The following is a 71,501-nucleotide window of genomic DNA, read 5'->3' as shown; positions in this document are numbered from 1 at the left end:
AGAGCTGCTGGTAGGATCAGTAAAGTGACAGTCAACTGCATTTACTGGTAGCACATGATTACCCTGGAAGAACTGTGTCTGTAGGACTCCAGTCAGTGAAAGAGGCTGAGTGTGTTTCTAGGCACCTATTCTGATATCCTGGCTGGAAGTGGGATAGCAATGGAAGAATGGGACAAGATGAGGGAAAGAGCTTTACTCCTGGGCTCACCAGGATATTGGACAGACTAGTGGGATGGCAGTGACTCTTCCTATCAGGAAACATACCCACATTATGCTATTTCACACATCTTCTCCGCTCATCCTTTGCATCGGTGTGAACTAGTTGTAATGTTTACGATACTGCTCAGGCCCAGTAGAGAGGACACAACTTCTGGACCCTAAAATGTTGGCAGTAAAGAAAGGAAGATCTGAGGTTTTCAGGACCCCAGAAAAACTAACAGAAGGAGGCAGGGTTTTGTAGAAATATTTAAGTAATGACTCAGAGAGCTGAGTATCTAAGATTCCCTCTTCTGTCACTTAACAACCTGAGGACAATGAACTGAGAGCCTGTCTGTGGAAAAGAAACCTTGACAGTTCATCACACTTAGATTGAATTTTGATGATGCTCTCAACAAGGCTGAGCCAACCTTCTCACTGCTTGTGGTGTAAAAGAACCTACTTTTCTTGCCCTTGTGCTGGGGACCTTGGAAATGGAGGGCCTTGGAGGACCCCATTTCCCAAGAGAAGCAAAAAGTTCTGATGCCTTTTGGGGGTCCCTTGAGTGAACCATTGGCAACATGTTTTATTACTGTCCTAGGAACAGACCAGAAAGCAGATGGCATTTCAGAGCGTGACAGTGTTGCTGCCTTATTCCAGAAGTGGCACATCTTGTGCTGGCCTGATGACAAGGTGTCCTCCTGCCGACTCAGGGAGGGGGTAAAGGGGATGGGCAGAGCCACCGGAGGGAGGAATGTCCTGACCAGTGGGCAGTGCTTTCAAGACCTCCCTCGCCCCATCTAAGGATGGCCAGAGGTAGAAAGCACCTTTCATTTCCCTGTTGCCCTTTGTGCGAGGCAGGCCACAGACTACTGCTTGTGTTCCTTAACACTGAAATATCTGCAGGCAATATTTTTTTCTCCTGCTTAGAAGACTGTCTTTTCTTTAATCCGTTTATTCCTGATCTGCCTTTCCCCTAGTCCTCACACTCCCTGAACACTGTAACAAATATGCTCTAATTTATTGTTAAAATAATGCCATTTTTTCACAAGACAAACCAGAAACGGGTGGCACAAAGTTATCCAGCTCTTGTTCTACCTCTTTTTTTTTCAGGAAGCATGAAACATTTCAGAAATTCCTCTATCTGATTAAAAGTAAGCACTAAAGGTAGTGCATAAGAGAGCCTCACCTTTTTTTTTCTTCCAGCAAAAGCTTGTTTTCATGGTGATAGCAAGAAAAAGGTAGCAGGACTCTCTCATTAGAGTTGTTCAGAGGAATGAAGGTAGACATGATTGAAATGAGCCAACAGAACATGGCCCTTGTTCATTTAATGTCACATTTTTCTGCTTCAGGTTTTATCCCTTTTGTGATATGAAAAATGTTACTTTTCTCTTGAGTTTTGATTGTATCTCGATTCCATGCAGATATTTTCAATTATAAAACAGGATAACATAAACCCCCATGAATAAATCTAGTGAGCATTAATATAAGATTGTTTTCCCTTACCTTTTCAAGCAGTAATCTGAAATTCTATGAGCAGGGAAGATAACAAGAGAGAGACATGAAATGGACTAATAAAAGATGAATTTTATGAATCTTCGTCTTCTTTCAAGAAATCTTTTAGGTTTGCAATATAACACATTGGTACTGAACTCCCAGGGATATTAAGGAATGGGAAACCATTTCTGTAAGAGGCCTTGGAACCCCACAGCTCAGCAGGAAATATTGCTTCAGTTGCAGCGGCCTTTTTTAGAATTTGCTTCTTGCTGGTAACTTGTTTTGTGCCACGTTGTGACAGAACTTGCAATGCCATTTCTCCAGACTCTTGAGAAACCTGAACACTGCTGCATAGGACTATATTGGACATTATTTTCAACAAGCTTTCTTTGCAAGTTCAGGGCAAGAGAAATAAACACCTTGGCTCTCTATCTGTTTTGATATTGATTTGGTGAGTATTATACTTTACAACCCTGCACGAACATGTATGATTCTGTTCTGAGAAGATGGTAATGCCTGCACTCACCACACGATTTGGAAATTAATTCCTGGAACAGCCATACCATTGAATGCTCACTTCCACTCCCTGTGACTTTACCAGTAAAAGTTTCCCAATTAACCACAAGTTGTGAGAGTGCGAGTCTGCTTTTATAAAGTTGCAAAAAAGAGAGGGGGAAGAGAGGACAACTTCTCCAAAGGCCCTGGCAGCGCACCTGGCCCCGGTGAACCCCCTCTGTGGGGGTTCATTGCTGGGATGTGCCCACGGGGTCTGCTGACCACAGCATTGCCACCTGTGGTAGTGTGCTGGTGAGGACATCTGTCCTTCAGAAATCAAGTGGGACCACCAACTGTTCCCACAGGTCAGCGAACACAAACCTCAAGATAGCTATAGGTATTCCTCTCCAATGACCTGCATGATTTGGTCTGGTGACCTACTGCTTTTGTTTATTTTTTTAGGTCATAAAATATGCTTATCCAGCCTCTGTAAGCGAGTGTGCAAATCTGAGAGTTGCAGTTCAAGAAATCCACTCAGAAATGCCAATTAAAGGACTACTAACCACCCCTCTCCTGCCTTTAAGTACCTGAATCCTTCCAAACATACTTAGAGGTGCAGGATTGCACATCCTATTAGGAACCTGCTAAGCTAGCTTGGCATACCAGCTGGATTTTTAAGGTATTCTGTGAAGATTATAATCCTCTTCTTTCTGGGAGCAACTTTATTACCCCAGGGAAGCAGCTGAGTCAAGATTGTGCCAATATTTCCATCACAGTGTTAGCTCTCTTTTTCTTAAGTCTTCATGAAAAGGAACTCATTTTGTCCCATAATTAAGAACCAAATAACTTCTCATGGCAGCAGATTTTGTTTATGATTTTCACACAAATATTTTTGACAGCGTTGACATTTTTACAAGCATGACTAACTACACATTTACCCAGTTTCTTTTTTTTTTTTTTTTTTTTTGGCACTTAAATGTGCTAAAGATAATGTACGCTAAAGAATTCCTAAGTTTGGCAAGCTGTTTACTACATGCCAGGGACTGTTTTCATTTATTTTAAAAGAAAAGTAGATGGCTGAGATACTGAATTTGAAATGGCACCTGCTGAGCTTGCATTGCAGTGACTGTGACAAAGGATGATATTCTTGTAGGAGAAGACCCTTTCCCAGCGGCTGGTTTCATTCAAGACTTTGCCCCATGCTTCCTTTGCAGCGTTGGGTCTGGCACAAATTTTACAGCTTTGGTTTCTTTCTCTGTGAAATGAAGTTCATTACCTACTTCACAGGAGTATCTGCAGCTTAAATCCTTAGTACTCACGCAATGCCGAGGGAGGAAGGGACTCTATAGCCTGGAAAGGGCAGGAGGGTGCCTGCGTACAGCATGGATATGCATCATGCTCACAAATGTGCATATACGTGGCTTGACCCAGCATCCAACTAAGGATTTACCTTTACTCACCTGGAAATTTATTCGTGTACCTCCCTGCGACATCCGTCCTGCTCCTCGTGAATGCCATTGCTTCTCAGGAAGCCACCTCAGAGAGCTGAGGAAACACCCTGTGCCGCGCAAATCACACAGCAGCACCTTTACTAAAGGAGCTGTTTCTCCAGACTTTCCTGTCCGTGCCCAGTGTGTTCCTTTGGCAGTGATATAATACTTGCAGGTAACACCTGCCAGCGCCTCCCACATAGCGGCCCCCAAGATATTCGTTTATTGTCTGCTTCAAGTACTAAGGAGATGAGTGGTGTCTTGGAAACAGTTGTGTGCAAACTGCAGACAAATGCTGACATTTACGATGGCATCGTCTGACAGCTTCAGGGAGTGTGATAGCTGTGTGTTACTGACGCCACAAACCCTCTGCCACTGTACCCCGGTGCCACCTTTAGCTCTCTCTGCCCCCTCCAATATCTTCCGCTTTTTAGTATGCCAGTACTACGCTCCTGCCGAGCAGCTGCCTGTTTGGCATGACTCATGCCAGACATTTGGCTATTTTGGACAAATGGGGATATGCTATTTATCCCAAATAGCTGCCTGCCTTGGATAGCACATTGTCCTGAATAATGGAAGTACTATCAGCCTAAAAATCCTTTAGAATTCTTCTGCCTGCACCCACATATCGCAGCAAAGAAACCAGGAAACAACATGCAAATAACTATTAATACAGCAGATGATGAGAGACGCACTTTCGAAATGCTAACTTGGTTTGACTGGGTTGCACCCCCACCAAAGCCGAGGAGAAGACCCTTCGGTGGGTGCAGGCTCCGGCAGGCAGCTCCTCCAGAGTGCTGTGCCCAAACCCAGGAAGAGCCCTCAGGAAAGGTGGGGGTACCCTGGTGGCTTCTCCAGAGCCATCACTGGCCCCTGGGTCGCCGCTGGCAGGTTTGCCACGGAAACGTTTCTGAATATATTTTTTTAAGCTGTTGTTTCACAGACTGGAAAGAGAAACCTTCAGGTCTGAAAATCTACAGGAGATGTTCTGCCCAGGGAAACAAAAAAATAGACAGATTGGGTAGAAAATACAACTTACTTTACCCTGTTTACCTCGGGATGGGGTGTCCTGAGGGTTTATAGTGTCTCAGGCACAGATCGAGGGGACTTGAAAGAATTTTCTGTCTTGACACAGACCCTCCTGGGAGAGCTTTTTTTTTTTTTTTTTTGCTTTTGCTTTTTTTTTTGTAAGGTTTCATGATCTTTTAATGGACCTATTGTAATTTATAGCAGATTGTTGCCTAATGATGAATGATGTAGTTTGCTAATGATGGATTTGGTTACAGTGTGTGTGTTGTAGAGTGAGAGATGATTTTATCTTGTTCTGATGGAGGACTCAGGTTACCGAGAAGTCTTTTATAGCTCTTTATCGTCCACCAGTGGAACCACCAGTTTAAAACACAGGTTTTTTCTACTTTCTCTTCTAAATCTTACTGAATTTTAAAACGGCTTTTAAACCTGATTATTTCAGAACATTGCTGCCCGATTGGCCTATTTGTCATCATTTGCATCGGTCAAATTTCCATTGGTTTCAATGCATGAAGGGGAGAGGGTTGGGTGTGAAAAGAATGTGGGGTCAGACCCAGAGAGATTGGCATATAGATGGACCCACAGCAGGGCCAGTGCCCTCGGTGAACATAAGGGTGAGCTGGTGATAGCTAGCGGTGGTCGCTAGCAGAGGGAATCGGTGTTGAATGGAAGACTCTCACATGGATTAACCTGCCAGGCTTGTTTTTGGAATCTGTTCTGCATTCACTTCAGTGACTCATGGGCATCCCTTCCTCCTCCCCGTCTCACTTGAACAGTTTTCATTTATTTTGCTTGTGTTTGGGAAAATATGTTTTACATTTCTAACATCCTTTATCATTTCCTGAGATTTCGTGTGTTATTTTATGTCCTAACCAGTAGGGTAATTTTTTTGTTGTATTTGTAATCTAATTGGGAACTATGCCAATTTCGTATCAAATTAGATCCATATAATTTGGCTACATGTATATGTAGCTAATTTACTATTGTTGACTAGCATTATTCTGTCCAATGATTTTTCTTTCGTAAATGCTTTTTTTAAAAGGCAATTTTCATAAAATTGGCTAATATTTCATTTTTTTCTTGCAGAGTGATGGGAAAAAAAAACACCTTTCCCCGCAAAAGTCCTTTAAAATTTTAGCCTTAAAATATGAAATCGGCAAATGAAAACGTGGCGTTTGAAGACACTGTCTTGCAAAGGTGTGTGAGCTCTGCCATGATCATCTGTTTGCCTGTTACAATAACCAGAAGAGTTCTGTATCTCTCATCACTATCTTTTTCTGCACAAAGGTTACTGGTACGCTATACTCAATATAGAATTTTCAAATTTTGAAACATTTTATTATTATAGTAATGGCTATTGTTGTTCCTAACACACACCCTGTCAGAAGGTTTAAAAAATGTATGCCTTGGTTCATGAAAAAAAAAAAGGGGGGGGGGGGGGAGAAAAGAAAAAAAAAAAAAAACAAAGGTCAAAACTTTTAAAATGTCACTTCTTCTACAGTTTTGCATAGAAAATACATTGAAGCAGTGGGAGGGCTCCTTGCCCATAGAAACAGGCTGTAAGAAAAGAATGTTATCCTGCTGCTGTAGTTTCCACTTTCACTGGCAGCTGCGGGCTGAGCAGAAAAGCACTGTGGGAGCCTATTGTTACCCCAGCTGGGTAATAGTTTTCTTATTTTACAGTCAGCAACCGAGGGGGGTTGGGGTGTCTCAGCAAAGTGCCTGAAAATATAACTCCTGCGAACAGATCACTTTCTCCTTCGCTATGAGAAAGGGGGATCCATAAATCTTTTATTTCATTTGGTTCCTCTAGCAAGGTAATTAACTACTTCAAACAAAAGGTGGACTTATTTTCCAAACAAATTTACACCGCGTGGAAATGTTGCTCTGAAGGCTGTGAAATCCCAGATCCCTAATGGAGCGCTCAATAATATTCATCTCTCTTTCTTTGTATGAAATTTGATTGCTGTAGAGGAGATTTTGCAAGAGTAAACCTGTACGCACGATAACCCAAATTTTTACCTGAACAAAGTTTTGAGAGGAAATGGTGAGGGTGGGGAGTAAACTTCGCAAAGCCTTTCTTTTCCTGATAGGGAAAGTGTGAGCACCCCTACAAAAGTGACGTACGTGAATTTACGTTGAATGGTTAAAGCTCATAAGTTTAACTCTTACAAGACTGTAGATTTTGTGTAGTGCTGGTCTATCCAAGCAAGGGCAACTGTTTCAGTCACCAGAGCAACCTAAGTTTAAAGGAAGGGAGGGGCGGGGGCTGAATGACAAAACCATTTAGCTCAGCAGACTTTCCTGATGTCTTTCATTTCCTAACAACTACAATTTGCAAGACCAGCTGCAAAAGGAGGAGAGTCTTGCCTATGGTGGGAAAGTTGACTAGCTGAATGATTTATCGCCTCAACTTTTTGATTGCCTCGGGTCTCACCACAGTCCCCCCATATGAAGTCCCGCAGACCACTCCATCAGCGACATGGAAAGACAAAACATCACCTGGTCAGCTGGACGTGAGCAAAGATGCAGGGCCCAGCTGATGGGCAGGTGACAGCTGATCAGGGGACTACTTTGATCTAAGGACTTACCTGTTCACTGGGGCTTTTTTCTGTTGCAAAGCCTTTGCAGGTCCTTGGATAAAAAGGAGGACCTGCTCCAAAACGGTGTGGGACTTGTAGCCGTGCTCGCTAACTAGGAGTACTGAGTCAGACCTGGCACAGATCTCTCTCTCTACAAGTGGTGCAGGGGGTAGGCAAGAGGAGGTTTTCCCTATCACCATCCCTAGCCCCTGCAAACGGCTCTTTCTCCATGTGGGGCTCATGCCAGAGGGACGACTGGACCATGCCCAAGCTTCTTACATTGATGTACTTTCCTTTAATGTTGTAGCTCGTGGTGGTGAAGTCAGAGCATCACTGGGTTCATGCTGCTGAGTCTTCACTGCTGTTTGTAGCTGCGTAGCTGGATTACTTGGCTGTGTTTTCCCACCCCTCCAGATCTCAGGGCAGACAGAGCTACTGTTTCTCTCCCTTAGTCCCCTTATACTGTCTCTCCTCCATCTATGACACTTACTTAGTCAGACGCTTGCCTGACTAACCTGGTTGACTGGGTCCATGGGATGAAATGTAGAGGCATGTGCGATACAGAAAGTTGGGTCTGGTGCTCTGCTGTTCCTTGTTTGTCTTCAGTTCATGCATCCATGGTTTTAGGGTTGGTGGAGCCACTGCTCCCCTGTTGTGCAGAGAAACCTCCTGGGAAGCACATACACCGAGCGTATAGGAAGGTGAGACAGTCTCAGCTATTTGCGTCATGGAAAGATGATGGGAAGCCTTCATGGGAGGCCCAAGGCCAGGACTCCCTGGAGACAGCCTTGCACTGCCAACCTGAGAGCTCAAAGCCTCAGGAAATCTGTGGCCATGCTAAATTGACTTACATTCCCTCTGGTACCCATCACCATGCTGGGGGCAAACCTCTCACTCTCCAAAGGGAGGACCTTATAGCAGGCTTGCCTGGCTGCCTATGGTGAAGGTGTGCCCAGCACATATTCCTGGATCCCACAGCTGAGGTATAGATATAGCTTGTCAGTTGTGAAGGGGGAAAAGGAGAGGGCTGAGGCTTTGAAAGGAAGAAAAGCAAAACTCCACTCATTTTTCTGGATTGTCTTGGACAAATGCAACAGGAGAGGCATTGCAGAAAGAGTGCTTCATTTTTACCTGGGTTCTACGCTTTCAGTACTTCCTCTGCAGATATTTTCAAGAGAAAGAACAAGGAAGCAAGCTTAGATTTTGGCATTTAGACAGATGACAGTAACATTAATAGCATGCACTTGTTACACCTGTCAGCATGGAGTCTTAGATCAAGCTGTGGCTTGTACTTTTACAGGCTCGAAGTTCAAGCATTAAACAAGCGTGGGTTTGGGAAGGTTGAATATTCATAATAGGATGGTTGCGCAAAACTGAACAGGTCTTGTTGCAAACTCAAAGGATGGACTTCCAAACCTTTGCTCTGCATTTCATACTGAAGAGATTCTTGTCCTTTTCTCCACAAACTCCTGATTCGATTCTAAGTCTGCCAGACCATGAACCACACTGTGGCATACCATACACAAGAGAAACCCAATTTGGCTTTTATATCAGCCATGACTTAACAAGGCAGGATGGTGAGGAGAATTATGAGCTTTTCTCACCTAGGAGAGCTGGACCAGCTTTCCTACACAAAATCTCCTTCACGTGAGAAAAAGAAACTCATTGCTGGGAGCATTCCTGCGGGCATTCACTTGGTGTTATGGGGTAATGGATCATGCTTTGCTGGAAAGAGATGTAGAGCACCTACCCCAAAGGAAGTTTGGGAGACCTGGGTTTTAGCAACTCCTGCTTTTTAATGTCCGGTTTATGTAATGCCTGTGGATCCTCCCCAGCAGCATTTATTTGACCCTCTTCTGAACATTTGGAACTTCGTTGGAAGACTGTAAGCCTGGAGTTCAGCGTGAGAGTAATGCATCAGGTGAAGCCCTTCAGTACAAATACACGCAGTCATTTTTGTTGTAAAATGGTTTGCTATCCTCCTATGGTTAGTGGATTTTAAGATAAGCTGGTTCCTTATTTCTAAGAACATTTCTGAATAAATAGCTGAGAAGCACAGGATTCCTGTGTATTAAGTATCTATTCATAGCAGTGCTTCAGATTCCAGTACCTCTGGGGCTTTTTCATCCTGGGTAGTAAGTGAACTCACTGATTTCAAAGACAAGATGTTTGCATTTCTTGACTGAACAAAAATTTCCAAGTGAAAGCGGGAGGGGGGGAAGGAAACAGAGGAACAAGGAAGTTTCTTGTTTCATCACTTCAGGAAACAAGGTTGAATACATTGTGTAAGTACGCAGAGCTACATACACAGGTATAAACACGCACGGTTTGCCATTTATATTACCAATTTAAATTTGACCTCCATAGTTAATTAAAGCCTGCTTCTGCTCTTTATAGGAAGCGAAGGATTAATTAGAAATGCCACCATCCTAACTGAACATCTGCTCTTACCCCGTGGGTGCGTGAACCGTGTGGCTAGCCAGACCAACGGCCTCACGTGTGCAGTCAGTGCCGTTAATCTCTAGGGCAGAGTTTACAGACCCCTTTGTGCCCACTGCTCTACGTGCACGGAAGCAAAGCCACAAGACTCCTGCAAGAAGGCACTCAGTCTATGGATATGTCTACCTGGACTTGTGCTCTGCTGATGCCACGAGCTGAGCAGAAGTGGTGTCACTGAGCCAACAGAGCATGAAGATGGAGTTGAAGAGCCTTTCTAAGGCTCTGTGTATGTTACCTCAGGCTTGGCACCACACCACCTTGGTCATGCCATTTTGGGTCAGGGCGTGGAGAGAGTTTGCTTGCATCTGACTGCAAAATGCCCTGTAGCCATCCTCTTCACAGACAAAAGCAGCGCGGAGAAACAGATGGTGGAGCAGTTTGCCCAAGGCCACACATGGGGTCAGCAGGAGAAGCAGGAGTGGAGCAGACATCATCCTGTGTCCCGCAACAATGATTCATCTCCTGAGCCCACTGCCCAGTAGGGCTTTACTAAGGATAAGCAGATCTAAAGTCTAGGCAAAACTCCATCTGTTTCCTCCACTGCCACCCCTCCATGAGCAGAGTCATTGGGTGTTTGTGTCTGGGAGAACATGGGAAGGTTGTGTAGAGTTTTCTTTGATTTATTAAAATTTGTAAGAAACTGCCCAATACATAAAAAATCCAGCATCATCCAAGGAAGGACTGACTTCCATTGAAGTTTTTTTAAATTTTTCTCTACTCGCATGACCTTAGTAGCAAACAGTGCCCTCATGGGGAGTAGTTTTTCTCTTATCTGTCTTCAGCCATCTAGATGACAGCTTCAGCAATCTAGATGACCAGTCTAAGCCAGTTATCTATGTCCCTGCTATAGCCAACGGAGAGAGAGCACCATGTATTTTAGACGCTGATATGAATTGCCCTCTAAGGTCCCTTGGTTATAGAAAGAGTTTAGGCAAGTAGTTTTGTCTGGATAGCCAAATTTCAGACAGCTTAAATTTGATGTGAAAGATTACGCATTGGAAATAATGCTGTAATTTTAGTAGGGCCAAGGTTTCACTCCTCGTTTTTACCTGTTTATATGACCTTCGGCATACAAATACTGCACAAATAGATGAAAACCTGACTTCTGACTCAAAGAGCTTGCACATAAATTTTTCAAGGACTTCATCTTTGTGGGAGCCCAGCAATTCAAGTGGAATTTGCCATTAGCCTCACTCATAAAAAATAATTTGTCTGGTTATGCTTTGATTATTTGTCAGATTATTCATCCTTAAAATCTTTGTCTTAACTGTGGAAAAGATTTAATTAAATTTACTAAGAACTTCCTTTAACCCATTTTTGCTTTTCAAGGTGAAATACAACATAGCTATGCAGGTAAGTGCTTGTGCTCCTTTTAAAAACCAAAAAAAAACCTGGAAACTTACAGAAGGTCTTTTCAGTTTGATAAAGTTCTGTGGGTGTGCAAGGCAGAAAATCAGTTTTAGAAAACAGAAATATTGTGCCCGAGTTGCACATTTTCGACTGCAATATATTTTTATTTTGCTACAGATTTTGTACTAAAACCACTAAGATTTTGCACTTTCGTGTTATGTATTATACCATATCTACTTCATATCTACTAGAAAATTACTCCTACTTCAGGAGCACTTTTTGAGATGGTTTTTGGGTACTGCTTACTGCTATTTTTTATCCTTTAACTGTAAGCCATTTCCCTTAAACTACAGGAAATTTTGTTCAAGCTAAAGCAAATAAGGTGTTAGCCTTTAATCCAAAGGTGACTCAGAGCTACATTGTGATAATATTTAGAGAAGAATCTTATATTTGACAAGTTTAAGGCATTTTATGCCTTTGGGAGAGCTGGATAGACCCAATGGTCTCCCAGAAGGAATTAGCTCTACTTAGAAATTTTGCTTAAAAGCAGAGTCTGAAATTGAGAGGGGCCCCTTGAATAGCTTTCACATTAATAATTACATAGTTTGGCCAACAAAACCAAGGCCCTACAAATACTCTGTGACATTCTCCCTTTTCCATGTTCTTCATGGGCACAAGTCATCTTTAAAGTACATCTTTAAAATGATGGAAAGAAATTGCTCCTTAGACATGCCTTTTTTTCTCCATTGCCTACAAAGGGAGCCTTGGGTGAAGAGCTGCAGATGTTCAGGTTGCATCAGATGAATACAGGCCACACACAGAGGATAAGGTGCTCCCAAGAATCTTCCAGAAAACTTGGAAAGACATTAGCTTCTTGACGAGAAGTTGGATATGATTTTTGTGTATCACCCTGTTACATTGAAGTGTGGCTGTTCAGAAACATCCTTTGACAAAGGCCTGTAAACTGCTGTTTTTTCCCCTTTTATTTTGTTCTGAATCTGCCCTTTCTCAGTCATTCACATATCCAAGACTAGAAATGGAAATTACCTGTTATTCCTCTAAAATCCAGATGGGTTTCATTTGCCTTTAGAACCAGTTTAAATTTCACATTACTCTTTTCCTCTTTTCTCACATACTGACATGGACTCCATACAAACTTCTACTCCCTGCTGATCCTACAGGAAAGTGCTCATTTTTGTGTGAGAGGGTCTACAGCAGTATTACTGATGAAGAGGAAACAATAGAAATGGTTTTTTCTCAAATGGATATTGATGGAAAATATTTTTTTAAAAAAAGGTATTAATTTAATATTCAAAAAAATCAAGGTTCTGGGATCAAAGGTGAAAAAATCAAGGCATGGGATTCAGTTGCCTAAATGGAAACGTTTAGAGCTACTTTAGGCATGTAGGGTATCTCTTTAGGAGCCTCCATCTGCCACTACGGGGGAATATACGTATCTGAGAGGCTTTGTAACACGTCTGCCAACATTTGACACTGGCATCTAAAATGATTGATCAAAGACTAGGGAGAATACCTTGAAGCAACACTGTGTGCCTATGTTTAGGAACAGAATCTTGCCTTTTCTTTTTAGCTTCATTTGTGAAAATTGCCACTGTGCCTTTTTTAACATCTAGTTTTATGTTTTCATTATTGTTTTTCCTCAGTGAAAGCCCATCTTCAATATATGTACAATATTGGTTTGTCTCAGATATTTGTCAGTAGGGCTTGCACAGAAACTGGCAAAAGATGTAACTCACAACCACCACTCACATGTAAAGCTCCAGGTGTACACATTCTTTTAGTGATTACTGGGGAAAAACATCTCTTGAGATAACTTATTCTGCTTGAAGGACAACTGTTTGTGGACTGATGATTGGAGAACTGGTGGGAAGAAGGTCAGAGCCTACACACTGGCAAGCTGAGGGAGTCATCAAACCCCGACACTTGGTGTCCTGGGGGAAGATCCTGCCCACAAGGAATGATACGGAAAGGTCACCACCCCATGTTCTCTAATGCCTATATTTTGAAGAGAAGTAGTGATGATCCTTAATAGAATAGAATAATACTTTTACAAGAAACATGCCTCACTGTGGGAAGACTCTGGAGACAGCAAAGCACCTTCACTGTAGATCCCAGTAGGATGCCAAAGTTTTGCAGAGGGCTGAGCCCCAAGACGTGTTCCTCTTTTTAATTTTTCTCTTGGTCAACTATGGGCAGTGCCCTACCCAGCAGGCTGGCTGTGCTCAGCATCCTTGGCACTGGGCAAGGCTCTTAAAAGCTCTTATATCCAAAATCATTACACCATCTAACTTCTAGGCACTGTTCATTCTTTCTTTCCATTCCTCCAGACTGAAATCAACACATTATTTTTCTATGGACACGTAATGACTAACATGCACAGTAATGACAAGCACACACATAGTAGATTTTATAATCCTGACATTCCTTTGATGACTACTGACCTGAACTACTAAAGCTCCGTAAGCAGTTCCAGTTGTCATCAAAGATCAGACTTGGGATTGTACAAACTAAAGGTGATGAAAGTGTTGTATGAGATTTCTCTGTAAAAAAGCCCACCATCTTTCATTCAAGTCATTTCCTGGCAATACCCCTGTGAACGGCAGTGAGAATTTTGTGTGAGCAAGTATTGGTTGAAGATAGCAAGGCTAGATCTACACCCTGGGCATCTCTACTATGCTGTCGTTGTAAGAAGCAGCGCTGGGATGGAGCACACCCTTCATTCATAACAGCTACTGAATTGACGCCCTTTCTGGCCTTGATTTACATGAAATATTGCTGCTCTAGTCTCTTTGCTGTTGGAGTATTGCTGAAAGGGAGAATTTTCCCCATTGTGGAATGGATAGGCTGTTCTGCTAAAGCAGTTCTTGTGTGCAGAGGGCATTGGCTTCACAAGAAAAACTGAGGTCTGGTACAGCCATTGGTGCCATCTACCTCTTGTTCAAGCCCCTCCTGATGGTGCAGATGTACTCCTAGGGGCAGCTTTGCCAAGGCTGCTTCTTCAGAGCCGCATCCGCTCACACCTCCCTCGATTTCCCCAGCTTTGGGATGAGTCAGGGCAGAAGGCATATTTCTGCTGGCTGGCCACTGTCCTGGGGAAGGATGAAGCCAGTGAGCATTGCTTGGGCTCCTGCCTCCAGCCTCCTCCCAGAGGGGACTCTGGAGTTTTCTGGGGAGGCTGGAAGCGACAGCACAGTTGCTGACTGCTCTTCACGCCATCACAGGTCTACACCAGTAAGTGACCTCTTGCTTCTTTTCTTCCCTGCTGTAGCGGAGGCTGGTGCAAATACTTTCCTGTGCCAGAAAGAGCTGCAAACCCTTTCCATCGCATAGATGGGTCCATAGGATTTTCATTAACCTTACAATTCTGGGTGTAATACAACATCGACTCACACGAGTCAAATTTTTGCAGATGCTTTTTTCCATACATGGAAAAATTGATTTAACTTTTGTAAGAAGTTGCCTTAAAATACAACATAAGATACACACCACTTTTTCCATGGCTTCATTTTATGCTTTTGTAGAAGTAAGAAACCAGAACAATGTTTCCTTAAGCAGAAGCTTTAAAAAGATTTTTTGTATTAGTAAGGGCAAAGATGCAGTAAAACAGGACATGCGTGGAGGGAACAACAAGCAAAGTTGGGTAAGGAACTCCTTCTCCTCTGCAAAGTTAACAATGACTGAATAGTAAATTGTTTTTTAATAAGTTTTGTATTCTCCTGGGCTATGGTTAAAGGGTTAATTTAACGCTTGACCCATTAAAACCGTTGAGTGCAGTGAGAACCTTGTAAGGCTGATCAGATGATTATTTCTGGAAGATAAGTGGTTGAAAACTGAGCCTCACTAGTTCAGGTAATCAAGGGAAATCGGCATAAAAGAGAAGATGCGGCTGAGTAAAGACAGAACGGCTACCTGAGATTCTATTACTTGTCGTCTTTCAAGCATAATAATGAGATTATAGTAACCCTAAACTGGCTGAAAACAGAAATCTGGCTGTCTGTCAAGTTCATTGTGTTGAGTTTTACAACACTCCAGATCTAGTTCCTCTGAACCTACAATAATTATACCAGGAAGACAGGCTCAAAGAAACTCTTTTCAACCTTGGACCTTTGTCAGGTTTTGGCTTATGACCAGAGTACTATTATTTATGTCATGGGAAAGAAAAAAGAAAAAAAAAACCACAACAAAAACATTGTTAATGTTTATTATTATTTTTTCATCATACAATTCTTAAAAAAATATTGCCACAAGACTTTCCTCACTCCAGCTGTCACACTGCCTTGTGACTTTCTGAATGAACTTGTTATTGAACCACGAGCCTCTTGGCTTCTCTGTGGTTATTCTAGTCAGAGCCTTTGGCTGTAATCATTTTTCACACCTTTAATTGACACGTGCCCTCACATCATACGCATGTGGGGGTAGAGCTCCTTCTTTTTAAAAAAATTAAAAATGTCATGAGATACAGAGTCAAGGAGTGCATTACGTTAACTTCAAATTACATGTGCTTCCAGCCTCAACTAGTCTCAAACTCAGGTTGTTTTGTTGTGGAGAGAATTGTCTAAAGCAAGGGATGTGAGGTGCTGTTTGAGACTGGTTTGGGACAGTAGTTGTAAGGTCGCGGTTCAGGAAGGCTTTTAGGCACGTTTGAAGTCCAGTTGGCTTCAGCTCTGTTGGGCACGTCATTCCTCCTGCTCGGTGGGAGGCTCTACCTGCCCTTCCTTCTCTCTTGACTCACGCTTGTATAAATGCTTTTCTGGGTAGATGTAGGCTTGGGCTGCTAGTATGAAGAGATGTTTGTATCCATGCCTCACTTCAGACTGTGAAGAAAATAATCAGTTTAAAAGTCGGTAATTACTGTGCAAAGAGCTGTGTGAGACAGAGGTGTTACTAGCCTGTTCCTGGGCTGTTGCTGTTCTGAGGGCAAATCTGCCGGGGTGATCCTGGATGAGTCGGGCAGCTGGCTTTAACCTGGCTGCTTTCCGCCAAAGTGCTTTGCAGGATAGTTCACGCAGCCAGAGCTGCTGAAGCCATAACCTCCTGTGGTGGTCAGGGACCGGCATCTCCACGCCGTACCGCTTTCACTTAGTACGGCTGGAAGGGGGGAACTTACTTACTTAAGCTGGAACTTACACAGCTTCAAGCCTCCGTGCAAAAGATGCTGATCTCCTGGCCCTTGATGCCAGCAGATGAGCTCTTTTGCCCCTACATGTTTTGTAGTCTTGTGAGATGATTTAATTCAGCCTCCAAAGACCCCTTTCCCCTGGTCTAAACTGTAACTCCCAGAGGGAGCCAGAGCATAGGAATGGCAGTTTGCAATTCCAAAAAGTCCTTGAGACTCAGATCAGGCCCTCAGCACAAGCGTAGGCTTAGGAATGTGATTAAATGCTTTGTTCAATGGAGACCTGTGCTTGTAGCAAGTATATTTCAAGCAGACACACAGACATTCAGCATTTGTTAAGGGCTGCACCCGCTGCAGGCGCTTTCATGATTTTTCATAGACTATGGGCTTGTGACATCGTTCGTTACGATGCCTTTATTCCCATTTTTAGCTCCCAAATACCCGAGTAGAAAAAAACATTGGTCACCCTGCAAAGTCAAGTTAGAAAATACTTACATATTTTGAGCTTCCTTTAAAATGTGTTTTAGCAGCTATAAGCCAGGCCAGTAATCGGCATCACTATCATGGGAAAATTCTCCAACATGCACCAGTGCTAGAATTGCTATTGACATATCACAAACTACTGTTTATGCAATAGGGGTAATGACTATCGCTGAGCTTCCTTCCGTGATTGCCACGAAGTAGCAGCCACTACTAAATATTTTTTAAGTCCTAAATACTTCTTAAGTCCTTAACAATGGACTTAGGAGCCTAATTTTAGATGCACCTATTTCTTAAATGTGAGTTTTTTATCTTGGTGCTTTTCCTGGCCACATCCTATGGGCCTTTCTCATGTGAGCCACACAGAATAGTCCTGTGGCCTTAACCTTAAAACTGAACAGATTTTTTGGCAGCAGTGCATTTGAAGAAGCACACAGTGGATGTATTTATTGCAGATATATCTTTCCTGTTTGTTCCTAAAAATAGGATTCTGTTCCTCATAACTAATAACCAAGGCCCACAGAACCACCAAGTTTATGTCAAAGCAGAGCTAAATTATTAACAGCCTTTGCAGTTTCAGGAAGGGCCTGGTTCTCATAAGTCAAAGTCTATTCAATGATGGCTCTGCAGTTCATAAATCACTGACTGTGAGAAATGGAAATACACTGTACTACAGTATTTGTAATTAATACAGGGTCTGTGGTGCCAAACCTTCAGAGCCCTCCAAAAGAGCATTTCGGGCTGCTGCTTAATATAGCTCAGTGTAGAACTAGCCCAGGAAGATAGAATACTGAAGTTAAACAGATTGAGGAATTTGGCAGCAAATCAGGTTTTTTTTTCACTGCAAAATGATGGTTCATCAAAATGGAACCATTTCATGGAAGTGTATGTTTTAGCAAAGCTGCCCTGGGAAAGTTTAACCAACCTAAGAGGAGAGGGCTGGTCATTGTGAAGGGAGACAACAGCTTGAGCCTCAGCAGTGAGCTGGGCTGAATGCCTGCAAACAGCTACTTTTTATTTTACTGCACCATTCTATTTAAAAAAAAAAAAAAAGGAAAAAGCAACATTCGTGAGAGTTCAGTCACTCAAAAAAAAAAAAAAAAACCCACTCTGAAATCTTGGATGTGAAATGCTAAAGCTTCTTCCCTTCCTGGGTTGTACAGAGAAAGATCCCAGCAGAGCCCAAGCTGTCCAGAGGACACAGGGGTGCAGGGTTTGGACAGGAGGCTGCCCAAACACTCCCACGCACGCTGCTCTGGTCTTCCCTCCCCGACCACCTACCTGACTCTGTATCTACTCTCATGGACTCGGGAGCAGCTCACAGAGCCTACATTTCCACCATTTTCAGTAAATATGCCTGGTTAGGTGAAAGACGCCTCCATTTTCATTGAATATGCCAGGTTAGATGAAAGACATTAATGTCCGTTTGCATGTGGAATAGCAGGTTCTGCTAAGGTAGAACTAAGAGACTCATTCTTCTGTCCTATAAATATACTAGTTCATATATACCTGACACAGTTCAGTTACTATTTTACCCTCACATGGATTTAGGACCTCATCTTCATATATTTCCTTAAAAAAAACCCCAACCAAATACAAAAACAAAACCAAAATTTACTCGCATGAATAAGCAGAACAGGAACGTGAAAAGAAACAGGAATGCTTGAAGAGCAGCTCGAGCCCTGGAAGTGAGGAGTTAAGCACGCTTTGCTTCAATTACCTCAGTATTAGCAACTCTAAAAAAAAGAACGTTTGCAATATTTAATGAACCTCTGCAGTGATGTTACGGCCAAATATTATGAAGGAGTTATGAGGAAACTGCAGAGCTAATAGAACTGAATTGAAGCAAGGATTTTTAGAAATGACTTAATCTGGGGCTTGAAAACTGAAAGAACTTTTATCCTTGTTGAAAAACTGCTGGCTCCCTTCACCCAAACATATTTATATAGATATTTAACTGATTTCACTAGTGAACAAGCTAATGTATTCTAGAACAATTTATTTTAAAATGTGAACTGTAAAATTATGCTACAAAGTTTATTAAACTTTCAGGTGTTACATTTTGACATTCTCAGATCTTTCCTTTAACAATGACAGAATGCTACACAAAAATACTGCATTTCATCTGGTGTAGGTCTTTATCTTATCTTGACAGATTATTGCTGGTTAAATTGTAGAGCTGACTTAAAGGCAGGACTCTTCAAGGGAGTGAGAAATTAAGGCTTCACCAAATGGTAATAAAGCTATTAAAAATGCAAACAGCAAACAGCTACACTGTACAGGTTAGACAGCTAATCCAAACTAGCAGTTTAAAAAAGCAGAGCAATTACACTTTTATTTAAATGCAAGGAATATGAGCAAGAATAGAATGAGGTGCCTTGTTTAAATGCATTCTTTTGAATATTTATTAGAAATAATACATGTAGTTAAGCCACTTATCTGATTTCAGTGAATAAGTAAAATGCAAAAGATCAATTTTCATAATTATACTAAAGAAGTCTGTCTTTCATAAAAATCTCATTAATAACACCATTATTACTGAAAAAATATCTCAGTATTATTATTGTTATTCTAATTATCAGCAAAATGCTACTGATAATGTTGTCATAAAATTCCTTTTTAGTATCCTATTAAGGAAGATAGACTAAGTAGTGGTTTAAGTTAAATCTAGATCCTAAGTGGCATTTAAAAAAAAATCTTCTTTGTGTATTTGGATAAAATACATTATGTGTATAATTACAGAAATTACTTCAGGTTTAGCAAACAAGAGATATATAGATAATGCATGCGTGCATACGTATTGTTATATCTATAGAACGATATAGCCAGCTCAGTAGGAAACACCGACGCATGCAAGCATAGTAACAAAATGCTGCCCAAGGACAAAAATAGTTTCTCAGCAAAATTGTAAAGAACAGCCATTTTCACTTATTTGTTATTATCAGAGGGCCTGCCAATACTCACTATTTTTTTAGTGCCCACCTGGATTTAATAAATTGCTAAAAAGCTTGAGGTCGCCTAGAAATTAATAGTAGAAATATTAATATTAGGGCACGTTATCTTACATGGGAAGGAAATTATAGCTGCTCACATCCATTATCCAGCGCGCTTCAAAACTAGGCCAGCGTGGGTTGAAGCACAGAGGAGGGAACAGGAAGGATTTTTGGAGCTGGGACCTGACAGTTTTCCATCCTTACGGCAGACAAGGACCTGGACAGCCAGCACGGCTAGAGAAGAAGAAAATTTATTCCTGGCATGTAAGTCATAATATATGGGCTGGCACTGTGTCCAGGAGCTCCACGCATGGACCAGAACCTTGGCATGTGAGTTCCGAGACAGACAGGACAGTTGGTTCCCCACCCAAAAAGTTGATTAATAAACAATAGTTGTGGTAGCAACCAGCCAATCAAAAACACGTACACAGGCTTCTTTGGGAGGTCTGCAGTAGTGAACAGCATTCTGAAGCAGGAGACACACCTGGAGGATGAAAAGACAGTTGGAAAAGTTGCACAAGTTTTCATGGGAAGGCAGTCTGCAACCCTGCTGCCCTCTCTGAGTTTCCACACCATACAAAAGAAATGTGCCACTGGCAGCATAGCAGTCTTATAGCCCTTATATTTGGGAAGATAATCATAGAATCATAGAATCATAAAACGGTTTGGGTTGGAAGGGACCATGAAGACCATCTAGTTCCAACCCCCTGCCATGGGCAGGGACACCTCCCACTAGACCAGGCTGCTCAAAGCCCCATCCAGCCTGGCCTTGAACACTTCCAGGGATGGGGCAGCCACAACTTCCCTGGGCAACCTGTTCCAGTGTCTCACCACCCACACCGTAATGAATTTCTTCCTAATATCCAATCTGAATCTCCCCTCTTTCAGTTTAAAACCGTTACCCCTCATCCTATCGCTACCCTCCCTGACAAAGAGTTCCTCCCCACCTTTCCTGTAGGCCCCCTTTAGGTATTGGAATGTTGTGACACGTGTTCAGGTTTCTTGAGATTTTCATTGATTTAGATGGTTCTGGCAGCTTCTGGTTCTGCCTTCAGAGGCACAGTGACTTAAATAATAGTGGAAATAAGTTCATTTGATGGTCACGAAGAGGCTGGTGTCTGGGAGGCAATGAAAAGAGTAGGCTTGAAAGATGCTTTTCTGAACAGATCTTGATTATTAATAAATGCATCTCCTTACATGCATAAAAACATATGGTGGGCAGTGGCTGGGCGAATGGATATTTACCAGAGGGCTACTTAAGCAATGCCTACTGGCACAATTAAGAAGGATCTAAGCAAGAGTGCAAGGCTTTTCATGACCAGGGTTGGAAATAAGCAGACGCCTAAGTAGATCACAGACTGGTTTTCTGTTAGGACATGTATTATCTTTTGTTAATTGGTATCACGTTCTGAAAAAAACTCCTGGCAAGTGAAATTTCTCTGTATCTATAGCTTGACTGCCTTCTCCTGTCTTAAAACACTTGAAGCAGAGAAAGTCAAGTAACTTTCAGAAACAACTTTCAGTGTATTGAAATCACTGGATGCAATAGAGATAGTTATCCCAATGTGTCACAGGTGGCATTTACCACTATGCATGAGTGTTAAAGCAAACAGAAACAGCTTTTATCACAGCAGAATGTCATGATCTGCACTTAGGGTTCAATCTTTCCATCCACTATGTGGGCACAAATTGACATGCCTCAGAGAGTAGGATTGAATTCTCCACTTATTTTAGAAAGTGTTCTAAAAATACAATCAATATAGGGGGTTGTAAAAATAACCTCTTTTTTTTTTTTTTTTTACTTGCTAGGAAGAACTGTGCATAAATTATGGCTTTATTTTCTTCTACTTGAGAATTATGTAAGTTGTACGAAAAGCTCAAAATAATTTAATACAACCATTGTGCTTTTGCATCTGTGTGTCTCTAGTGATTTCTTTTTAGCTCCCTTTTTCTTGTCCCCCCTTTCCCTTGTTCTCTGTCTTCCACCCTGTGTCTCTCGGTCTCTCTCTCGGTGACACACACACACACACACACACACGCTCTCCAGTAGCAAGGGCACATGCGGTAGGCAACCCCCAATTTTCCCACTTGAAAGTGTTCCTGTGGCTTCCAGTATGATTTTTCTCAGCTTTTACATATAACCACCTACCTCTGCAAGACAATTGATTTCTGTTGATCTCTTGGGTGCACGCTTAGGGCAGGTTTCACTTAGTCAATCTCTGTCTCCATCCCACTGTTTGGATTTATTGCAGATACTTTATAAGCAGTGGCTAATTTTAAGGAGGAAGAATACAAACAAAATAGTAGTAAGAGCGCATTATCTTCAAGAGAATAACTGTCTCTTTTTGTCTAGCACTATTTCTGCTACTGTAACAAAGCAGATGGTAATTAACCTGGGACCCAACGATTCCTCACATTTGGGCTAAACCCTGCAATTTTCCGGTCCAAAAGCCCTCACTGCATTTTCTTTGGGAAACGGTTAAAACTTTTATAACGGCAAAGCTTCTGTCCCCGAGTCTGCCCGGGAACATGGGGTTCCTGGGGCTGTGTGTGCAGTTAAACCTGAGCTCACAAAACCAGCGACAAAACTCATTCTAACCTGGGTGTGCTCGCACCCTCGCAGACCTTAATTATGTGATCACAAAACTCCCCCCCAAAATCCTACAGATTTTGTCTACAAAGTCGGGCACGGGTGGCATTTTACAATATTCTTTTAGTCTAAACCAACTACTTTAATTTATGTGTCAGAACCTTTATTGCTGTAATCTCTCTTCTCTCGAACATTCACATTAACAAATTGATCAGCCTTGATGTGCTATGTACTTACTGAAAGGAAAATCTTGTTTTCTTTTGGAGATGGTACTTCAGAAGTGTAAGCGCTTAGAAATGTCTTTTAACAAGTTGAATGTCTTATTTGTTTTTCTATCTCCCACACAAAGCCGTACCTACTTCATGTTTTTCCTGTGACCAGTTCTTAAACTGTTTTAAAGCTCATATTCACTCCTCTGTGTGTCAGATCTCTTTTTCTTCTCCTTTTCCTTTTCTTCCCCTCACCTGTCCTTCTTTCCTTCTTTCCTTTTCCCTTTTCCTTTTTCATAGGAATTTGCACTTGTTTGTTGCTGATTCACAAGTCAATAGCATCTCAATAATTCAGTGAGAATAATTTGAAAAAATATTTTCTCAGAAAAATATTTGGAATATATATGTGCATTCAGGTGTTCCCTTTTCACATTTTAATGAGCACAAACACAGAAATAATACTTATAGTAGATATTCATGCTGCAGTGAGCTCCTGAAACATCATCTTTTGTACAGAAGTGCCACAGCTTCTTAAGACTGCTTATATGCATGAAAAATCAAATCTGGACACTTAGACACTTTTGAAGACTTGAAACAAAACATTAGTGAAATAATTGCTGAATCCAGGAAATTACTGCGAAGTGATATGTGACACGTAACGTCTGTCAGTGTTACTGCGGGTGGATGTACCTCGGGCCAGATCGTGGCCAGCCACTGAGCTTTGCAGGAGAGACAGAGGGGGCTTCAGGAGCTAGATAGCATTTTTCTTGCTTAAAATTATCTTTCTGTGCTTTACTGCTGATCTGGCTGCTGTGTCCCTGATCCCAGGATAGGGAAAAATAAGATTTTGTCGTCACTTTATTTTGTAATCACTGGATGTTAGGCTCAGTCCAAAAAAGGCTACTCCAGCCTTTGGAAGTCAGGGCCAACTCGTGACTGCTCCTGCTTTGCTCCACAGAGCAAAATCAGCCTTGGGGAATAGGAACAGAGCACCTTGGATGCACAAAAAGAAGCACTCGCTTCAAAACACACATCAGGGAGTATTTGACAAATCGTCCATTGAAAGTTACAGGGAAACAACATCCATTAATGCTCTCCAAGCAGTCCTTAGACACATCTGTAATCCTTTCTCCACCTGTATTATCATGGACCACAACACTTGTTTCCTTCGATTTCTAAATGTGATGTAACCTTTTAACTCCAAATCTCTTATTTTCTCTGTTATATGCTTCAGGTTCTCCACAACAGTTCCTGTAAATGTCAGCATGGCTCCATATGTAATTTCTCTTCACTCATGGCTGCTGTTAACATAACATTACGCAGAAAAACATATACCCCATCTCTCCAGGCCCTCCACCCCAATTTCTCTCCTAATATTGGAGGTGTATTATGACTTTTATTTCTATTTGGCACTTTAGGGGAAGGGTATGTTTATAATTTTTACAATGCATATGCTTATGTTTAAAGTGTATTTTCTGTCTCTGAGTAGGAAGGCAAATAACCATTATCAGTCACTACTTATTAAATAAAATTGTAGCTAGTAAACAGCCAACTTTAACCATTTTAAAGTCCAGCCATTCAGTTAGTATGACATTCCCATCTAGGAGATATTTACCTTTAAGGAAAATTACAAAAAGAAAGGGTACATGGGAAGGGGAGAGGAGGGACAGAATGATTCATAGGAAGAGTCGTGGCTCCTGCAGAGCTATTCTTTGTTTCACAACACAATCTGCACTGTAATCCTGTCTGCTCAAAAAACAGTGTAAAAGGATCTGTTATTTCACCCCTCATTTACATGGTAAGAGTGTGTTGTGATCCCCAACTGCTGAAGAAAGAAAATACAGTAGCCCAATCTCCTAATTTGACCCCTTTCTTTATGAAAAAGCTTGTTACTGTAAACATTAAGTCTGGCTAATAGTCCTTGAAAACACTGTTCTTTTTGTCATTGTTGTGACAAGCATCAGCCTGCATTGGCTGTGAGATTTGCCCTCACTTCATGGTCCATGGCTCTCTTAAAGCTCACTCTGTCCAGGCCAGTGTAGCTGGCTAGCTGACCCAGCGTGTACATAACTGTGCTGCACAGATATACTTCTGGCATGTCATCTTCATTGGCTTGGGGCTCCTCAAACCACTAGGACTCCTGGGGGAACGCGGTTCTTTTAGCTGCATAAACTTCACAGAATCACAGAATGGTTGATGCTGTAAGCGACCTCCAGAGGTCATCTGGTCTGACACTCCATGCACAGTCCCAGCTCTTTCAGTCTGTCCTCATATGGGAGGTACTCAGTCCTTTAATCATCTTCACAGCCCTTCATTGGACTTCCTCCAGTGTGTCCATGTCTCTCTTGTACTGGAGAGCCCAGAACTGGACGCAGTACTCCCCCTGTGGCCTCACCAGTGCTGAGGAGAGGGAAATGATTACCTCCCTCGACCTATTGGCAATACTTGCTAATGCAGCTCAGGATACCATTAACCTTCTTTGTGACAAGGACACATTGCTGGCTCAAGTTCAAATTGGTGTCCACCAGGACACCCAGGTCCTTTTCTGTGGAGATGCTTTCCAGCTGGGCAGCCCCCAGCATATACTGGTACCTGGTTCCTCCCCAGGTGCAGGACTTTCCACTTCATAGAATCATAGATTGGTTTAGGTTGGAAGGGACCTTAAAGATCATCTATCTTTAGGCCCTGCCATGGGCAGGGACACCTCCCACTAGACCAGGTTGCACAAAGCCCCATCCAGCCTGGTCTTGAACACTTCCAGGGATGGGGCCCCAACAACTTCTCTGGGCAACCTGTTCCAGTGCCTCACCACCCTTATAAGTGAAAAATGCCTTCCTAATATCTAATCTAAATCTACCCTCTTCCGAGTTTGAAGCCACTACATATAGGATAGCATCCTATCACTACATGCTCTTGTAAAAACTCCCTCTCCAGCTTTCTGGTAGGTGCCCTTCAGATATTGGAAGGCTGCTGTAAGGTCTCCCTGGAGCCTTCTCTTCTCCGGGCTGAACAACCCCATTCTTACTTCGCTTTGCTTGTGTGCATGGCTTTTGCTTTTCTTATTAAACTGTCTTTATCTCAACTCATGAGTTTTCTTACTTTTACTCTTCTGATTCTCTCCCCCATCCCACCATGGTGGGAGTGAGCAAGTGGCTGTGTGGTCCTGGTTGCCGGCTAGAATTAAATCATGACACCTCCAAAGACTGTGTGCTGCAAAGGCAGCTGCCCAGATCTTCTGCAGAAGCATAGTCTGTCTGAGCTCCTTGGCACTTCTGCATTGCACATGGACCACCTCAGTCTGCTCGGTTTAAGAGCGCCCAATCAATTTTGATGGAGTGGTATCCAAAAGACAAAGAAGAGGCCTCCTTTGGCTCACACCACATGAACAAAAAGTGAAACAACAGATTCAAACAACATTGATTCCAAAGCTCAGGCAAAAATGCACTCTAACCCTTTTCTGCAGTGCTCCCACAGGGATCAGAGACTCTGACAATGTTTGAACCTATAGCCCGCACAAGGTAGCCCCCTAATACTAGATCCATGCATCACTCAACTGGCACATTCTTCATCCATCTTGCCGATGCTGTAAGAGGAATACCACTACGTGGTTCTTAGCAAGAGGGTATACAAGAAGGTGAAGGACTTCAGCTTCATGATTAGGCTCCCACTGAGGAGTGCACAGTCTTAGCAAAAAAGGTTTTGTTTATTTTTGAGGGAGAAAGAGAATGCCTTTTCCAGGACTTAGGTGGCATTTAGATCCCTTTGAATGCATTTAGACCATAAAGTATCTCAGGCAAGGGATTAGTCACCAAAATTTCCAGACTCAAGGTTTCTAAAGGTGTTTGAAAGCTAACTTTGGGCAACTAACAAACTCAGGCTGAACAGTGAGGCACCCAGTGTTTTGGGCAGTTACTGAGGAGTAGAGGAAAAATAGCCTTGGACACCCCAGGATGTTGCCTAAAGCATTAATCGACACTCACTGGAGAGCAGTGCTGTGATCACTTGTTCAAACTCTGGCGGTTTCTCAGTCTAAAACGAAGATCATAGAATCATAGAATCATAGAATCTTCATGGTTGGAAAGGACCTTTGAGATCATCAAGTCCAACCATACACACACAAAAAAAAAAAAAAAAACAACCACCCACAAACAAACAACCTACAATCTCTGCCACTAGAGCATGCCCTGAAGTGCCAAATCTACACGTTTCTTAAACACCTCTAGGGATGGTGACTCAAGCACCTCCCTGGGCAGGCTGTTCCAGTGCCTGACCTCTCTTTCAGTAAAGTAATTCTTCCTAATATCTAACCTAAACCTCCCCTGCCGCAGCTTCAGACCATTTCCTCTGGTCCTGTCATTATTCACCTGGGAGAAGAGGCCAACACCCACCTCTCTCCAACCTCCTTTCAGGTAGTCGTAGAGGGCACTGAGGTCTCCCCTAAGATAGCCCTTGCCATTACTTGGTGGCTTCAAGAACTTCATCAGGTATTGCGTTCACACCAGTGCTTATGCTGGATTCACGCGGTATTTATGATGCCATTACAGAACAGTTGCCATTGTAATATATGTTCTGAAAACTGGCAATGAATCTCATCTGGCTATGTCCAAATGAGGTAGAACAATCTGATGTCAAGTATTTTTTACTTCTGTTAACCAGGTATATTGAAGACAGATTTACTTTTTATTTTTCACTGAAATCTTCTTGAAGTGGGATTTTATGATGCCATTTGTATTAGCATTATATTTTACAGCTTCCTGTTTTCATTGCTATATAAAGAGAGAGGTTTCCTACTTATGAACTAAAAAAGATGCATTGTAGTTTTTCCTATTCCAGATAAGGTATTGGCAAGTTTATTCGAACACAGAAGGGAAGATAAATGCACTCTGTATCAAGGTCAAAGTAAGCGTATGATAATTTCAAGTGTTGACAATTTAAAACATGTTCTCTAATGCTGCTAAGAAGTTTTCCTAAATAAGTAGCTTCTACTAATATTGTGCTATGCTACTCGTACAATAATGCCTAAGACCCAATAAAGGCCTAAAAAGAATATAAAAATTTCTTAAATAACCATGAGTCAAATTTTCCACCTATGCAGACCTTTAGATGTTAATGGAGCTTCACAAGTGGTAATGCAGATTATTAGACCTAGTCGCATCTACAAGACAACCCGAAAAAATACAGTCGCTAAGGTGAGGCTGCTGGCTAATATATTTCCTTGAAACTTTAGTTATACAACTCTGAAAAATAGCCTGCTGAGCAGAAATCGAAAACATAATGGGAAGACTCTAGGAGCAACAACTGAGGAAAGCAGAAACTGAAATTTTATCTAAACTCAGATTTTAAATATTTAGATTGTTTTTAAATCTAAACTATCCTTTTCTGCTGATTTTTTTTACAAACGTTCAGGAAAGCAAAATACTCTTTATTTTTCCTGTATATAATTCAAGCTTATGGATGTAGTATATCTCAGATGGCAAGACCGCTTATCCTCTCAGTTTTTCCCAGAAGCAGTTTCACAGTAAGACGTAGACTGCTGGGACAAAGAAGTACCCTGTTCATCTTTAAACCACAGAAATCCCATCAGGTTTTCTTCTTTCATATCATATGCTATTTAAAGCCCACTCTAAAATCACGAATAAACTAGAAAATGAAGCCAGGCTTCATCCGCCTCCCAGAATCTGCTGGATGCTCACCAGCTTGTGCATGAATGCAACTTTTGAATACCAACTGCAGCCTCTGAGGAAGACAGTCACAAGGAGCTGACTGCCAGGCTTGGGTTGGACCCTGTGCACCCTTTTTGGTGTCGGGTTCACACCGACACTTCAGTTCTTGAGGACTCTGCAAAGGATCCTCATCCCTGCGTTCGTTTGACTTATTGACACAGGGCTATCACCAATAAAAGAACCACAAGTCTACGTTTTACTGAAGGCCATGACTTGCAGATTTTCTTTCTCAGACATATATGTGGATATATTGCTACTAGTAACTCACATCCTGTTGTTTCCCTGCACGCCCCAATTTTGAGGACAGTGACCTGAAATCCCTCCCTATCCCATCTCCACAGAGGGAGCAGACTTTATTCCTGCTCCCTCAGAAAAAGGCACATTGCAGGTATCTTCTACACATAGCCACTTTTCCCCCAGTTACATTGAATTTGTCTCCACTGGCACCCTGTAATAGCACAGCAGCTCATACAATATCTTGACTACTTAAAGAAACTTCCCTCTCTCCCTGACTGCTGCCTCCCTCAGCCAAGCTCACCTACTGCCTTCATTTCTGGGCAGCAGAGAAAGAGAACGATGTACTGATGGTACCCACGAGAGGAACACGTGCCTGTCTCTGTGGCCTTCAGCGTTTGTTGCTTCTTCTTGTTCGCCTGTTCACTCTTGCAGGGATCTAGCTCTGTCTTCTCCAGATCAGAAAATGTAGAGGGACCCACAGTCAGTGGCAAATGTGTGTGGCAACCTCAACAGTGCAGCCAGAATCAGCCTTCTGAGGATGCAAGGCACAGATCCTTCCAAAATAGGGTGAATTTTGCTGTAGCCGCCTCTAAATCTTCCTCCTTCCCTGGCCTAGGATTCCATGGAGTTGTTGCTATTGCCTGTCCATAAATTGGAGACTGGACCCAACGTAACTCAGTTTGTGAACGTATTAATACATGTTTTTAGTTTGGGGGGGAGCACAGTGAGGAACAGCACCATGGAGCAAAGATTCTGCCAAGCACCAAGCAAAGCCTTGGTAGCTCTGCATTTATGCAAAACTGACAAAACTGTGTGGGCATCATTTTCATAACCACGTATTCCCAAGGAACCCCTCCTGAGAGGCCTGGGGAGCAAACAAAGATCTGGTCTTGGCATTCAGGAGGACTTAGAGATATGTGTCACATGCAATTACTAGCATTAGTAGATGCCATTGCCATGTACTTATATTACTATGTTTTATACTTATATTATATAATTTATAACTTTTCTTAATATTTTAATGACTCAAAAATGTGAAAGATGTGCCAGAAAAAGCCCAAAGAAGACACGATGTGCTACTTCCCCAGAATAGCATAAAGTCTAAATCTGATGGGAAACAAGCAACGTGCTGAGAAATCAAAGAAGACAGGAAAAGGAACAAGAGGGGAAAAGAAGCATTGGGACCATGGATCTAATAAGAAATCCATATAATGAGTCCTATCAAGGAGATATTGACTGCTTTCTCAGCTGTTCCTCCTTACTTGTTCTTCTTAAAATGGAAGAGAATTATGAAAAAACAGAGAGTGAAATACTTAGAGCATCTGGGAAATAACATTCCTGGTATAAAGGCTGGTCTGGGAGACTGAGTATAGGTGCTTGCGAAAAAGGAAGATAAAATGGATATTGGATCTGATGTCCACTGGGGAGCAGAGAAGGAAGGAGACAACAGGGATAGCGGGTGGAAGCAAACATGGCCATTGGCAACAGTTTCATATTCTGACAGTTTCCCAGGTTATAACATTCAGTTTTGTTCTCACTGGCAATAACTCAGCCATCTTCATAAAAAAAAGAATACTTTTTGATGAAAAACCCCTTGCTCAACAATCATTCTGACCAGCTGTCACAGTTTCAGTTGGGATAGAGTTGACTTTCTTACTAGCAGATGATACAGTGCTATGTTTTGGGTTTGGAATTAAATAGTGCTGGCAATGCACTGATGGTTTGGGTTATTGCAAAGCAGTCAAGACCTTTTCTGCTCCTCACACCACCCTGCCAGCAAGTAGTCTGGGAGTGCACAGAAAGTTGGGAGGAGACACAGCTGGGACAAGTGACCACAACTGAGCTAAAGAATATTCCATGTCATATGACATCTGGGGGAAGAAGAAGCGGGGGGGGGGGGGGACATTCAGAATGATGGCGTCTTGTCTTCCCAAGTAACTGTTACGTGGGATGGAGCCCTGCTTTTCGGGCTGAACACTTGCCTGCTAATGGGAATTAGTGAATGAATTCCTTGTTTCGCTTTGCTTGCGTGTTTGGCTTTTGCTTTACTTATTAAGCTGTCTTTATCTCAACTCATGAATTTTCTCACTTTTAGTCTTCTGATTCTCTTCCCCATCCCACCACGGGGGGAGTGAGTGAGCAGCTGCGTGGTCCTAGTTGCTGGCTGGGGTTAAACCATAACGCTATCCTTAGCAGGGAGGTTAGAGAAAAGGCAGGAGCCGAGCGATGCAGATCCTCGAACGCACAGAGAGAAAAGGTTTGATTTCACAGGCAACAGACAGGTCATGGGGTGAGACATGGATTGAAGAACGGGTCAGATGGGTGAAGCAACTGTGAGAGAGGAGTTTCAGAAAATACGAAATACGTAACTATCAGAGTAACAGGCATGTAATAAACTAAAAGAAAACATCATAGTGTGGAATATAATATTGCCTTGTTGGAAAGGACTATTTTAGTCTCAGAACACATAGACAAATGGGACTATGAGAATTATGGCAGTGTTTGTTGAAAATCTGAGCCATTAAAAGGTGAATGAGGTGGAGAGACCAAGCCGCATTTCTAGGAAGGCCCAGCACGTGGCAGAGACACAGAGATGCTTTTATAGCCCAGTAAAACTGACTGATGGTCTATAACAGGGACTGCTGGGGAGGATGGGAGGGTATTTAGTAGAAAAATGTGTCAGTATTCTGTCATGTAGTAGATGTCGGGAGAACTGAAGTTGATCCGCAGAATACATTTTAAGATAACAGAAAAAGCAGTGATTATGCAGGCATATTAAAAAATAGCGATAGTAGAAAGTTCTGAACTGTTTTGTTCTTTTTCTACCTCAGAACAGAGCAAAGAAATATTTGAGAATAAGACTTTTTTTTTGCAATACTCATGAATAAGAATTAATATTAAATTGGTCCAAAGCTTGTGACTTCACAGTCCTAGGAACAGCACAGCAGAAAACAACTTAAAATCTGAAATATTCGTTATAACTGCAGGTTTAAAAAAAAAAAAATCTTCTCTTTTTTCTGAGGGAACCAAGGGCCCAGGAGTCTTGAACTTCCGATATCCCATATTAAGCTTGAGCTGGGTAGGCTTGTGTTTGCCTACAAAGAAAATGGGAATCTATTTCCCAGTGAGAAAGCAGAAATTAATTCATAATTCCACCCCCCTATTTATTAGTTCCACTCACCCAGTAATGGGCAAGAAACAACCCTGTGTGACTTGGAGGACTGGTTGCTCTGGGAGAGTGGCAAGCGATGACTAGTGAAGGCACAGATCCAGCATGCAATAGGCTGAAATTGGCTGAAATATGTTCCCAGCAAGTATTTCTCGAATACTTATAAATAACAACAAAATACAAAAAAAACCCCAACACAATCCTAAACTGTTCCAATCGGTTTGTTAAATAATAATAGGCCATCATTTGCTGAACATACTGTTTGCCATCAACTGTTTGTCTGTCCCTCCCGCTGATGGGAGAGAACTCCGGCTGAGTGGACAGATGTTTCTTTCTGCTAACTTTGACAACACTTGGGTCTGTAGTCCTTGACCAGAGGAACTAATTAAGTAATAAAATCAGCTCTTTGTAAGACAGGAAGAAAGAAAGGGTGGAAACCACTGAAGAACTTGAGGCACTGATTAACTCACAAGTGTTTCCTGTATAATGCAAATCATTAATGCTTAATGCTCTCTGAGAGTAATAAACCAGAATCGTAAGTATAACAACAATATCACGACCCATATATGAATCCTACAGGATCCTAGGACATCTTTCTTTCTTCACGAATTGTTTGATCTTTTAGAAGAATTGTTTTAGCTTCTTATTTACTAATCTTTAAATTTTGACGCTATACATTGCAACGGAACTTAGCTGGCAGGTTCTTTGTGGTGTGGGGAATGGAGAAATAAAATTAAGAAAACGGCCGTCCTCAAGTACCAAAATGTGGAAAACTTGCCAGAATTAGCACAAATGCAGACTACGATCAGCCTAATGTTAAATGAACACTCGCTGTACCTTTCCTCTGCCTGCTAAACTACTAATTGGTGTGCTTCTGATGAATAAAAGGGCTGGTATTTCAGCCATGAACTCACTTCGCCACTGCAGTTTACCGAGAGCCCCAAGCTGCTGAGCTCATTACAGATCCCTTCGCTGAACTGGTTTTACAGGCAATTTTGTGAAGGGGCAGCATCAGAGCTAGCCCACTGATTGGGACTCCATTGGCTCAGCGGGGCTCCAAGAGTTCAGGGGAGAGAGCGCTGCACTGAGCTAAAAATACGTCGTTGCCTCTGTAGTGCCGGGAAGATTGCCTGGCTGTGCTAATTGAGAGGGACCTAGAGATCTGGGTGGTATTTTAGGCTAATCTCGAGGTGGGACCTCTGCAGCATGTATGTGGCTCTGAATATAATCTCCTTCGGCACTGTCATTTATACCATTGCAGGCATTTACAATCAGAACCATCCTTGATTGACTCGTGGCTGTGCCTGCACCCTAGACTCATCTTGCAGGAGCGAGGGGGGGATGAGGGAAGGTGAAATGGCTGTGCGCTGAACTGACTTGTGAAACCGGGTCACAATTTTAGTGCGGCAACGAAGTTGTAAAATGGGAGAAATTACCCTGACAGCACCGGGGCTTAGGGCTGTCACACAGATATAGCCTTCCTCAGAAATTGGCTTTAGAGTTGCACAACAGAAAAGGTTTTCTTAAACACCCTCTTGTCGGGATTTGTTTTTCAGTCCTGCCTTCTTTCTCCCTGTAGTCTTGTTTTTAATTCTCTGAACAAACAATGTAGCCCTGATCTCAGCCACCCCCTAGCTTACCTCAATTTAGAGCACAAAACCCCCATGTTCGGAAACTGGGGTGGTCAGAAGAGTCTGTGTTTCTGCTCATCCCACCTGGACGTGGTAAGGTGGAAGGAAACAGAGGAGAGAGAAAAAAAGGAGCATAAGAGACAGTGACAGACTGAGAACTTGAGCAAAACCAACAGAAGCAGAAGCAGCAGTAAAAATCCTGACAGAAAAAGCTAGAAGAAAAACTCAGTCATGGCAAAACTGAGAAACTGAGCATTTTTGCTTAAATAACACATTGAACTATCTATTTGTTTGTCTGTTTGTTTAAACAGATACACAGTTTTACATGGGTATTGCTTGCTTTACTGGTCGGACGTATTTCAGCAAAACAGAGAAAAGTAGAATATTTCACTCCTCCAAATTTGACGTTTTGGTTTGGTTTTTTTTTGTTAGAGCCACTTCATAAAATACCAGCGTGACTGGGTGAGAAATGCCAAATGCTCACTGCGTGAAATATCTGTGTCACAGACCAGTCTACCGACTGTCAATTACTGGCTGGAATACCTAAAATAAGTTTTATAAGCCTCTTCACATGACATAGCAACATTTTCACAAAGCAGTTCTGCTAGAGATCCTATAGCAGGTATGGATATAACAACATAATTTTCCAAAGAAAATGCACTTATGATAAAATTTAAAGTGTTGCTTTTGCTGCCCAGGCAAGTGCTTTATAAACTTTGCTGGGATCGTTGCTTTGCACAGTATCAGTCCTCCCACTGTGTTTTTGGAGTGACCTTAACATTGGACACAAACGTTAGGCAACCTTCCAAGAGCAAGATGAAGGATGGTGCCCTCACCCAACGCAACATGGAAAATTTTAGGATGTTAATCCGTATTTACGAATAAATAAAAGGAGGAGTTTTCTAGGTTATGAAATGATTCCTCTTGTCAGGCTCCAACACCTATATTTAGAAACCCATATGAAGAGGCTGACGTTTATAAGTGCTGAAGGCACAAATACTTTTTATTTTCCCATTAAGCCCCTGTCCCTAAAGCTCTAACCCTGAAGTACCAGCTGATATGTCACCTTTTTTTTTCCCAGCTGTTGCTATTTATTTCTAATGCCTTTATGACTAATATAATTCTGAGAAGAAATTAACATAAGTCACTACTCCAGGTTTAAAATAGTCTTAATTTCATGTAACTGCTTGAGAACACCTTGCTATAAACCTAGAGGATGTTAGGAAAGATTTCAGAGGAGAGCAAGTAGCGTGATTAAAAGACTGGAAAGCATTATTGACAGTGCATGTAGAAGCAAGGGAAGGTACTCAGTCTCGATAAATCATATTAAAGCCTAGGTTAAGGGGTGACTTGATCATGTAATCATCTATTTGGGGGCAGAAGGATGCCTGTAGAGGACTCTTCAGTCTAGCAGACAAAGGAATACGTATTACACTGCACCTGGAAGTTCAAACTAGACAAATTCCAACTTAAAAAAAAGGCCTAAATGGTTAATGGTGATGGCAACTAACCACTGAAATTGTCTACCGAAGGCTGTGATGGATTTTTCATTCTTGAAAATTCTCCACATAAAACACGTTTCTAAGGTATACTCCAGTTTAACCACAGCTTTTGAGTTGAAAGAGGGATTAATGCGGGAAAGATCAGAGGCATTCATAGACCTAGCACCTATAGTACTCGCTGCATCAGTAAAATGTAATACATAGCACAGCAGCGGGCCAGTCGTTCCATTTTACTGCTCAGCTAATTCTATCCCGAGAGTTTCTGGCAACACTTTATCCAAGGTTCTGCACAAAACCATCACTGATGCAGAACAACAAAAGAGAGTTGCAGGTACATCCTGATTTCAGATCTACGGAAGTCAATAGAAAAGAGTCCAGCTGACTTTGGTGGGATTTGGTCCAGGGTCTTACTTAGGATTTGAGAAAACAGAAAAAAAAATTGTTTTCTGGCCTTATCTGTAAGTGCGTAAAGGCTTAGAATATTTCTAAAGGCTTAGAATCCTTCTAATTACCATGGGGTTCATTGTGTCAGGCAGGTAAATTTTCTGTGATCTGCCGGGTATAAAGCTGGGGATAAACTTATCTTGGGGATTTCAGCAGGAGAGTTTCAGCCCTATCATCAAAGCTAAAAGTTATTTTGTCTCTAGGAAGCCATTTCTGCATTGAGTGTACAAACTGAGTCTTGGAATTTACTTTAAAATGTTAAAAATAATGCTGGGTATGGGAATCTTGTCATCATTCTTTACCAAATGAGGTACAGAATGTACTTTTGCTTCCATTTCTGTTTTCCTGGTCATACAGGGTGATCCACCAACTTTAAAATTTTGAATATTTTATACTTTTGATTGAATTTCATTCCAAACTCCGAGTATATAAAAATTAATAATCACAGACTCAAATTTCTGGGCTCTGTAAATAAATATAATCAATAAGTGAAATTAAGGAAAGGGAAAAAAAACACTTTTAAGAGCAAGATCTCACAAGTTCTCTCATTCCACTGGAAGTGTAAACTCTCCTTTTACTGACAAACTCAGAATTTTTTAGATTTCACGGTGTCAACTTTTCCTAGCACAGGGAGACAAGCTGCATTCATACAGTGAGTGACCTGATAAATTCTCTTTAAACTTAAAGTCATGCTAAAGTGAGATCTGGACAATAAATTCGTCGAAAGATGCCTAGCGTATAGTGGTAGAAAATAGCATCTTGAATGCATTAGCACGTACAAAGATCGCTTTTTAAACCCGGTTCATTCTCTGCTAATGGGCTCCTGGTGGAATCTAGATGCAAGAGGCATCTTTTATTAATGTTTTCCGGAACAATAAAAAATATAAAGCCCAGTATTTGTTTTGCCATCGGGTCCTGCGTTTTTCACCCAGCTGAAACACTCACCGCGTATGGAATGCCCAAGAAAGATGGGAAGGAGCCATAAATATTAAGTGATTGTATAATGGTGAGCATGCTGCAGTTCATCTGCAGTGGTGAAGGCAAGACCTGCACATTAAGTTCCCACTCCTGTGAGTTATAGGTCATTTGCTCATTAGTGAAGTGACTAATCCAGTAGTGAAGAGGATGTCTAGTGAAAATAAATTGCATTATACTACTGACTGCCGTGATGGATTCTTTATATGCTCTTTGTGTTATCGTTCAGAGGACCCCTTTTACCCAACCCTTGGTGTTGCAGCCGTGTTATAAGGAATTTTATCAGAGCGAACAGGAGTCTTCGTAAGGCAAGAAACAATAGAACAAGCAGGAAATAAATAATAACTAGATAACCAGGAAACAGCACTAACACAATAGATGTTCGGTCATTAGTTTAAACTGTCACATTTGTCCTGAAATGATCAGAACAACCACGGTGAAGCTGCAACAGCGAAGTTTACAATAAATCCACGCTTACGCATTTTGAAGGCCACTTCAGGAGAGTTAAAGGAGTAAATAGGGAAATAAGGGTCTAAACTTGACGTTGAAAGTAGGTGAGCCGGAAAATGTTTTCAAGCATTTAAATTCCTTAAAATTTTCAAAGCACTTACCACTGAAAGGAAACATTGCTTCACTTACCCGCCATTTATAATGACCTAACACTAATACGATAATCTAGATGGGACGCTTAATTATGGTGGGGTTTCTTTCCCCACATATTGTCTTCCCAGACATGGTTTAATGAGGCAAGTCTTGTCCTGCCGTTTCAGTTCACTTAAGTGGCATGAGATAGTTCCAACATATGGACATACCTTTCTGACACTGTCTGATCACTGCTCAGATTTTACTGGCTATAGATTATTTAACCAGACTACACTGATTCCGGATAGTTGGATTAATAATATTTATGGAAACTCCATAAACTCTGAAAACTGAAGTCATTTAAGGGAAGATTTTGCTATAATTCAGCACATACAGGATGAAGAAAATCGATGCGCAATTTTGTTTGCTTTGTTACCTGTTAATGCTTACCCACACATAAGGGTTTTGCGTTATGCGTGTAGCATTCTGACTGTTACTTCCACCTTGAGTTCTCCTGTATACCTCTTCTGTTGGACATGCTGCAGAGCAAATCTACCAGTTTCTAAGTAAAACAACCTCTAACGGTAAGCCGCAAAGTTCTGCGTGCTGCGCTTTGCAGATCTCAGAATTAAAGCTAAGTTTAAATGGAACTAATCTGAGTCATCACCAAAAAAAAAAACCAAACACTTCCCCCCCCCCCGCCCCCCGTACACGTTGCCCATACAAAGCGGAGAGAGATTCGAGTTTTTAATTGTGGTTGTTTATGACCCTCTTTGGTAAGACTTGCTGAATTTCTAATTATGTGCTTAACAACTGGAACAGGCTCCATATATTACTGCATAAAAAGTCTCCCTTGATCGCTTTCTTCCAAGTTACACAGCAGCCTCGATCAGCGAAGGTGTGGGATTGCTTTCCTGACATTTATTGAATAACCATTATTTAAATTATTTTGCTTGTTTCAATGAATTTGTCATACATTGTATTTTACAATAGATTCCCTTTTCGCTTGTTATTTACATAAAAATTGCAATGCTCTGTTGCCAGAAATAAGGCAATGAACACACGCATGTAAAAGTAAAGAGCGATTCACCCAAAAATCACAGATGAGGGGAAATATACTGGAAAGCGCAAATTTTTATTTTGCTATCAAATCATATTTGGAAGAAATATTTAGAATGAAAAGTATTGTCATAAAAAGTAACACCGAGCATCTCTGTTCAAGCATTTCTAATTCATTCCAAATTAATCTGATTTCACAGGAAAGGAAAGATGTAGTAAAAATAGCTTTTCTCAGCCTAGTGGTGCGAGGCATAGTGGTGTAAAAGGCCTTGATCCAAAGCCCGCTTGAAGTCATTACAGTGACATCATTTAGCCTTGGATCGGGGCTTGAGCAAAGGATATATTGAATTTTAAACAGATGTGAGGCCAGAACCTAGCTCGATATACAGGTACTGGATCAATTGCACCGAAATGTCTTTCTCTGTTTCAGCAGGATCAGGGAAGAGTTTTACCACTCTGCACGTGTATCTGTAAAACAACAAGTTGCTTTGCTGAAGAAATCTGAGTAGCTGACGATTTAATTCCAAGGACTATTTTCTTTCACATTTTCATCAAAGCTATTCTTCAATTTAGAAAAAAAAAAAAAAACCCACAAAAAAACCCTATCCCAAACAGGGTTTTTTAAATAGTATTTTTACAGTTTGGAAATGGCAGAGAATTCTACTCTGAAAAATGAAACAGGAAAAATACAATGCTATATATGCAAATAGAATTAAAATACCTGAAGGTTTGCTTTTCCATGGTGTAGACATTACACAATAACCAACAGTAATTTAAATTTTGTCATTATCATGCATTTGTAGGGTTTCTTCAAAAGTTAAGTGGATGGTTAATTTAAGATTGCTGACTCTAGATCACAATATAGTAACTAGACAAAATTAAAGTAAAAATTGAAAGAAAATTAATCAAGTAATACAATACATTGTGTAGTACTTTTTCCACAGGCATCTCCACTGATAATCTTACAGAGCATGAATTATCAGGGAAGAAAAACACTTTGATTATACAACTCTGTTACAAAACTACCTTTGAAATAAGGTGGAGATGCTTTAGTTGCTAGCTTTCGCTGAAACTACTACGTGCTTTTTTACACCCACTCTGAAGATGTATTTTTACATTCATTTTTATTGTAGCAGTGAAAATAGCAGTGATTTCAAGGACTGCAGTGTGGCTTGCGGTGCCCTAGTGCTTCGGAGGAGTGTGGTTTTTTACATATGACTTGCTTAAAATACACGTCTTACAGTAACGTAACTATTTGAAAGACCAGAACAAATCCTGGGGAAAAAAAAAAAGAGTTAGCACAAACAGTTTAAAGTACGAGCCGAAATGAAACATAGAAGGAGGAAAAGAAGAAACTGCATTTCAGCAGAAGGGGTGTTCTTCTCCCTTCCTGGCGTCACTGCTCTCCTGTCATTTTTATTTTCGTAACTGGGGGTTTTGATCATTTTTCATGAGGGTGAATTGCTCAGCTATCCCTTCCACATAATTTTAAATGGAAACTGGAAGAATAAGGAAAACAAGACAAAACAAAACCTAAACCCTGTATGCTCCATTTGCTGAATATATGGTTTTCTTCCCCCCCCACCCCCGTGTGTGCATGTGCCAGATGGCACTACACTGGGCTGGATGATAATAAACATGAAAAATACAGTCAGTGCACGAGCAGAGATAACTGTGGCTGAATGTACCAGGGCTGGGGCGGGTAGGGGGAAGGGGCAGAAGTTCCAGCTGTGAGAGAAAAGCAAAGTTCAGCTCCTCAAGGGAGGAGCTGCTCTTGTTTCCAATTAGCTCCCGTGAGCCAGGGGTATGTGGGGCCACTGGGAAAGGAGGCTGTCCCTGGTTATCCCAGCACACTGCCCAAGGGGCAGCTTTGGAGCCATTTCCCTCTCGTCCCATTAACCTTGAGTGATGGGAACTTGTTTGGTGCTGTGGAGGGACAGCAAGCCTGCTGGTGGTGTCTAACCCACCTCTGGGCTCTCAGCCCTGGGGTGTGAGGCTGGCAGGCTGCTGAGAGGGGGTGAGGTCTGGATGGCAACATGGGCTGGGAATAGGGCTGCTGGGGGAAAGGAACGTGTCTGGGTCAAGGACGGTGGGATGACCCTGTTGGGCCCCTGTCCTCCACCCATGGCCCTGATGAACATCATCCATCCCACCACAGAGTGGGAGCTGCGGTATTCACAGAGGGGACCCCCATCTCTGTGTAACCCCATGGCAACACCTCCACGGGAGATGTACGGAGCAGCTGCTCCTCTTTGAAAGCCAATGGATCCTCCTCCTTCACAACCTCTTTCTGGAAGTACTTTAGTAGAGATCCAGATGGAGATGCGCCCGCTTACGGGAACAGGGTATGTGCATTGCTGGCCATGTGCATTGCTGTTGTCCTCTGTGTAGGCATTGGCTGCGCAATATTGCTTTTCCTCTGGATTTCTGCATTCAAGTTAGCAGGTGCGGGGCCCAGAGGGTACCTGAAGCATGCTCGAGACCTCCTAGGAGATAGATTTTTGGAGATCCATTTGTCTAGTAGGTGAAGTTTTAAGGTGGTGAACTGATAGGGGAAAGAGTGTTGGGGACATCTGCTAACAAATACCTGGCAGGGAAGGGTGCTTACAGGGCATATCATCTCTGTTGAAATATTCGTTTGAAGCAGGTAGCAGTCTGAGTTCCTGCTGTTACTCATTTGACCAAGAGGCCAACGTAGTCGGAAAGTGATCTTCTTCTAACGCAGTACTTGTCCTTGGAAAACATTCTTTGGCAAGGGGAAAGAAGCTTCCAGCCAGAAGATTAAATGGCACCTATGCAGTAATTTATTTGCCCCATTCACTTCAACCTCTCTTTGCTTTTGTTTGTGGCTCTCATCTTTTCCTTCCTGCCAACACACTGCATTCTGAAAGGGGCGAACTTGAATTTGGGAAACTAATCAAATCGTAATGGATAATTATTTACTTTTAAATAATTCCATCCTTTGCTTCCTTTGTAATTTACGTCACCTTATTACAGAACACATCATCCTAGCAAAAGGGAAAGAGCCAGTTTAGGGAGTGGGAAAGAAATTCTGAGCTATTCCTGGTCCTACAAATAATGTAATCATGAGTTTCTTAGCTCAGGTGTCTTAGTCTGATGAAACTCTTCTCTGTTCCTGTGTGAATACTAAACAGTCTGCACGCAAGGGTGACTACTAAAATGTGTGACCATTCCATTTCCAAGCTAGACAGCATCTGAGGCTGGCTGTGGCATTACCCATCTCCGAAGGCCCACTGTAAGGCTGTTGTTGGAGAAGAAGCTTTGGATTCACTAATTCCTGTGAGATAAGAGAGGAGGAGGAGGGAAGGGTAACCCACAATGTTTTAAGATACCATTGGCACAGACCTTTGCTCCTTGAGCCCAGGGTCCTGACATGAGGGTGGAAGAGAGGGGAGTTTCCTCTGCTCACCACATGGTGATCACAAATGTCACCTACAGACAAAAGAAAATGAAAAGGAACAATAAGTGCAACATGGGCAATGATTTAGACTCTTGAAAATGCACATTAATCATCCAACAGCCCTCAGCTTTACTGCAGTGAAAGTTCATTTCTTGTGGCTGGGCTAACTTTGGGGACCAGTGCTGGGAAGCGGCGCTGGAGCGGGGCTGGCAGCAATATTTAGAAGCGGCAACTGCAGAAGTGTATTAAGAAACCGAGTGTTCAAGGAAACTCCTAACGGACCTGTAAATACCCAGCTTAGCTGCCGGTTTAATCACTCGCAAAGACACTGCCTGACTCTTTTAAAGCCCCGCGTATATGAAGTTTTGGAAGCGATTGTGAATAAATACTTCACTGCCTGCCCACGGCGACGTTTCCTCGACGTTAGCTCATTAGAGTGCCTGAAAGAGACCCGACAGAAAATAAGTTAAATGCAACTTAAATCGTCATCCAATTCGACCCTAAAAACAAGGAGAAAGGCGACGCATTCACCAAAAGGTTGCAAAAGGCTTTTAGCCTCAGCTGGACTGCAGTTATGAGGAGCGCAGGGCAAGGGACTGGGGGATGTGAGCGGGCAGTGTGGCCGGGATCCCAGTCCCCAGTTGTTGTGTTTTGGGTTTTTTTCCTCCCCCACCGGCCCTGCTTTTTTTTGCTTTTTTTTTTTTTTTTTGGTGACTCCGAAAGATGTCACGGCAAAGTGAAGACTTTGCGGAGGGCTGCTCATGCATTCAGACTGTAGAGTTTTCAAAATGTGATGTTTTGCAATGATGACATTAGAGTAGCAACCAAGGGTCCGAGACAGCAACGCCTGCTGCAGCTGGGCTTCGCTTTGAAATGCCCAAGACAATGGGGGCCACTGTTCTCCATCGCTTCGCCTTTCCATTCCATTTGCATAGTCTGTTCTGCCTGATTGACCAGCTTGGGCTGTCCAAGGGACCAGCATTGTTCACAGATCACTTCAAGATGGCACAGATGACAAGATTCAGGTGAGAGATGAAGTGGGATGATTCTCAAATGCCATAAGAAAAAGCTACCCTGGGAACTTTTAGCGCAAGAGAAACAGTTCGAGAACTGAAGGAACTGAAGCGGTTAAAGGAATATTTTTTTAAACTTTTTTTTAAGAAACTGATCGTATTTGGAAATACGCTACCCTGACACACAAACTAATAGCAGGAGGTTTGTGTGTTTCGCTGCGGTATTTTGTTAGGTTGTGTTGTGGGCTTTGTTTTTTTAATTTTTAGTTGGTTTTTTTTTTTTTCCACCCCAGACCTCACCTTCCCGCGGCTAAGATGGGAGCCGCGCCATTGGAAACCTTTGTGAATCCAAGTTTGCTTACTAAAAATCATAAGACGCCAATAAATCAATCTCATCAGAGAGGCGAGTTTTGAAATTCCTGGGTGCCTGCTCCGTAACTAAGCGCCAGGATTAATTAGTTAATGTTCATAAAGCCCTTTTCGACGTGGAAAACCCTCCGAGAAATGCAAAGCGGGAGGAGAGCTGCTCGCCAGCCCCGCGCAAGGGCGGGCGGGACCGCGGCGCGCTCCCGCCTGGGCGCCGGGCCGGGAGCGGGGGGCAGCGGGGGGAGGCTGGAGAACTCCTCGTTTTCCCCGGAGAAGTTGCAAACTCCCTGTGCCGGCCCAGATTCCCAACTGAAATGTCATGGGCTGTTTTTCTTTTTTTTTTTTTTCCACCCCCCCCCCACCCTCCCCTCCCACCCAGGTACTCGAGTAAACACACAGGCGGCAGCGCCCCTAAAATGAGTTTCATTCGACACCGATTGTTTTGACTTCATCTCAAAAAGACAAAATCTTTGTCATACAAGTATGTTTTCCCTGGAGGGGTTTCCAGCACAATTTGCTATAATTTCTTTACACCTAACGGAACTGATGGGATCTGAGCAGTAAAACATATTCCCACAGTAGTTTCGCTCTCTCGCACTCTCTGTTACCCTCCTGGGGTTCAGATCACTCTCTAGTATAAATATTGCCAATAATTGTGCTAATATGGTGATTCTCAGAAGGAAGCAGAACTCTCTCCTCCTCGTAGAGCAGACCTAAAGCCATGCGCCTTCCGCGTAATCTCCCGGTGTATTCTCTCCTAGCTGCTCGTCTTTCCCCTGCAGCGACTAATACACTTAATTACATGATTTACAAGAATTGCCAACATGGTCCCAGGGGCTGCTAAAGACCGACCCCCCCACCCCCCCCACCCCCGCCCGGCGAGCGGGGCGTAAAGGTGCGAGCCTGTCTCTGCAACGCGGGCACCTCGGAGGGAAGGCGCGTTGAGCAGGACTCGGCTCTGCAAAATTATCCCAAAGTTCAGGCCCTTCTCCACTATTTCACCTACCCACACACCTCCTTTTCATCTCGTGCTCCGGTCTCAGGTTGTTTTGGTTTATTTTTTTTGGAGGGGGGGGTGTCACACACACCCACCCTCCCCAGAGAAGGGGTTTAAAAGCTGACGAGGAAACTTAAGTGGCTCTGGAGTTTGTTTAATTTCCCTCCAGTGTTTACTGATAATTCGAGAGACGCTTATCTCGGGGAATATAACGATTAATACAACCGCAGGTTTCCAGATAAGTGATTGTGATGGAGATTGTTGGCGAGAAAATAGACAATTATCCGCTGTTAGCTTTACATAAAGATCGCATTAACTTGAATTAGTTATCAGACAAAAGAACATCAGAAAGCTGCACCTTTCTGCCAAGGCAACCGCTTGCAGGCGGTGTGCTCCGCACAAGCAAACGCACCGCTGCCTCCCCAGCATCTCGCAAGCATGAAAGGGGCGGCGGGGGCTCGGGGGAGGGGAGAGGGCGGGGGGGAGGGAAGGATTCACGGCTCCCCCACGCCAGGCTCATGCGGAGGAGCGGGGAGGGTGAGCCCCGGGGCCGGGGGATCGCTTTAATATCAGCTGCCCGGCCGGGCCGCTTTCATTTCCATAGGGCGAAATTAACATGGACGTGGGGCAGGCGCTGGGGCGGGAGGCAGCGCGCCCGGGGAAGAGGCGGCGTGGCTGATCGCCAAGGAAACCTCGCTGAAAGGGAAAGGGGGAGAGCATGTGGCTATTAAAACCCCGACACGATAATAACATTAAAAAAGAAAAAAAAAATAAAACCATAATGATAACTTGGAGGCAGCTCGTCATTTGCATATGAAACCAGCGGCCAGAAGCGCGGCAGTCCCCTTGCCGCATTATGTGCTCGGCGGTCCGAGGTTCTTCCCCCCCCTCCTTCCCCCCCCCCCAAGCCTGAAAAGCCTTTTGATTATTTTTCCTCTCCCTAGGAAAGGCTGATTCCTCCGTAATTGATAGCGGGGAAGGGCCGTAATTAATTTCGCAGCGAAGTAAAAGTGCGGCTTCTTCTCCCGGCTGGAGGGGAAGGGCTAGGAGAGAGGAAAGGGGGCGAGGGAGCGGAGGCGAGAGGAACTCCCCCCGAGAACCCCCAATTAAAGGAAATCACGCCTCACCCTCTCCGGCACCGAGACCCCCCCTCGACTCCTCGCCACCCCCTCGCTTCCCCAGGGAGGCAGGAAGGGCAAGGCACCGTGGGCTGCTTTCACGGAGTCAGAAAGCATTCACCAGGCGTTTGTGTTGCGGGAGGTTTCTGTGGGAATCGGGTGGCTCGAGTAATTGCGGGGGGGGGGGGGGGAAGAGGAGGGGGGAAGCGGGTGCACTCTCGGCTGGTTTCTCTCTGGAATTAAAGGCAGCCTTCAAAATAGGGTGTTTGTTAGAGAACTTCAGTCGGGAGGAAACCTGCCATTTCGGATCAGTGCGTTTTCTGTGCTGGATTTCCAGACAGACCCTGAAGCGCCGTGTTTATATGGGGAGGGGAAGAGGGACGCTGGAGGAAGGGGGGGGGGGGGGCGTGGGGGAAAGAGGCGCTTTTCGTGTGTGATGGGGCAATAGCGGAAAAAAACCGGCGAGGTACTTGAGGCGTCGGGCTGATGGGTAGATGGCCAGATGCCGTGGGGTAGACATCAAATCAGCTCGGGGGAGCGGGGGCACCTCAGGTCCCTGCGTGAGGCAGCCGCCAAGGAAGAGGGGAGGGGAGGGGACGTCAGGTGAAGCGGCGCGGCTCCCACCCGGGAGGGAGAGCCCCGGGAGCCGTCCCCAGCCCCGGGACGTGCCGCTGCCGCCGCTGGGTCCCCGCTGAATGGAGCGGATAATGATCCCCGGTTCCCAAGGCAGGCTTGCTGCTGCCTGGTGAGCCTTGGATTTGTGTGGTCCAAGCCTTTCCCAGCTTGTCCCATTCTGTCACCGGGATAAGGGGCTCCCTCGGCTCGTTTGCACCTGCGTCGCTTTTGGCTCCTTCAGGAATGCGCTGAAGCTTGTAATCAGCTTTGTGAAGCCATTGAGTGCACGGCTGAGTGAAACTTCCAAAGCTCGCAGAAAACTGGCCCGCTGAATAGGAGTCAGCATGGGGCTTCTCTCCAAGCCCCTGGCCTGCCAAATTCCAGCAGAGCCCCTCACAATCAGTCCACACAAGCTTTACTGCTCTCCCCGCACTGAGAGAGGCGAGAAAAGAAAAGCTAAAATACCAGTCACCGAGGTTAGCGGTTTGTTCCCAGATTAATGGCAAACGCCTCTCTCCCTGCTGCAGCTAACCAATTCACTGGGGAGATGTGTGTGTACATACATATATATATGTGTGTGTGTGTCTCTGTGTGTATACATATAGATATACGTGCATATGAATATGTATGCGTGCCTATGTGGATAACAAGAAAATGAAGAAGCAAATAAGGGAGCGTTATTAATTATTTTTTTTTTTACTGTATGTGACCACAAGCGTTCAAAGGCTCTTGTGGCAGCAAACAGGTAGCGGGGCCGTCTTGCTGTCCCACAAGGTCACGCTAGTATCATCTCAGTATTTTCTGCAACCGTGTGGTTTTAAGGTTCTGGATGAAGGTGACCCTCTACTGCAGTTTGGTTTTTCTGTCTGCAGGTGATTGAGAACCAAACAAAACTCCACGGGAGAGTAAGAGAAACGCAACGGGCAAGTTAAAAAAAATAATCAACGCCATCAGCAGAAGCAATAAATTCACTTTATGATAAGATAACTCAGGGGGCCCAGGCGTGAAATTTTCACAGGGCGCTTTGTGATCTATGGTACTCACAGGATGGGTTTGCCCTACTCGGGGGGAGCGGGAATGCTCCACTGCCACATGGATCGCTTCCACCCCAGGGAAAAGTGCTCAGGGAAGGTCCCACTCGAGGGAATCCCCCTAATTTTGAGCATCCTTAACACTTGCGGCATATACTGTTTCGCTGCAACGTTAAAACCTTCCCAGCATCTGAATGCACAGGCAGGCGGGACGCTAAGCATCTCCGAATACGTAGCACGACTTCGTCACGCTTTTCATCCGGGTTCTGAAAGTCCGTGTGTGGTTGAAGATTCACATTTACTAGGAGAACTAGTTACTCGAGTTCTACAAACACCTTGCTTTCTAAAGCAGCCCTTTCACGGTGATAAACTCTGTAAAATATCCTAAAATCTGATAGAATTGTAAGACAAGTGCACTGTGACATCCAATCTATGTTAAGAGTGTAAATCCACTGAGCAAGGCTTTATCTTCGGATCCTGGGGCTTTTTATTCTTCTTATTTTTCTACACCTATCTAAACCAATGTAAACAACATTACCACAACACTGATATTTTTGCAAGTCCTTCTCCTGGGCTAGCATAAGGGGGAAAATGGAGACTTCCAGCATTTCCAGAGATGATGTCTCCTGAAGGGTTTTGCCGTGCCTCTTAATTAGGTCATGGAAATGATGTTTTCTTGACGTCCACGCTGAAACAAGCTCGGCAGAACGGACAAAACTAATTCCACAGAGTTGGTAGATGTTTCTTGTAAGTTCAGCAGGATTTTGTCTCACTCTGCTGTCACGCTGTTGGCGTCTTCTCAATTATCGCACCTTCAGGAATGTCCAAGGAATCGATGACGGCAGTAGCTGTTTTCGCCGTTGCTGTCCGACGAGTTTGTAAGGGCTCAGCGGTGAGAGCAGATTGCAGAGCAGACGATCACGTAGGATAGTTTAGCCGCACCAGTGCGTCGTATTCTGATCCCCAGGTTCCTCTAAAAGATAACGTAATACCCAATGGAAAGAGTTCGGGAGTAAAAGCGTGGAGCAAAACGTCTGATGGTGAAACCTTGACCCTTGAAACCGCAGCGGCGCAAAAACTTCTGCATATGACCACAAATGGTTTAAAGCTCCGTCTCTTTTTGTCTTTTAAAGTTCGTTTTCTTTTTGGAAGTTTGATGCGCTGTTTTCGACCGTGTTGCTTCTTCCAACCATTCTCAGTGACAAGTCATGAGGATATGCAGTAATTCAGAAATTAGTGAAATTTTATTCTTGGTGGGGGCGTTGGATTAAGAGGCTGGGAGAGTGTGAAACAAGTCAACGTGTAATTGTATGATAAGGCTCTCACGAGGAATTTATTGGCCAAGTTGCTATTTCTATTCCTTCCTAATCTCGTTTAGCACATTCATTCTCTGCAATCTGTCTCCATAATCTTCTGTGACAGAATGGCAGCCAATAGAAGCATGCATGTTTGGAGAGAAGAGAAAATATGCAGAGGCGTGATAAACTGATGCTAATTATCCATATTTAGGACACCGAGTGCAGAAGATCAAGGTTTACAAATAACAAACCAGAGCCAATGATGATGGCTTCCTAGTGTGGAATATATTGGAGGGGACAAGATAAGGGTTTCACATGCAGAAGAGATTTATTGGTCAAAGGGTTCACCTTCCACTTTTCCACTTTTATATAGCAGTAAATTATTTAGGCTAAATTCACCAGAACATTACTCTTTTATTTGGCAATGTGCCATGACTTGCTCTTTCTTTGTGTCCTTTCAATGCAAATCCTTGTAGTGTAACATCAGTTGATAAGAAACAAATAATTGAAGTAATAGGTAATTCCCTTTAAATTGTGCATATAGGACAGTAAGGTAATCATCCAGTGTAGAATGAGACCGGAGTATAGAGCAGATAGCTGAAAGTGAAACAATATCCATCTCGGCTATTAAATAACATTTATACTAGAGGAAAAAATAACCTGCAGAAGGCTTGTAGGTTGAACAAGAGACAACACTAGTCTAGTCAGTTTTAGACCATTTTCCTATAGACTTCTCAAATTTCTTTCACTTTAAAAGACAGCTTTCCCCCGTTTTTTTTTCTTGCTTTCTTTTTTTCCTGTTTTTTTTTTTAATTTTTTTTTCCCCCTCCGGAAAACTAACATTTAAATTAGAGATGCTGCATTCTCCTTTTAACAAGTGTTGGCGCTGAGAAATAATAAGGGAATTCAGTTTGGCAATATGTGTGTAGTATGGTTGAGGGTCAGTGGAGTGATCTTTGTAGTCTGCAGTAATTGTACTGTAAAGTTTCCAAAATGAGAATAATATTTGTCGAGTTTGTGTTTATGTATACGTTCAGAAAGTATTCTGTACAGTGGCAAAATCCGTACTATTATTTTCTATTAACATCTTCCTGTCAGGTGGAGATAACCTGTTCTTTGAGAAAGTCACTAACTATTAAATTGTATGTCAACACTCCTTGCATCTCTAGCTGTATTTTTCCTGTGTTGGTGGCACACCGACACTCAGCAAAACACAGAACCCTGCTGAAGCAGAAAATACACGTCTCAGAGGCGCTTCACTTCAAAATATCTCACATTTGATGTAAGGAAAGATATTTCTTTAGTGGCTAGCCGTTTAAGACGAGAAAATGTTCTGGCCTTTTGTTTTACTGCCGAATGACTCTGGATTTATTTCTCTCCCCCTCTGACGTATTCCTTTAAATTGTTTCATATTTTATGCCTTGTGAATGGGCAAAAATACTGCAGACCCAAGCCTAACATTTTCACGGGTTTCCTAAAAAGCTTTCTAAAAACAGTCGTGCTTTTCCAAGTTCCCAGAATTATCTGGCTTCACCCAAAATGACCCAACAAAATATATGGCAGGAGAGAGAAGGTAGGTGAGCAGACCGGCTGCAACTTAGGGCATGGAAGCTGCCATTTGGTCACTAGGGGACAAAAAATAAAGGGAATCGGGAGAAAGCCTATGGCGCACGGCAACCTGTGGGGCACAGCTGGATCCCTGGCTGCCAGGTACAGCCGGTGCCTGCGCTTGGGCCACCTCCGGGCCGGGGGACCCCGGGGGGCCTCATCCAGCCCTCGCTAAAATCAACCAGGGGCCAAAACCGCCTGTCGCACCCGGGAAAGTGCAGCGTGGAGGCCCTTGTAGCCTGGTTCCGACGCCGGTTCTCTCATCTCGGTCCGGGGCACGGCATTGTCCCGTTGTCTCCTCTCCAGGGGCGAGAGGCGGTTACCTCCGCCGCGATGCCACGGGGGTGGGCGGGGGCGGGGGTGGGGAGACCTGAACCTCCTCCGCCCAAGAACCACGGCCGTGGGGCGGCTGTCCCCGGGTGGCAGTGCCACGGAGGGGATGGGAAGGGGCCACTCACACCGGTTTCTGTAAGAAACTCTGGCGCTGGTGGGGAGGGCGGGGGGGGGGGGGCGGGGGGCGTAAGATAGTCGGGTCCTGGACTTCATTAAACGATGTTTGGCGACTAGTTAGACTAATCAAGTTGATTTTTAGGGTAAGTAACGGACGCTAAAGCCTGACCTGGTTTTAGTCAGCAGCCCCTTTCTCAGGAGGCAGGGCTGACCCTGCTGGCGGGGCAGCGGAAGGCTCCCCCCCACCCCACCCCGGCTGCCTTCTTCCCTGCTTTCCACGCAAAAGAGTTTTTCTCCCTGTTCGTAGGAAGAAGGCAGTCGAACTCGAAAAGTTTGTTGTTGGTGTTTGTTTGGTTGGTTTTTTTTTAAAATAACATTTCGGCGTTGCGTTTGCCCTCCCCAGGGAGACGCTCGAAATCCCTTTAATCCGGGTGTTTTGCTAACCTAGGCGTGCGCACCGCCCAAGTTTTCCCTTCAAGTGGTTTGCGGCTGTGCTTACTGTATGGTATCCGGGGAGGGAAAGGACTCCATTCCAGATGTTGCCCAGCCGTTTCACAGTATAGGAACGGCGCTTCTGTAATACTTTTTCTGCCCTTTCTTCGATTTCTTACTATTTTGACTCGTGCTACATAAAGCCAAAGCGGATCCTCTCTGAATTTTAGCTCTGATTTGCCGCCTCCATACTTCCATTCGTCATTCAGTTTTAATGTCTGAAGCGAATCCTCTACCTGTTAGGCAATGGGCATGTGATATTACAACTAAAAGATATGACAAGACACTTTGGCTCGCCGGTATCTGAATCTGGTGCGCAACCGTGTGCGTACAGAGAGAGATCTGCATTCTCCAGCAAACGTCAATTTGATGGGATGTGCCCAAGTAAATGACGCTATGACACTTATTTATATTGCTATCCACAGGCTGGCGGATTTTTATTAAAGATGAATTACTTTTTTTTTTTTAATGTGTACTAGCATTTGGCAGTTAAAGGAGGTCAGCAAGAATACCCTGAGGAGCAGAGACAGTGTTTTGAAAAAGGGACTCCGAATTTGGCCCTTCTCATGAAAATTAGAGTACCTTTCAACTGTAGTATCTTCTTCTCTTATTCAACATCTAAGGCTACTCTTAACATAGATGATACATACAGCCATCTAAATAGGAACCCATCGTAATTGTGAATATATGAACACACGATTTAGGCACTATGAAACATTTAAAACACGTCTGAGACGCATGAACACAATAGTTTATCTACCTGGAACTACCCACTAAATAATACAACTAAATAGCAAGCTTCTACCAAATTGGTCCGAATACCTCATTTGGTGGCCCCATGACGTCCGTTGCAACAAAGCCATTTCATTCCCTTCCTTATCTTAAATATATCTGGATCTGTGGCACGTTTATCATGATGAGATTGTCCCACTTATCTCGTGAGCTTTGCTCTGCGACTCCTAAAACTGAGAAGATGTTGCTATATTCGGGAAAATCATGCAGGACTTTTCCCTGCAGCCGCCTAGTCAAAGCAAAACCATCAGGAGACTATTTGTCCCTATGTAATGACCCAAAAGTTGGTCTGCTAAATGGACCTTTTGGATGGAGAGTTAGCAGAAACTTCCTCAGCCTTGCTAGAAAGTTAGAAACTGAGAGGAACGTTAACAGATGAAGTGCTTTTGGGGAAGAAATGCGTGTTCCGTTCTCATTTCTTAGTTCTTTCGGCTATTCTGCAAGACATGTAAGTAATGATGCGACACTGGAGCGTGGAAAGTCACCGTTTGGAAAATCCACTGCATGACTGCATCCCTTCTTCTTCACCCTTACGGCAGTTCGAGACACACCGCTGAGAAGTTTGTTAGGCTAAACTCCACGCTTGCCTCGTTTGTCTCTTCATTATTTTATTTATTTCCCCCAATTTTAATGTTTCTGAGCTATATTTCTGGAATCTGAGGTTCACAGCTCTCCTCCAGACCTCTCCGTCCTGAAACATGCAGGTTTCATCTCCCTTACAGCTGTATATTTTAAAAGGCGTTTCCCATCTAGTTTTCTTTTCTTTTTCACTGTCCTTCCAGGTACGTGTTCACAGTGACTCGATTGTTACAAGCATCTTGTTTTCCGCATTATTTTCTACATTCTAACATGGAGGGGAGAAACACGCAGCCCTCACCTGCCCTGTGGCTGAAAAGCGATTTAGAGGAAGGTAGGACTGATAATGCACGAAGGCATAGATGATGAAAAAAAAAACTAACAACCCCTAAACCAAAGCAAAACTCTTGCTGTCTTCTGCTACATACAGGTAGAACGAAAGGTAATGTGGGAAGCTAAGCTGATCGCTTGATCAAGTGATTATTTTTCAAGATTTTTCCAGAAAGATAAAGATATTAACCTGTGTGTAAAGCAGGAGGGGGAAGACCACGGCTGGGGTGTATGTAACCCTGAGGCACCGTAGACGGTTTCAGAGCCCCCGACTTTCCGCACGGCGTCGGAATAGTGTTTTCGTGTCGGTACTTCGTTGTGAACTCCCGTGCCTGCAGTTTTAGCTCTCTCCTTAAGCCTGAGGCATCTTGTGTTTGCAGCTCCAAGCCTGCAGAGCCTGTTACTTTACTCTGCTAATTTGATTAGGATTGAATTATCCACTGTCCAACAGCTTTAGCAAGACAATCTTCCCATACACTTTTTCTGCATTATAGTGAAAAGAAAAAAAAAAAAAAAAAAAGAGCTGAATTCAGTACTTCTGAAATTTGTGCGAGACAATTTTTCGGTAGGAAATAAATGTCTCCCTACTCCCCCCGCACCCCTCCCGCACCCTCATCTCCCCCGTGGATAAATTATACTGCCCAAAATGTATGGTGCCTTTGTTCACCGCTAGTTCCTAGTTGCTATGGAGAGTTTTACGCCTTGGTAAACTATATTTCACCTCCTCCCGGTGAAAGCTATTCTTCTCCTAAACGCACACTTTGCAGAGTCCGGTCCTTCCCCCCCCCCGTGTCGGCTGCACTTCCTCAGCCCACGTTGGTCTGCCCCGGGCTGAAGCCGCCCTTTCCCACTCCTCGAAGCTCAGCTCGCCCTCTAGCACTTGCCCAATTGTTTGACCACTGCCAGATGCTCCTCTGCTTTTCCTGGGTTTCATTGTCCCCATTTTTTTTTTTTTTGGAAGGTTTCTGAAGGATATTCCCTCTATCTGAGAGCCGCAGTTAACCGTGGCACACGTCTTCTCCAAATCAATGAGAGGTGCCCGGGTTGAAAGCGTGGACAATGGGATTTTACCGAGCATGAAGCATATTACCCCCAAACCCGTCCTGACAGGCCATGCTAAAGCACTTGAATGACTTTCTTGAAACGAGACCTTTACTGAAGGCTCCTCCCTTCAGGGAATTACACCGTCCAGGAAAGATAGGCATGAAACTGCACAGGGGCACCCCAAGGCTTTGTAAATAGGATGCGGGGGGTTCTTTGTCACAAGGCCCCACCGCTTCCACCCCAAAGCCAGGGACCGGCCCGCTTTCTCTGGGCTGCTGCTCCTCACTCCCCACCAGCTCTGAGCAGTTTAAAGGCTGGGGTTTTCTCTGGCCCTTGCCCTTTGGTACCGCCAGACTTTTTGACATCACATAGAGTGGTGCGACTCAGTTCAGCTGGCTCCTACTGACTTCGCCAGAGGTGTCCCGATGTCCCGAGGACTAGGACGGACTTCCAGGTGGCCTGCTAGCACCCCTTACTGCGCCCTCGAGAGTCTCCAAACTTTGGTTTGCTAATCTTCACTTTCGCAAAGTTTCCTCCAACCACAGAATGGCTCACTGCCTGTAAAAGTCAACGGGCTTTCCCTTCAACCTCTGCTAACGAAAACCTCCTGTAACCTCTGTACCTGCACACACCGTGCCCGCAGCCTCGGCTCCTTCACCCGCCGCCCTCCCCTTCGGGGCCGCCCCTGTCTCACGGCTGCTCCTGACGTTACTCAGCAGAGGCGCGGCGGGGCCGCAGCCAGCAGGCAGGCAGGCAGGCAGGCAGGCAGGCAGGCAGGCAGGCAAGGCCCTGTCCGCCTCGTATGCATAATGTCTGCTTTCCCCCCCCCTGCCCGGGCAGCGGGGGTCGGTTCCCACCGCTCCCCCACACCCCGCGCTGCAACTCCCTCCGCTCACATCAGCCCTTGCCTCCCTGCCCGGCTCGGAGCTCTGCAAAACCGTGTCCTCACAGCTTTTTCTTTCTCCTCTGCCTTTCTTTTGGTTTTGCCTCTCCACAAGTGACTTTTCAGCCAAGTTTTGCCATCCGACCCCTCTCCCCCTCAGCCGTGTGAAGCCACTTGCCCCAGACCTCAGTTTCCCCCCTGGAAGGAGCATCCACCCCTAACCTCAGCACAAACCCACGGGGATTCGTTTAATCTCGACCCGTACCTCCCGGTCCCTGCCTCCCACCCCCGGGCGCCCGCCCTCCCTGGAAGCAAGTGACTCCCAGCCGGTCCAGGCCCATCTTTAGCTTTAGCTCCCCTTTAGCTCGGACGACGTCCGCACCGGTGCTCGGTGTCGCTCGTGGGGTAGCGCCGAGTCACCGAGCATCCTCTCTTTGCGGGGTGCTGCGTTTTCTGGAAGATGGGCCAAAATGCGGCCAGGTGGAGGGACCACTTGCTCCCGCCCCACCCCCCCCAAAAGAAAAAAGTTAGTGTGTGTCGTTTCCCCCCGCCTCCCCCGTGCAGTGCCTGTGTGCGTGGGGTGCGAGCGGCACGGCAGAGCGGCGGCGCCGGTGCCCCGCGGGGCGCGGAGCGGCGGCCGAGGCGCCTACCCGCCGCTGCCGGCCCGGCTCGGCGGCCCGTCGGGGGGCGGTCCCCCTCCGCCCTTCCCCCCCCTTCCCCCCCGCCGCCGGTAGCCGTGCAGCAGATGGCCTGCGGTCCGGGAGGGCGGCCCGCGCCCGCCCGCCGCTCAACGCATGACTGGAGCCGGGCTTTGGTGTCGCCGGGAGCCCGGCGGCCCAGCCCGGGAGGGTCCCGTGTGGAGTTCAAGAGCGGCCTTTCCCGGGTGACAGCAACGCCCTTGTTTTTCCCAGCTATCTCGGCCCGGTCCCCTCCGGCTTTCACACACTCCCCCCCCCCCCCCCCCCCCCCGCGCTCTACGGTGAGGGACCAGGAGAGACGGGGCGGGCGGGAGACGGGGCGCACCGCAGCATCCTCCCCACCGCCGCCCGCTGCAGCCCCCCCGACCTCCCGCTGGGACCGCTCTTCCCACCCCCCGCCAAGGCTGTGGCGTCTCCCTTCTCCCCGGAACCGGGCCGAGGGCCCCCTCCACACCAGCCTCCCGCTCCGCAGGGGGGGGTCTGGTTTCGCTGGCTGCCCGGCCGGCCGCTGCCTTGCAGCGGGAGCCGTCGGTGTTCCGCTGGGTGATTGTAAACGTGTTTGACTGGCCGTTGATCTCGGGGTCAGGACTCTCCTCGCTAATCCCTCGCTCTCCAAACACCGGCCCCCCTCCTCCCCCCGGCGCTCTCCCTCCCTCCTTCCCTCCCTCTCTTCCCCCCCTTCACTCCCATCTTCCTCTTGCATCATTCATCTGCAGCCCCTCCGACGGCACCGGGGACGCCTCGCTCCGTGGGGCTGCAGCTCGCTGAGACAGACCCACGCACACCACGCGAACACCACCCCGCAGGCCCACGGCTCCACGGCCCCGGGGGTGGAGGAGTGGGTGGTTGTCTTGCTTAGCGAGGAGGGGCCTTCCCGCAAGATCAGCCCTCTGCACACTCACAGGGACACACTCACACGGACAGACAGACACGCTCTGACACTGCCCGCCCCCACGGGGCTGCCCCTTCCCTGCGCTCCCCACGTGTTGCTGAGCGTGGGAGTGAAGGGGAGAGCTGGAGCCTGCCGGGGGGAGCGGGCTGAAAGTGTAGGGGGGGAACGGGACAGAAAAGGGCCCGGGGGGGTCGGTGAGTCCCCGGGAAAGACGGGGGCGTCTCGGGGCGCCCGGGCCGGGACCGCATCCCCTCCGGGTCACGCCTTCAACCCACGGGCAGCTGCCGGCTCGCGTGTTCTAGCTGCGTTTTACTCCACAGCAACGCTCAGATTCGCTGTTTGCTTTCGTTGTCGGCGGTGTGGGGTGGTGTTTTGTGTTGTTTTTTTTTTTTTTTTTTTTTTAATTTATTTTTTTTCCCTTCCGTGGCAGTTCACGCATGATAATAAAAAACCGCGTCAGCCGTTCAGGTGCCTCCGGCCTGATGCTGCCTGTGTGTGGCGCAGCTGGGAGGGAGGATCCTCCCCACACACACACCCCCAGCCCTGCCAAGGGGCATCTCGGGGGGCTTCTTGCCCCGCTGTGACCCCCCGCACCCCCGAGCGCGTTGGGGCTGGGTCCTCAGGGCCCCCTGCGCAGATTTCTAGAGCCGTCCCCCTTTTTATCTTCATGGGCAATTTCTTGTGTCTCCCCCCTCCCCCGCTCCGTTGCTCCCAGAGGCCTGGAGCCGTCCCATCGATGCCCCCCCGTGGTCCCCCCCACCCCCCGGGCTTGCTGCGGTGTGACTCCGGTTGAGGGCGCGGAGGAGTGGAGCTGGAGGGAAAGGCTTTTCCCCGGGGCCCAGCGCCACTCCTACGAGCTCAGCGAGCCACGCACGGAAAAAGGAGGGAGGTGGGGAAGGAGAGGGGAAAAAAAAAAAAAAAAAGAAAAGAAAAAAAAAGAAAAAGAGGGAGAATCGTTGGGAAAAGAGCTGTGGAGTTCAGGCCAAGTTTGCTTTTTGGCTCGAAGTTTGGAGCCGATCAAACCTGTTATCGCACTGTGCCTCCTGTCCTCCTGGCTCCTCTGCCGCCGCCTCCCTCCCGGGGCAGAGGGACCCGCCGGCAGAGCGGTGCCGGGGAGGGGAGGCACGGTCGGGCCCGCAGGGGGCCTGACCCCAAGCCCCCCACGCTACACGCAGCCTAACTCCGCAGAGAGAGCACCTCCGCCCCGCTCCGCTTCGCCTCACTCCCTGGATTTTCCTTCCTTTTACTGAAAAAGAGATAGCTTTTTTTTTTTTTTTGATTCTTCCACATAGGTGATTTTAATAGCTCTGTCAATCATGTTATAGGAGGAACATTTCATACAATTTTAGATGTAATGTACTTAAACCATAAATCGTTTAAACCTATTCTTAGTTTTGCATATTCAATCATTCTCTCATATATATAACCCGCATAGCAAAAAGCCCGAAGACCGAATTATTTTACCGTATCTAAACCCAACTAGTCTGCCTAGCAAAGTTGTTTTAACTTTGTCTGTATACCCAGGCGTGAAGTTTAACTCAAATTAAACTAAACCGCCAAACCAGTAAACGAGAAACAGCAAAATTTTCTATCTTTACGGTGTTTGGCGGGGTTGGTTTTGGGGGTGGTTTTTTTTTTTTGGTCATTAGCAGAGAGGATCGCATTTCTTTGAAAGGTGGGCTGAGAATATTCGAAGCTTATTTGAATGTAGCCGAGATTGGGTCTGTTTAATCCCCTCGTGTTGAAAGTGCAGGTATTCCTATTATTCTAAGCATAACGCCATTGAGCCGCTAAATCGTGAGGGGAGGAGGGAAAAGTCGTTAAAAGGAGCTCATTTCGAGATTGGTAATATTTCTCTTTTAAGCGCTTCCCCCCCTAGTATTTCTGTTGTTTGGGCGCGTACAGATGTTTATTTGCTTTTCTCCCTTGACCGCCCCAATCCTCCTGTTCCACCAGTTGTGCTCAGCGATACAGGATCGTCTCGCCGGGATTTTTCTCTTCCGCATTGTCAGTAAATGTGATTTTCAATTGCTATGACCCTTAAAGAAAAGGCACGTAACAAGGTTGCATCAGATGTATATGCATGTGCACACGTACACACATTACACACACATACACTTCTCTTCGGTCACGATGCTATCTATAGTGTGTATAGACATGTATGAGTACGTATACACATGATGGATAAGGCGTTTCAAGAAACAGTTCAACAGGTACTCAGCTTTTTCTGCATATTCAAAGCGACGCCTATTAATATTTTAAATTACATATAGGATCATGCTTGGCTGGAGGTAACCCACGCCACAGAAGGTTTCTCGCAGGTTCCTGCTTCCTCTGTGCACTGTTTGTACGCTGAGCATTTCCAAAACTACCCTGCTGACTGTCTGAACCCGCACACACCCCGCTTAATAAAGGCTCAAATAGTTTAAAAAAAAAGGGGGGGGGATTTATTACCTGTTTTGAAATCAATAGACATCTTCCATGAAAATTTTGCGTTCGCTTTAACGAATGAGTGATTTAAACAAAAATACCAAAATGCCTCCGAAGAGTTATATACGTCAATTGGCATGTCAGCATTACAGGTAAAGTGCAATCTCCAACATGGACCGAAACCGCTCCCCATTAACCAACTAACACTTCCCTACTCCTGGATGGATGAAATACTCATTCGCCAGCGCTAAAAGATGGTTCAAAAAGCCCTACAAGCCTGCTGCCACCGACATTGCCGCTCTGGAAGTTAAAAGTATTTTTTCCCCTTTATGTTTAAGCGGTTATGACTAATTCCAAAATTTATTTGCTACCGTATGATATTTAAATGCAACGCTTAATGCTGTTATTACTACCGGACGAAGTTTACAGCAAACTTTTAATTCCAGCATACCGAAAGGTACCGATCAACAGCTGGGAGGAGGGGAAAAAAAAAATTATTAAATTAAATTAAATTAAATTAAATTAAATTAAATTAAATTAAATTTCAAAGCACTGAACAACATTCTGCAATGAACAGACGCGCGTGGTTTTGCTCGACAGCTCTCGCACCGGTGGCTGGACCCGGCGCCCCACTTCGCGTGGGGCGTGTGACCCCGCCGCTCCCCGCCCGCCCCCCGGGATGCTCGGCGGGGCTGGGGCTGCTTTTCGGGCTTGGGGTTTTAGAGGTCGCTTTTCTTTTTTTCGGGACGCTCCAACCGAAGCGCTTTCGGCTTTTCATGGTGTTAATTAGAGGGGAAGTGGCGCGCTGGCCGGTGCCTCCTCGTCCCCCGGGGAGGTCGGTGCCCCCCGGGCCGGCGGGGACTCCCGGGCGAGCGGCGGGCAGAGGCGGACAGGTGCGGGCAGCCCGGCCGCAGCCCCCCGGCCTCCCCCCGGCGGGAAAGTTACGGCCCCGGGCAAGGTCCGGACCGTCAGCCCAGCCATAAAATACACACAAAAAAATGAACGCTCACGGCTAGGAAGAGTAAGTCAGAGAGTCGCCTTCCCTCGCAACACGGAAAGAGTATTAAAAGAAATCTACCTTCATCCCTCCTGATTTATACGGATTCTGAGACATCGACATTTACTGCGGGATCGCGCTTCATTCCGTTTGCCGCTCCGGTTTAAAACTTCCTCCCCGTATTCTAGGTTTACCTGCTGTATTTCCGGGCACACCACGGTAAACACTGCTATGTTCTACGGTTAGGTTTTTGCCTTTTTTTTTTAATATATAAAAAAAAAAACAGGTGACTTTTTCCGCTTTGAAATTTATTTAACTCAAAATGGAACGCATCCTTAGGATTTCTGTTTAGCAGAAAGGCTTTTTAGTAAACTATATACACAGTCTGAATTCCCTCGTGACGCCTAAATAAAAATTATTTCACAACGCATTTACAAGAAATGATACAAAAAGAAAACAAAACCAAAGAGAAAACAAACAAACAAAAAATATCCAGATACAATAAAGTTTTACAAAACCCAGGGAAAAAAAAAACAAACCAACAACATTGCAGCCTCCAGAAGAAAAAAAAAGTTTTATAAATAAACAAACAAATTATAAAAAAACCAAAACAAAACAAAACAAAAAGACCCAAAAAAACCAAAAACGCGAGAACATCTACAAAAAACTTTTAAGTGTTGTTTTGGATTTGCCTTAGTACATGAGTAATAAATGAGAACTGTTTCCCCATCAACTTCGAGTTAATTAGGCAATAAAAAGCCCTCGCAAGAAGCGATCCGTGACTGAAATCGTAGTGGTTCCGCGCGGTATAAAAGTTGGCATCGCCTACAACTTTGTGTGGTTATTATTGATATTTTTTTGTCTTTTCGCCGTCTTTTTTCTTTCTTTCTTTCTTTCTTTCTTGCTCTCTCTCTCTCTCTCCTCTTTTGCAAATAAACGCTCTATGTCTCTTGGGTGAATGATAAATACTGTACAAAAAGTCTCGATAAAACACAGAAGTTCAGTCTAAAACTAGTTTCATAAACTAGTCCTTCTAAAAAAAAAGGTAAGTAAAGCAACCGTTACCTTTTTTCTCTCTCGTTATTATTATTATTATTTATTATTATTATTACAAGAACATCAAAACATGTCTTTTCTGTACAAAAAGGAAGGAAGAAAGAAAGAAAAGGGGGAAAAAAAAAAGAGAGAGACAGGCGGGGGAGGGCGGGCGGGAAGGAAGGGGAGCAAGAGGCAAAAATAAGAGGGGAGAAGGCGGGAGCGGGGCCGGAGCGGCCGGGGCCGGGGAGCGGGCGGGCGGCCGGGGCTGGGCGTGCGGTGGCGGCGGCGGGGCGCGCAGTCCTGCGGGGCGGCCCGTGGCCGGTGGCGGAGCCGGTGCCAGTGGCGGAGCCGGTGCCGGTGCCCGCGCCCGCGCCCGCCTCCGCCGCTCCCGGCGCCGGTGGCCGGCGGGGGCTCAGATATGCGTCAAGGGGACGGTGCCGTTCACCCCCGTGCTGGCGCTCTGGTAGTGCTGGGGCAGGGAGTGGAGCCGGCTCTGGGCGGCGGCGGCCGCCGGATCCCCGCCTTCCCCGGCCGGTAAGTACATGCTGATCATCTCCCGCAGGTCCCCGGGGCACGGGGCCCGCGAGTGCGAGGTGACGGGCGGGCTCACGCTGGGCTCCGACTTCACCAGCGAGCCCAGGGCGCCCAGCGCCCCCGAGGAGGCGGCCGCCGCCGCCGCTGCCGCCGCCGCCGCCGCCGCCGAGTTCTGGTGGGGCTGGGAGCCGTAGGGCAGGGCGCCGTAGCCCGAGGGCGAGGCGCTCATGTAGCCCTGCGAGTTGGAGATGGGGCTGTACTGCAGGGCGCCCATGTCGTAGCGGTGCATGGGCTGCGGGTTGTGCGGGTGGTGCGGGTGGTGGGGGTGCGGGTGGTGCGGGTGCCCCCCGCTGCCCGGGTGCTGGCTGTAGGCGAGCTGCGCCTCCTGCATCATCGCCGCCGCCGCCGCCGCCGCCGCCACCGAGCCCGGGTAGGCGCCGTTGGCCCAGCCGTTCATGTGCGCGTAGCCGCCGCTGGCCGTGCCGCCGGGGCTCTCCAGCCGCTGCCCGACGCCGCCGGGGCTGACGCCGACGCCCATGCCCACGCCGACGCCGGCCGGGCCTCCCCCGGCCGAGCCGGCGCTCAGCAGCCCCCCGGCCAGCGAGTACTTGTCCTTCTTGAGCAGCGTCTTGGTCTTCCGCCGGGGCCGGTATTTATAATCCGGGTGCTCCTTCATGTGCAGCGCTCGCAGCCGCTTCGCCTCGTCGATGAACGGTCTCTTCTCGGCCTCCGACATGACTTTCCACTCGGCCCCCAGGCGCTTGCTGATCTCCGAGTTGTGCATTTTCGGGTTCTCCTGGGCCATCTTCCGCCGCTGGCCCCGCGACCACACCATGAAGGCGTTCATGGGTCTCTTGACCCGGTCCTGGTTCGCTTTGTTCCCCCCGCCGCCGCCACCGCCGCCGCCGCCGCCGCCGCCGCCTCCCGCTCCGGTCTGCCCCGAGAGGTTCGTGGGGGCCTGGGCTCCGCCGGGGGAGTGCAAGTCCGTCTCCATCATCATGCTGTACATTCAAGTAGCTTTTTTATTTTCCACCGGCGCCAGGCGTGAAAAAAGAATCAAACATAGAGGAGCCCGGGAGGACGGGGAGCGAGCGAGGCAAAAACCCGTTTGTATCTAGGTAGCGACCGCCGTGCGAAAAAAAAAAAAAAAAAAAAAAGGCAGGAGGAGGAGGAGGAGAAGGAGGAGGAGGAGGAGGAGGAGGAGGAGGAGGAGGAGGACAAGGAGCAAACCGCGAGGAGGGCGATCGGCGACCCCGCCGGCGGAAAACTTTCTCCCTTTGGCAAATCACTTTCGGGGCTCGGCGGCGGCGGGGATTCGCGCTGCTCAAACAGGTGCACCGCGGCAAACTTGCTGCTTCACTTGGCGCGGAGGGAGGAGGAGTGCGCGGAGCCGTCGGCGGTGTCCTCCGCTCCCGGCTCTCCCCGGCACACGCGCGTACACCCCTCCGCTCCCGCTCTTATCCTTAACGGAGCTATTTTTTTTTTTTTTTTTTGTTCTTTGCTAACTTGGAGAGAGAGAGAGGGAGGGAGGGAGGGAGGAAGGGAGGGAGCGTGTGTGACTTGCATCCGCTGATCGCAGGTGAACGGAGCAGAAAGAGAGAGGAGAACCCACCGCCACGCAAAAAGGAGGGGGAAGAAGGAGGAAAAAAAAAAAAGTATTTAAACGTTAAGTTAAAAAAAAAAGCGGGAGGAGGATCAAAGGAGGGAGGGAAGGAGGGGGTGGGGGAAGGAACCCAACCCACAACAAGCGCCCAGCCGGCGGCCGCGGCGCGGAGGGACAGTTATTCGCTGGCGGTGGTCGCCCTCCCTCCCTCCCTCCCTCCCGCGGGACGGGTGGGATCGGGATGGGACGGGTCGGGATGGATTGGGTCGGGACGGGACGGGACGGGACGGGACGGGACGGGTCGGGTCGGGTCGGGTCGGGTCGGGTGGGGAGAGGAGGAGCCGGCCGAGCGCGCGGGCCGGCGGCGCTCGCAGCCATGCGGCGCGCGCGCCCCCCAGCCCGCCTTAAATCGCCGCAGCGGCGGCCAATGGGGGCGCGCCGGCGGGCGGCGATTTGCATGGCGCGCGCGGGAGCAGTGACGTCCGGCGGGGCGCGCCGCGCCCGGCGGGGCGGGAAAAAAGGTGCGTGGCGGGGAAGGGGGGGGATGTCACGGCGCGCCCCGCCCCGGGCGGGAGGGGGACGACGACGACGACGACGACGACGACGACACACCGGGGGGAGACACCGGCCACCCCCTCCCCGCCGGGCATCGCTGGAGGGAGGCCTTGCGCCGCCGGGTGCCCCGTCCCCGACGGCCGTGGAGTGGTATTTGGGGAGGCTGGGGGGGGGGGCCTCGTGGTGCCAGCGGCAGCGAAATCTGCTTTTTTTCCCCCTCAAACGCGCCTTTTCCCCAGGATTTGACCCGTTCTGGAGGTTTCCCCGGGCCGGCGGGGGCAGGCGGCCCTCCCCATCCTTAAAACGGCTGCCAGGCAGAGGCCAGGGCGCAAGGCGGGGGCCGCAGGCGGTCGTTATGCACTTAGTCCTCGGGGAGTTAAAAGCATCTGAGACTAACGAAGGTGCACGGAAACATGTTATATTTGTATAAAGTAAGTCCAGGCGTATCGCTTTTTTTCCCCCCGGAAAAATATTAAAAGACTATCTTTGTGTCATGGCTGTCCTGTGAGATAGATTACAGTTATTTTATAGAGGGGAGAAAACGGTCCCCACTGAAATCCACGCTGCAGTCTTTAATTGCAGCCAGAGGAATGGCCGCTCCGTCGCACAAACGCCCACGCACACAAACCGCCACCCCCGTCGTCTTTCGCCAGGTGGAGAAAAGGACACACGGCATCCCTGCTCTTTTCCCGGCCCCTGAGCGTTAATTTTCCTGACCCTAGTGGCCATCCAAGGGGTGGAATCACGCCGCAGCTCCCCCAATTGCTGTTATTACCGCCAGAGAAGTTTTCTGCAGGAGGAGCACGCACCGTGTACAAAGCTCCAGCCTTAGGCGCTGGGCTAGGATTAGACTTTTTTTTTTTTCTTTTTTTTCGCCCATTTCCAACGGCTCGTCATGAAATAGTGATCTCATCACAACAATCTGGGGTTGCTGAGGAGAGGAAAGCGCCTCTCTCCTCATTTCTGATGGCTGAAGGCTCAGCCCGTTTCTGGGCCTTTGCGCTCAGCCAGAGTGTTGCTGTTGGCTCGGGCATGGATGCTTTACCGGGCGGGTTGGGGGGGGGGGGGGGCTGTCCCTTCCCAATCCTCTGTCCCCTTCCAGTCGGCTCTAAGGGTGCAAAGAGTGGGGGGGAAAGTGGTGCGGGATCGGGCCCTGCACTGCTCCGGCTGATATTTTCCCGAGCTGATGGGTTGCCACTTCTGCAGGGGCAAAACAAGCGAGGCCGCTGCGATTGCTAAATGATGTATTAAAAATATAATTGGTTGGGGTAGGAGAGGCGGGGGAGGGGAGAGAAGGTGACTGCAGAAAGGCGCATTTCCACTTGGATGGCCAAACGAAGATATTAGGAGTAAAACCCACGAGATAAATGACATGGCTCGCACATTATCCACCCAAAGCCCCCCCCCCCCCCCCCCGAAATGTGATATAAAGGTACCCAAAGGCCTCCTGACAAATAAATGGGACGAATCGGTGTGGGGCAATCTTTTCCGGACGAGTCCCGTGCACCCTGAGAGCCGGCGGACCCCGTGGGAGCCCGCCCTCATCCCTGGGGATCGGGGATCCCCCCCCGCACCTCCCTCCCCCTCACATGCAGGGACATCGCGGCCGAGGCTGACCCTGCCCTTCCCTAATGCGGGGGGCAGCCGCTCATCTCCAAAGCCCCAGGGGGCTGCCCCCCTCCCGGGCTTTCTCTCTGTGCAGGGCTTCCCACTTCATTCCCCCCACCCCCGAAAATAAATACTGAGCGCCCCTTCCCTCCCCTCCAAGCAGCCAAACCGCCACGAACACGGTCCGTGAGGGTGGATAAACGCGGACAGGGAGTGGGGGGCGAGAAGATGCTATTGGTGTGAGCCCCCTTGCCTCTGCTCCCCCCGCTCCCCGGCGGCCGGGGGGTGTATATCGACGGGGAAGCGGGGAGGGTGGCGTAAAAACCAGCTCGGGAGGCAGGGGCTTTTCTTCCGCGGTAAAGGTGGTGCAGATCCCGACTCGCGGGACAGGGAAGGGGTCAAGCACTTTGGCGAGTGCAGCTTGACAGAGGCGACAAGCCAGGAGTGGTCTGCGGGGTGGGGGTAGTGCGGGGGGGGAGCTGCGCCCAGAGGTCCCTGGACTTCCCCCGGGGGAAAGTGGAGTTGCAAACAGCCAGGAATCGGGTGGTGGCGGGAATCGGGGGGGGGCGGGAGCGGGGCGGCGGGGGGGACGGTGAGCGGTGTGTGCGTGGGTGAACGCTGCAGGGAAGCCAGAGGGGAGGCGGGGAACAGGACGGGGGAGGGCTAAAGGTCCAGCAGCAGCCCTGGCCACCCCCCGGAGAGGGCAGGTGACTAGTGCCTCCTAGTGCCTCTGCCGGCCACCCCCCCCCCACCCCTACTCCGCCCCCGCGTTGCGGGACGCGCCTCGGCGGGCGGCACCTCCCCCGCTCCCGGCGGCTGCGGGAGGGCCGCCCCCTCGGGGCGGGGGTCGCCAGCCGCGGGCCCGGCCGGCCCTCTGCCGCTCGCCCGAGGGCGAGGAGGGGGCAAGGGGGCGGCGGGGCCGAGCCGGGCGCTCCGGAGCAGGCGGCGATCGCCGTCTGCTGGCTGCCGCCGTGCCTCCCTCGCCCCGGGCCGGAGCCGGGGCCGGCGGATGGCGAGCGCCAGCCCGCTCCGGGGAGATGCTCGAGGGAGATCCTCCGGGGAGACGCTGGCTGATCCCTCGCCAGCCCCGTCTGAAACACAGTGTGTGTGTGTGTGTGCGGCGGGGAAGTGGGGGCCCGGGGGAGGGGATCGCTTGCAGTTCCTCTGACCCTTTACTGTAAAACCAGCTGGTCAGCGCGAAATACAAACCTCTCCCTCGCTCCCGGGGCGTCTTTACCTAGACCAAAGCGAGCAACCGGGAAGGAGCAGGGAGGGCAAGCAAGGGAGGGAGGGAGGGAGGGGAAGCCCCTTCCTGCGTCGGTGACTTGGCGACTCGGGGATCCTGGTTTTGGACACGAAGTGCTACCCAGCCGGGATGGGATGGAGGAAAAAGGGCGCCTGAATAAAGTCCCGCTTCCTTTTCCAGCACTGTCAACTGTTCCGGGGGATCCTACAGCCCCAGTCCCAAATCAGCTACAGGCTCTCTGTGCGTTTTGTTGTCTTTTCCCAGCTTGCTGGGTAAAAGCGTTTGGAGAATCTCTGGAGCTTTCGAGTAGGGGCTCACCCTGTGAACGGTACTCACACATATAATTCAAATTTCACAGCTGACCTGCTCTGAAAACCTCAATCAGCTTCTAATTGAAGGGAAAACAAAATATTGCTTCCCTACAGCAGAGCTAACGATTTAATCATTATATCAGACATTATAGCTTTTAATTAGGCTAATGCTGATACTGTATGGAAAGAGATAATTCAACACAGTTCTTGATGAATTCTGTAATTGGGTTAACGGAGGAGCAGTTGGGGGAAGAGACGTCAATATTCAAGCTGCGTCTATAGCCAGCAGGTTTATGAATGAAAGGGAAAGGGGGGAAAAGGAAGGGGGGGGGGCGAGGAAAGGGCTAAAATTCCCTGACGAGAAATGTCTCCCCCCTTCGCCCAGGAGAACCGTGCCAACCAACGGGAAGCGTGACAAGGGTAAGGGCTGTCCTGCCGCCGCCCCGGCGCGCCCCGCTCCCGGCCGCCGTTCCCGGACAGCCCCGCGCTGTCGCGACACTAGCGCGACCCTCTCTGCGGCTCCCCGGAGCGGCTCGGGGGGGGGCGGCTGGACTCCCAGGCCCTTTTCCCTGTATCACTCCCCCCTAATAGACGGGTCGCCCACCGCCGCGCTGGCAAAACGTGAGGAAGGGGCGGCCCGGACCACCGGCGCTGAGACCGCCCGGCGGGGGTGCCCCGGGGCAAAGGCGGGGGGCGCGGCGTAGAAACACGGAGGGTGGGTACGAGACGGGGCCGAGAGGTTTCTGAAGTGAGAGCAGGCGGGTGCCCTCCACGCCCGGGGCCGGCGGAGCTGGTCTGGTCCGGTCTGGACTGCCGGGAGCCACCGGGAGCCACGCTGGGGAGGGGGCGCGACACGGAGCACAGGGGGGTGTACAGGGACAGCCTGCTCCGCGTAAAAATCAAAGCGTCCAGAGGGCATCCGGCTACTCCGTGTAGGTACTTCCATTTATTTATTTATTGTGTCAGATAAAAGGACGGCTGAAGCCATTTTTTTCTAAAGGAATTCTGCATCACCACCACCCCCTCCCCAGTATCGATACATCCTCCCTTTCCCAAGAGTTTGTATGTCCCAGCCTTTCTTGTTTTCGCTCCTTCCTTTCTAGTTTTTACTGTCTTTGAGAACGGGCTTTACATTTTCGTTGCGCCTAAGAGAACTGGCATCGATCTCCCCGCACGTTTGATCTCCGCTGCAGCCGACGGCCGCCCCAGCGCGACGGCGGGTCCCGGCGGTCCGGGGGGGTTGTCACCTCCCAGCGCGGCTCCCCGGGGCCGGCACAACGCGGTGGGACGGCGGGACGGTCAGCCCGCTACGAGAAGAATCCGTCCACCCCCCGCTTCCCTCCCCTTCCTCACCCTTGCAGGATACACCCAGTGCCCCCTCGCCTTGAAACGGGCCCGATCCTGACTCCGGTGGGGGTGACGAGTGGGTAGAGAAAGCAGAATCGGGTCCTAACGAAGTTGTGCCACCAAGAGCGTTTTCTAAAAATGTTTGTTTATGTTACGTATTAGCTCGACTTTCAGCACAATATTGTTCCGAAAGAGGAATATTCCGTATTGTGATCTATCCTTGTCTTATTTTGTCAGTAATTACAGTAAAATTAAACGGGTCATTGATAACATTCCAATGACACAACCCCCTGTAATTAACAGGCTGAATACACCTTTTTACATTACACAAAAGTTGTAATTTTCAAGTCTGTTCAGATTTTTTAATTTTTTTTTTTTTATTATTATTACTGAGACACACGCCGGGAATATGTGCTAATCAGATGGCAAAATATTTCGCGGGAGACGAGGATTTGCGCTGTTTTATTTTCTAGGGTTTGGGTTTTCTATCTAAAGGGATGGCCAGACATTATACTTTTTACAAGATGTGTTAATCGAGAGCCCCTGTAGACAAAAAAATATCTACCCCGCAATTTACTTTCTGCCACAAGGAAAATATTTTGAAAGTATGATTTTGTAACGGCAAACTTTTAAAGGAAAAAGAAGAGCTGCGGGGATGGAGAGCTCGTCGGAGTGGTACGACACGGGAGTTATTACGAAGTTAATCTTTAAAATTGCGCTGTTGAAATGTCAGTCACGAAAAAAGAGCTTTACAAGCCGAAGTGCGGCATCCCAGTTACAGCAGGGCAACCTGGATGTTTGTCTGCGGCGCATCGCTTGGAGAAGTGGGGTTTTTTTTTAAAGGAATTATTTCTCGTTTGCATCCTCGTCAGTTATCCCCAAATTGCAAAGGCATCATTCAGGCCAAGTCAGAAAGAATTTGTGTAAAAAATAAACGACGAAAGAAAGAAACCATATAGAAGCTTCTTTCTTGCAGGCCATGCTGTTATTGCAAATTAGATTAGCTACACAGGCTTCAATACAAACATGACATGAGGTTCACAGGAGAGCGAAAGTATCATCCACTCCAATCTCTCCTTTCATCGAAACAGCCCACACAAATTACATCTTCTCCTTTAATACACTTTTCAATGAGATTAAAACATCACTTTGACACGATTTCAAACCTTTTCAGTCGCATACAGCGTTTACACCAGAAAACAGCAAACAAGAGGAAAACTAGAAACATCTGAGTGATGTCAGACCGCTAGTCTGGAAATTAAAGGTACCCAGAGCAAATACATGATCCTCTTGCTCCATCCAGTGCAGCACTCCGGCCATGGGAAGGCGGATAACGAACCCCAGTGAAGCGAGAAGAAAAACCCGTTTTCCTTCCCACCGACTGGAGATACCGGCTGCTTGGCCAGAGCCGGGATCCAGTCCTTATTTGCCTTTTGGAAAAGGGGTGATTTTCACCGATCTGTTTTTCACCAGATCACTGACTGATACCTCATATTACCCTTACACGGCTTCCCTGGTCGTCCCCGTAAGGCGGGATAATAACACGGCTTTAGGAAATAAATCTTTTATAGCTCTATCCCTGGCAAACCTGAAAAAGGTGCCGGTGTGTGTGTGTGCGCGCGTGTGTGTGTGCAGGGGGGGGTGGGTGGGTGGTGCGGGTTGTCCAAAGACGGTCCTGTTTAGGGAATAACGACGCTTGCAACTTTCCAGGGTGACAGTTCAGCTGCAACCTCAGCCCGCCCCGGCCCGACCCCTCCTCCCCGGGCGGGTGGCTCCCTGCCCCTTCCCCTGCCACGGGAGCCCCCTTTCCCGAGGGGGGACGTGTCAAGTTTGGCCACGGGGGGCTGCGCAGCCGCCAGCCCCTCCGCGGAGGTGAGACGTCCCGTCTCCGCCCCGGCCGCTCCCGGGCCCGGCTCCGTGGGGATGAGATGAGATGCCGGGGCAGCCTGGCTCGGTGGGAAGGCAAACAAGAAACGGTAGTTTGGCATCTTGCTCGCCTGCTCGGTACTGTACATTTGGGGACAATTTGCACCCTTCCCCCCATCCATCCATCTATCCATCCACACACACCCCCCTCCTTTAACAAAGAGGCTTTCAAACCACAACCTTTTATGGCAGCCTGCGGGAATCAATGCGATAAAACGGGTTTTTAATGGGTTAATTGACTGGAGCCGCTATCATGTTTAAACACCTGTTTCTGAAAAGAGATTCAGCCAAAACCCGTCCCCTCCCTGATCGATAGATGCACAGCCTTGCTCCATTGCCTGTTGATCGACCCCAAACACCGCCGGCAAATAAGAGGGGAAAAAAACCCAAAACATTTCACCTTTTGAGCATCCCGATACTTTATGGGAATAGGGTGAAGCTGTACAGCCAGCTTGGAGCTAGGGAGAGAGGGTAAGACCCCGAGTCGGACCGTCCCAGGTAGCCCTAACCGCCGGGAGTTTCTTTTCGCCGGGACTTTACTTGGAGAAGCCGGGCACAGCCTCCCCATGGAAAGGTCCCGGCAGCTGTCACCTTCACAGGGGACGGGATCCAGGGATCCCGTGTTCCCTGGGAAGATGGAGCCGGGCTCAGCCCGGCCGCATTAGCAATGCTAAGAGCCCATGTGAATGCTCGCTCCGAGGGGCAGAGATTAAGCAGGCATTAGTTGTAATAGCTGAGGGCTGCTCTGCCTATTGATTTCCCTTTTTTGGCAGTATTAATACGGCCAAGCCCATCGGTCAGTCACAGCGAAATTGATTCTTTGCCCAAAACACCTTTCACTAAATGGCACCCGCGCACCAACATGTTAATTTCGGAACGTGTATACCCGGAGCGAGCGCTGCGCCGCCGCCCCCGGCGCCCTCCCCGCCCCAGCCCGCCCGCAGCCCCCGGCCCCGGCCGCCGCTTCCCTCCCTCCCTCCCCCGCCTCAAAACCCAGTGAGGCGTCTTCCCCGGGAAGGCGGAGGGGGGCAGCCCAAAACACTGTCGTCCCGGTCCCCCCCACAACGTCGTCCGCCTCTTCCTCCCCCCCCCGCCCCAATCCGTGTCACAGCCGATAACCCAGTGATTGCAAACGGCTCTTCCCTCCTTTGCAGCAAAAGTAACTCGGAAGCCCTCCCCTCGCCGGCTTCCCCTCCTCCCTTCCCAAGACAGGGTGAAGACCCCCTCAAAAGTTAGAGGCACACTTACAGTTGCTCTTCCAGCTCCAGCCTCCTCCCAACATATCAGCTCAAGGGGCAGCCTTATTATTATTATAATTATTAATTACTATTTTTTCCCTCTGTTCTAGCCTAGCTCACACCTTCCGCCGACCGTGCCCGGGCAGGCGCAGGGCAGCGCGACCCGGCCGAGCCCGGCGGGGCGGGCCAGCATTCCTCCTCGCCCCTCGCCCAGCCGCAGCTCCCAGGCGGCTGTGCCCGAGCCACCAGTGCCCGGCGACACACGCACACTCACCATCCGCGCTCTCTCGCTCGCTCGCTCGCTCTCTCTCTCCCTCACACACACACACACACACGCACACACACACATACACACACCCTGCACGGGAGAGGGGGAGAGAGGGAGAGCGGGAGAGCGAGAAGAAAATGAAATTTATTATTGATAGAAAAGACTTTAAAGACAATTTCAAGTTATTGTTTCGCTCTGGAGAGAAAAGAAAAAAAAAAGAAAAGGAAAGGGAAAAAAAAAGAGAGGGGCTTTTCTCCCCACCCCAACATAATGAAACGCCTTTTGTGTGGCACGGAACAATACCAAACAAGTATTCTAATAAATAGCCACTTTTTTGTTCCGTCGCGGCAGTGAATAGAATTGAGCAGTTGGTTTGAGAGCAGCTGGAGCGCCGCGCCGAGCGGGGAGGTGGAGCCCGGAGCCTTCCTCCTCTTTCTCTTCCCCTTTCCCTCTCTCACACGCACTTTCTCCTCTAACCTTCCCTTTCTCCCTCCCCGCTCCTGCTGGGCCACTTCTTCCCTGCCTCTTTCTCCGGGGGACATGCCATCGGGAAGGGAAGAGCCACCCCCAGGTGCTGCTCCCCGCACCTGTGCGGCGCCCTGACCGCCGCGGGGCTCCCCCCCGCCTCCGCCCGTCCCGCACCGCCGCCGCCCTGGGACCCCGGCACCCCGCTCCCGCTCCCCCCGCCGCGCCCTGCCGCTCCCCGGCAGCTCGGGACCGCGGAGGCTCCGAGTCCAGCCAGACCCTCCTTTGTTGACAATAAACTTGGATTTCCCAGGGAGGCTCAGACGCTCCCCTCCGCCCTCTCTCTCTCCCTGCCTCCCCTCGCCTTCCCCGGGATGGAGCCAAGCTTTGCCAGCCTCCCCCTCTCCGCCCGGGATCGCTGCGGAGCGTCCGCACCTTCGCCC

At 47.0% G+C, this 71,501-nt stretch overlaps 1 protein-coding gene and 1 long non-coding RNA gene across 4 annotated transcripts; both read right to left on the bottom strand.

Moving 5' to 3' along the window:
* Positions 1 to 19,405: 19,405 nt before the first annotated feature.
* Positions 19,406 to 70,528, bottom strand: LOC134516955 (uncharacterized). 3 transcript variants are annotated; one of them, XR_010071506.1, is made up of 5 exons: positions 70,336 to 70,528; positions 41,235 to 41,321; positions 33,316 to 33,390; positions 21,897 to 22,017; positions 19,406 to 20,231 (listed from the first exon to the last, which is right to left on the bottom strand). It is a non-coding gene; the product is annotated as an uncharacterized LOC134516955 (long non-coding RNA). The 3 variants fall into 3 exon arrangements; XR_010071507.1 differs by lacking the exon at positions 70,336 to 70,528 and adding an exon at positions 52,166 to 52,447; XR_010071508.1 differs by lacking the exon at positions 70,336 to 70,528 and adding an exon at positions 44,793 to 44,875.
* SOX1 (SRY-box transcription factor 1) lies at positions 60,096 to 61,625 on the bottom strand. The gene has a single exon (XM_063346994.1). It carries the CDS (start codon positions 61,498 to 61,500, stop codon positions 60,370 to 60,372), a length of 1,131 nt encoding a protein of 376 aa, XP_063203064.1. The 5' UTR covers positions 61,501 to 61,625; the 3' UTR covers positions 60,096 to 60,369.
* Positions 70,529 to 71,501: the final 973 nt, after the last annotated feature.

The sequence above is a fragment of the Chroicocephalus ridibundus genome, chromosome 1 (assembly GCF_963924245.1).
Source record: "Chroicocephalus ridibundus chromosome 1, bChrRid1.1, whole genome shotgun sequence".
NCBI classification, from domain to species: Eukaryota; Metazoa; Chordata; class Aves; order Charadriiformes; family Laridae; genus Chroicocephalus; species Chroicocephalus ridibundus.
The sequence above is the reverse complement of the archived record's forward strand: the minus strand, read 5'-3'. Positions and strand labels throughout refer to the sequence as shown.

What these genes read in the sequence shown, in the direction of transcription:
- SOX1 (XM_063346994.1), bottom strand. Translation starts at nt 61,500, where the DNA reads ATGTACAGCATGATGATGGAGACGGACTTGCACTCCCCCGGCGGAGCC.